Source organism: Nicotiana sylvestris, chromosome 3, assembly GCF_000393655.2.
Source record: "Nicotiana sylvestris chromosome 3, ASM39365v2, whole genome shotgun sequence".
NCBI lineage: Eukaryota > Viridiplantae > Streptophyta > Magnoliopsida > Solanales > Solanaceae > Nicotiana > Nicotiana sylvestris.
The window spans coordinates 61529220-61590359 of record NC_091059.1 but is presented as its reverse complement, the minus strand read 5'-3'; the positions used below and the strand labels follow the sequence as shown (position 1 = coordinate 61590359).

At 38.4% G+C, this 61140-nt stretch overlaps 3 protein-coding genes across 7 annotated transcripts; 1 reads left to right on the top strand and 2 right to left on the bottom strand.

The window, feature by feature from the left end:
• The first annotated feature begins 2273 nt into the window (after positions 1–2273).
• LOC104244717 (protein BTR1-like) lies at positions 2274–18830 on the top strand. Of its 5 annotated transcripts, XM_070170795.1 has the most exons (10): positions 2449–2538; positions 4524–5129; positions 5410–5576; positions 5655–5755; positions 11522–11715; positions 12441–12517; positions 18030–18125; positions 18190–18251; positions 18344–18434; positions 18538–18830. In XM_070170795.1, exons 3-9 carry the CDS (start codon positions 5508–5510, stop codon positions 18429–18431), a joined length of 687 nt encoding a protein of 228 aa, XP_070026896.1. In that variant the 5' UTR covers positions 2449–2538; positions 4524–5129; positions 5410–5507; the 3' UTR covers positions 18432–18434; positions 18538–18830. The 5 variants fall into 5 exon arrangements, with proteins under 5 accessions (XP_070026892.1, XP_070026894.1, XP_070026893.1 ...); XM_070170791.1 differs by lacking the exon at positions 4524–5129 and having other exon boundaries at positions 2274–2538; positions 5389–5576; XM_070170793.1 differs by lacking the exon at positions 4524–5129 and having other exon boundaries at positions 2276–2538.
• A 13099-nt stretch (positions 18831–31929) lies between these two features.
• Positions 31930–32505, bottom strand: LOC138887436 (uncharacterized). Its single transcript, XM_070169191.1, has one exon. The coding sequence runs from the start codon at positions 32503–32505 to the stop codon at positions 31930–31932; it is 576 nt and encodes a 191-aa protein (XP_070025292.1).
• Positions 32506–33644: 1139 nt separating this feature from the next.
• LOC138887435 (zinc finger BED domain-containing protein RICESLEEPER 2-like) lies at positions 33645–34441 on the bottom strand. Its single transcript, XM_070169190.1, has 2 exons — positions 33778–34441; positions 33645–33688 (listed from the first exon to the last, which is right to left on the bottom strand). Exons 1-2 carry the CDS (start codon positions 34439–34441, stop codon positions 33645–33647), a joined length of 708 nt encoding a protein of 235 aa, XP_070025291.1.
• Positions 34442–61140: the final 26699 nt, after the last annotated feature.

Sequence of the window (61140 nt, the reverse complement as noted above, 5' to 3'; positions counted from 1 at the left end):
CATTTGACTTAATTTTCAGCATATTTATGAATGTAACTTGTGATGATCTTTACCAACTTTTATTCCACAACTCGCTTGACTTCAAAACATAACACACAACTATCGTAAGACAAAAATAACTCATAACATAACCTACTTATCATTTTGAGCACCCTAGTCTCACCCCAAAAGTACATGTTATAACATTCCCAACTTGTCGACTTTCGACGAAGCTTATTTTCTTCAATTTGTTTAGCTTCTAAGCCTTTCAACCCTATTGGTACTTGTTATCCACGATCTTAAATATTTATAACCTCCAAGTTAACATGATTAACTTACTTTATGTACTTTCAAAGCTGATCTCATTTCGGAGCTTACATCAATTGACTTACGACGTACTCTCACCTATGAAACTATGGGATGTAACAATTTTGATAATTTATTAAGCGTAACACCTTCAATTAAGTGATATGAGCATTTTATTAAAATTATTTACTTGTGAATGTTCATAAATTAAATGAATTATTAATTGATAAATTATTTAAATGTACATATGTTATGTTAAATATGTATTGGCAATTTGGCACTTCATATTTAACAGTAATATAACTTATGTGAAAGTAACGTACTTTTATGTTTAGTGAGCAAAATACACTTTAATCTAATCAAAGATTAGGCCCCATTTGACCATACATTTTGGCAACGTTTTTTCAAATTTGTTTTGAAAACATTGTTTGTTCATAGATTAATGATCTATTTTTGAAAAATTTCTGAAATTATTTTTCAAGTTCCCAAAATTTAGTTTAGGGTAGACTTTGGGTGAAACGTGTTCTCTCACTCACAAAACTTCAAATTTTTTTCAAATAAAATGCATGTCCAAACATAATTTCAACTTTCAAAAATTATTTTTCAAAACTACTTCAAAAATTATTTTTTCAAGTTTCTCCAAACGCTAGCTAAATATTTCGGTAAAGTATTAAAAGTGTGAAGATTAAAAAATTTCAATAATTGAGGGATCAAAAGTGCAATGATTCCCCAAGAAACAAAGGGGCCGTTTGGCCATACAAAAAATTTCATTCTTTAATCAGTGTTTGACCATAAACTTTTTAATTTTCACTTGAAAATGAATTTCGGAATTTTTCAAAAATTTGAAAAATTTTAAAAGACTGGTTTCAAATTTTTTCATTTTAAATCACGCAAAAATTTAAAAACAACACAAAATTATATTTAATATAACTCGAACTTTCAAATAGTAGCATTTTAACTTCCATTTTTTTTAAACTTTTTTAACGGGATTTTACCATTCTTATGTCCAAACCCACTAACAAGTTGTTTGGATGGTTGTTACCCATTGTATCGTATTGTATTATTATTCTAAAACAATGTTTGTTTTGATTGTTTCATTAAAATTGATTGTATTGTATTGTTAAATCCATTGTTCCGGAACAATGAAAAGTCCTCTTTTTTGAAACAATCGATTTGGTGTGGTGGGATTGTTTCCTATTTTTCTTCCAATTATGCCCTAACTTATTACTCCACAATTCTATTTATCCTTTAGCTTTTTTTGCTATTTTAACTTCAAATCTCCAACCCATGACCTACTTTATTTTTTTAAGAACTTCTGCCGCCAACGTTAAAGGTGTTTTGACGCCTTTTGTTTTATTTTTTCTTCCTAGTTTGCATTTAACTCAATTCTACTTGGTTGTGCTCATTTGGTTTGCCTTCTTCTGTCTCGCTCCTTTGTTCTGCTTTCTTAAGGTATTTTGCCTTCTTCTATTTTATTTTTTAAAACTATTTTTATGCATAGTTTTTTGATAAATTTAATATTTAAACAATTGAAGGTATTTTAGTAAACTTATCAGTTACAGTACATTACGATAAAGTCAAATCAAACAACAAAATATTATTTGATAATAACAAACAATACAATCTATCCAAACATTATATTCATAAAACGATACGATACAATACGATATAATATAATACAATACATTATAAAGCGATAGGGAACAATAATCCAAATAAAGTGTAAGATAGACGAAAGAGTAAAAAAAAGGAAAAGAAGGCACATAAGTTTCCTCTTTTGAAGAAGCCTTCATCCTATTTGTTTCGGTCGCTATCCATTTCCTTCTCTTCTGAATTAGAACCCCATAGTTTAATATTTTGTTATTAAATAATTGAGAATATTTTAATAAATTTATTAGTACTAATGAATACGATACAGTCAAATCAAATAACAAAATATTATTTAATAATAATAAATAATACAATGTATCCAATAGTAAAAAAAGGATAGAGTGTAAGATAGACGAAAGAGTAAAAAAAGGAAAAGAAGGCACAGACGTTTTTCAGTCGCTGTCCATTTCCTCCTCTTCTGAATTAGAACCCCCCCCCCCCCCCACACTTCTTCAGCTTCTGATGCGAATGCTTTAACTCGCTTCTCTATTCACGCAGAAACACTGATAATGGCAACGGAAGGGACAGAATCTAACTACAATTCCTCTACTGAAGGTCTTCAGGACCAATCTTCGCCTCGCCAATCGCTGCCTCCTCATTCAGGTAATCATCTCTGTTTTTATTCTCTCTTTTTTTTTGCGCATATTTTTAACAACTGGATGCTTCAGATCTGCTATCTTTTGTTGTTCCGTATTTGAATTTTATGATAATGCCGTTTTACATTGTTGATCCGACGTTCTATACGACAGTGTGAAAATCAGTATGTGAGCAGGTTTTTTAGCTTATATGTGTGATTTTAAAACCTAAGGATGAATTTTGGTGGTTTTTGGGATAGTTCATGACCTAATGTTTGGTTCCAAATATGCGAATTACGTCTCAAAAAAAGATGTAAATTACGTCTCTAGATATACTTATAAAAAAACTAATATCTAGCCGTTTTGATCCCTTGGAACAACTCAATGAATTTAGTAGATCGTTTTAGGAGGCCCCAGTGACTATCGATCGAACCTATCCAATTTTTACACTGTGATGGTTGGCTGTTCATGGCCTAGCTGTATCTACCAACTACTGTCTTTTTTCGGGATCAATATCAGCAATTCATGATAAACAACAAGACTATAGCATGTCGCGAGAAAAGCACACTGAAAGGTTAGCTGGACCTTTTGGTGTAACGAAAACGCTTAGCAGGTTCAAGAACACTTCTTTTGGCTCAAAGTGGCTCAATATGTTCAACTCATTGTGGAGAGATGCATTGTTTGTCACAAATCCAAGAGCCATCACCAATCGGGCATGTGTGCACATCTATTAATCCTTGGAATGATGTTAGCATGGATTTGTACTGGTGGGCTCCTTGGAACAAAAAGAATTAATAATGCTAGTTAGCTGTCGATTTTCTAAATTAGCACTCTTGAGTCGATGTAATACCATTCACAATGCCTCTTATTTTCTTATCATTCTTCCAAGGAGGCGGACAAACTTCATGAAGTTGTAAAGATAACAACTTTAGGTTGTGACTTAAAATATACAAGTCACTTTTTGAAGACTACGTTCGGTAACCATTGACAAACATGGTTAAGAAGAGTATCAGAAAATGAGACTTAGTTCTACCACATTTTGAATTTGCTCAGAACATGAAGAAGCTTTGTTTTTGAGTTGGAGAATTGCAAGTGTGCGCCTAGGGACTCTTTGTGGCTGTACCTTAGGAACGAGGCATTCTGTCCAAGCACAATTCAGAACTAAAGCCTCGATTTAAAGGGCCTTTTAGAGTGCTCAATTTTTTTGTAGCAACACTACAAGCTGGAGCGCCAAGGAGTATACGGTGTCTCATCACTTTGGATGTCGAACATCTCTTACCCTAACATGTATATAATTAAATCCAAATTTGAGGCAAAATCCTCTCCATTCCATCGAGGGGAGATTGATGCGGGAGCGAGTAGGCAAGTTTATATTTGCTCTAAGTCAAGTCTAAGCTCCAATAACATTAGGTCACTTTAGGGCTTTATTACAATATCTAAAGCTTTTACAGGCATTATAAGACTGCCCAATGTTAGTTGACCTAAAAAAAATCATGATTACTGTCATGGGCAGCTTTCCAGCCATGCTCCATGACCCCTTGGACGCGCCCCATGTCGTCCTAGCAAGCCTCCCAACGCCTAGCGCCATGGACGGCGCCGTGGTCTTGGCTGCCACAAGTGACAAGCGCGCATGTGCCTCTGTTTCCCCACCGATAGCCCTCGCTAGCGCCTAGCCGCAAGCAGATGCCAACAACGCCGTGCGCGCACACCGTGATGCCAAAGACAAGGTTGCTGACAACGAACCTGTTTCTACCTTGTAGAAAACTAAGTCCTTTTCATTGTAAATATAGAGTAGTTTTATTTCATGTACTTCCATTATGTTCCTCTAGCTTAGTTAGGTCAAGTCTTGTAACTTTGGTTTATTTTTTTTAAGCACTATTAGGGGGGATCAACGATCAAACTTTCTAGCAAGCAAATAATTCTCGCTTTTCTGTAATAGCTTTCATTAATACAATCAAGCTTTCTTTCATTCTCAATTCTCATTTATGTTCTCTCAATTGCTCTTGACATTAGTTTTCCCATACGGCTCTGACAATCTCGTCCAGCATACGGAGGGGACCTGGGGACCTGAGTTGGCGGATAGTAACTGCACTGATATCAGTTGCTTAGCCTTACGTCGCCCTTCCAAGGAATCTCAGGAACGTGCCGCGTAACATTACTCATGTTTGGGCTAACAAAGTATGATTATTACCATCTATCAACTGGACTATAAGGGTGATGACGCTCCATATATGTGCAAAAGCATTACTTAGCTGATTACTCATAGTTTGAAAGCAATAAATGCATGATTTTTGCAATATTTGCTTTAGACTAGAAAATTTAAAGTTTCTTTCTCCATTTAAGTTTTTGTTTGTGTTGAGTTACCTTTTTCTGTTATTGCGTTTTCGCTTTCCTTGGTTAAAGTGGGCGCTTTAATTGCACTTTAAGCCCAACAGAACTTTATGCTTTTCCCACTTTGTATAGTTGACAATATTATCCTGTATTGCATCGATTTTGGTACTTTCCCTTGCTTTTTATTTGGCTGATTTAGGAAGATGGGAAATGAGGTGCCAGATTTTGTTTTCATTACTAAGGATTTATATTTGAAAAGCTGCTTGATGTCATGAGACAGACACATAGGTATAGCACTTTGTTTAATACCTTTGCGATTTCACGAGCATCATGTTTGCTTGTTATCTTTTTAATTTGTTTGTTCAAAATCATGATTTTAATTTTGATTAGTAGCCTGTGTTGTCACTATATCTTCTGCTCACTAACTTACAATATCAAATTTAGGGCTACTTTATTTCGTGTTGTCTCTTATTTCCTTCTCACTCTGATGTTCCATACCACGAGGAGGAGAAAACTTATATCAAGTTTCTTCTATCAAATACTGAAGCCGGTTTAATTATTGGAAAAGGTGGCTCAACAATCACCGAGTTTCAGTCCCGTTCTGGGGCAAGAGTTCAGTTGTCACGCAACTTTGAGTTTTTCCCTGGTACGTCAGATAGGGTTATAATGGTATCTGGGCTTGTGGATAATATACTCAAGGCAGTTGAACTTATTCTTGGTAAATTGATAGATGAGGTAATAAGCTATCTTGAATCCCATTCTCCGTTCATTTATCGACATAGTGATTGAAATACTGTCTCTTTCTTGAGTCAGTTTTATGCTGAAGATGGTGATGACGTGCGGTCAAAAGTTAGACTAGTTGTGCCCAACAGCTCTTGTGGTGGAATTATTGGGAAGGGAGGAGCCACTATAAAGTATGAGTTCTTACTAGATTCGTATCTCATAAGCATTTGCATTTTGCGTATTGCTCTTAGAAACACACCTGAGTTTCATGTTCTTATCTTAATTGAAATACTTTTTGCTGTAATTTTCACTCGTGATGCTTATCATCATGATGCTTATCAAAATAAATTATTATTATTATTATTATTATTATTATTATTATTATCATCATCATCATCATCGTGATGTACCTAAATGACATAATGTATTGAAATACTTTTTGCTGTAATTTTCACTCACTTTTATTTTATTTGGAATAATGATGATATGAATTTGTCTTAATGATAGAAGCGAGGATTCATATAGCCGACACCAACTTGTTTGAGGCGTAGTAGTAGTTGTTCTTCTCAGAGTTTATGGCAAAAATTGCATGTTGCCATGTGCTGGAGTGATTCTCTTGAAATGAAAGTGTTCATTTGTCTTTGGTTTCTGATTGGCACAATGATTAATTGCTTGAGTCCATGCATCCATTGAATAATGAATAGCAACTTATTACCCCTTGATATAATATCACACATGCAAATAGAAGCTTTGCTTCAATGCATGTTCAAGCGACTAAGTTCCTTCTTCCAATATGAATCGTTAAACTTCTTTTTTCTATATTTGTTTTCTAGATTAAGTCTCCATAGCTAAATTCTCTGGGTTAATATTACGATATCCTGTCCTAGACCATGATTGCCCTCAATGTGACATTTGGGAGTAGTATGGGAATAGTTTCTAGAAGTTGAGCTTTTGCTATTTTACCCTATTAGGTTCTCTTTCTATCTGTTTCATCAATTTCCTATACAATTCAACAAAGTCCTATGAACACAGATTAACTGATCAACCAAAAAGGGGGAAAGAGTGTGGGGGGATGCTATATGGATGCAAACCGCAGCTTTAACCTTACTTAGGCATTAATGGATATGGTTATTTTTGTCACTTGTGATTGAAGATAAATTGGGGATAAAGGCGGGGACAGGAAGTTGTACAAACTAGCGAAGGTGAGGGAGCGGAAGGCCCGAGATCTGGACCAAGTGAGATGCATAAAAGATTAGGAGGGAAGAGTTTTATTGGAGGGCGCACAGATTAGGCAGAGATGACAGTCTTACTTTCATAGGCTCTTGAATGAAGATGGAGGTAGGGGCATTGTGCTGGGGGAGTTGGAGCACTCGGAGCGGCGACGAGATTTTGGGTACTGTAGACGTATACGAGTGGGGGAGGTTGTAGGGGCTATGCGCAGGATGAGTAGGGGTAGAGCGACGGGGCCGGACGAGATCCCAGTGGAATTCTGGAAGAGCGTGGGTAAGGAGGGCTTGGAATGACTTGCTGGGTTGTTTAACGTCATTTTTAGGACAAAGAAAATGCCCGAAGAATGGAGACAGAGTACGATGATCTCGCTATACAAGAATAAGAGGGATGTCCAAAACTGCAACAACTATAGGGGTATCAAGTTGTTAAGCCATACGATGAAAGTGTGGGAGAGGGTGATTGAAGGGAGGTTGAGGAGGTGTGTGTCCATTTTCGAGAACCAGTTTGGTTTCATGCCGGGACGGTCGACCACTGAGGCCATTCATATTGTGAGGAGATTGGTGGAGCAGTTTGGGGCGGTGAAGAAGGATTTGCACATGGTGTTCATTGACCTGGAGAAGGCCTATGACAGAGTCCCCAGAGAGGTTTTATGGAATGTTTGAAGGCTAGAGGAGTGCTTGTAGCGTATATTAGAGTGATTCAGGACATGTATGATGGAGCTAAGACACGAGTTAGGACAGCAGGTGTGGAGACTCTGATTACTTTCCGGTTGAGATGGGGTTGCATCAGGGATCAACACTTAGCCCGTTTTTGTTTTCCCTGGCGTTGGATTCTTTGACACGTCACATTCAGGGGGAGGTGCCTTGGTGCTTGCTATTTGCGGATGACATAGTCCTGATTGATGAGGCGTGAGGTGGCGTTAACGAGAGGCTGGAGGTCTGGAGACATACCCTGGAGTCTAATGGTTTCAGGTTGAGCAGGAGCAAGACAGAATACTTGGAGTGCAAGTTCAGTGGTGTTACCCAGGAGGCGGACGGGGATGTGAAACTCGATACACAAGTCATTGTCAGGAGAGAGAGTTTCAAGTATCTGGGATCTATAATTCAGGAGGATGGGGAGATAGATGAGGATGTCACACACCGTATCGGAGCAGGGTGGATGAAGTGGAGGCTCGCTTCCGGTGTCTTGTGTGATAAGAATGTGCCGTTGAGACTTAAGGGTAAGCTCTACAAGGTAGTTGTTAGACCGACTATGTTGTATGGGGCAGAGTGTTGGCCAGTCAAAACCTCTCATGTCCAGTAGATGAGGGTAGCGGAAATGAGGATGTTGAGATGGATGTGTGGGCATACTAGGTTGGATAGAATTAGGAATGAAGTTGTTCGAGACAAGGTGAGAGTGGCCCCTGTGGAGGCAAAGATTTGTGAGGCAAGGTTGAGGTGGTTCGGACATGTTAAGAGGAGAAGCGCAGATGCCCCTGTCATGAGATGTGAGGGGTTGGCCTTTGGAGGTGTGAGGAAGGGTAGAGGTAGGCCAAAGAAGTCTTGGGGAGAGGTGATCAGGCGGGACATGGCGCTACTTGAGCTAACCGAGGACATGACTCTAGATAGAAGGGTGTGGAGGTTGAAGATTAGGGTAGAAGGTTAGTAGGTAGTCGTGCATCTCCCTTTATCTTCTCTAGCTCGATAGTATTAGCGCTAGTTCGGTGCCCTTTTTTTCCTTAGTTTTCTATATTCGCATGTCTCGTTTCGTTGTTACTTGCCATTGGTAATCCCGTAGTTTGCTAGCTGTACTTCATTCATATTCTCGTCTGCTGCCTTGGAATTAGTTTTCTGAATATGTTATCTTGCTGCTACTTGTTATCAGTACCCCTTTTATATTACCTGTTGCTATCCCCGATTTAGTTTTTTAATTATTGTTTTGCTATTACTTGCTACCAGGGCTTCTCTCACCTTCTGTAGCCGAGGATCTATCGGAAACAGTCTCTCTGCCCTTCCAGGGTAGGGGTAAGGCTGCGTACTTCCTACCCTCCCCAGACCCCACTTGTGGGATCACACTGGGTTGTTATTGTTTGTTTGTGATTGAAGATAAATGTGATCAGTAAATTCAGTCACCTTCTCTTACCTATCCGGAAAAAAATATATTCAGTCACCTTCTCTTGTATTAAGCTAAAAGGGGGATTGTAGTCCATGTAGACAGACTGTTTAGGGTGCTGTAGGAAAAGATTTCTTGTTGCATAGTTATTAAGGATTAAAGTATACGTTCTATCATTTTCTTAAGTGATTATTTTTTGTTACAAACAAAAATATGTTTTAGACTTGGGACTATTTTGCTGACCCCAACTTGCTTGGGATTGTGGCATAGTTGTTGTTGTATTCAGGACTTTCACTTTGTGTGTGTGTACATATATGTCTTTCAGCAAAAACTGTAGTTTTGCTGCTGGATTCCAATTTGTGATTCTATTAAGAATGCAATTGGTTTTAGCCATTGGAAAAGTCTTTCTTCTACATAGATGGGTTAGGCTTGCATCCAAACAGATGATGTGCATTTTATTTGATCGGTGTTAGTTTCCTGGTTAATACAAATTTTTGTGTGTATTTTCTGGTAAACCATCACAGATACACCCTGCTGATATTTTGATGACGTTATATAGCCTCTATGTTACTTATTAAGAAGAATATAGCCTATATGATTGCTTTCTATTTCTAAGATAACTGTGAAAATTTTCTTTGATAGCAGATAAGATTATCAAAGAACACGTGATACTTAATATTTGGAAATAGAATAATGTAGAAACAACACCTTTTCAGAAGACATAACAAAAACCATTTCTATAGGAAGGTGGGGATTTTTATGGTCTTCCAAAGGTCGAGAGATTTCTGTCAGCATGAGTTTTAGCTGAAGAGTAAAACTATGATATGGTGCCTTTTTCATTCTGGCACAGGTGAGAAGATTGTGCCGTTCTGCTTTACTAGTGGAAGAAAAGTCCATGCCTCTGAGTTAAAAAGAACAAAAAAGAAAAGATTTTTGTTGTTATCTGGGGTGAAAGTGGTAGAGTAGGAGAGGAAGTAAAAAGAGGAGTGAGGAGTTTGTTTTTCTTTAAAACTTTTAGAAAGTAAAACGTGGAGTAGTAATTGAGAGATATTAAGAATGGAGCCGATCCATCAACTCCTTTATTGGCCTAAAAGAAAGATTTGAGCATATTTGTCTTTTTTCTACTTAATACCTGCTAGTTCTGGTGGCAGTTTTAGAGTTATAACTAATTCTCATTGCTCATCGTGTGGTAGGTATGAGGAGCCCAAAGGCAAAGAAGAGTCCACCTGCGATTCCATATAGGGTTAATGGCGAGGAAAATCCAAATCTCGTGTTCTCATTGTATATATGCTTGCTTTGGGGGGGGGGTCATGCTTTTGTGTCATTTATTGGAGACAAAACGCTCATCTTTACTTAAGTCCAAAGTTAGAAATGGCATTGATATGGTAAACAGGTAAAGTAGGGAGATCCAGAGTCACTACAAACGCAACAACATTAACTAACCCAGTATAATACCACACGTGGGGCCTGGGGAAGGTAGTGTGTACACAAACCCGACCCCTACCTTTGTGAAGGTAGAGAGGCTGTTTCTAGTAGACCGTCGGCTCAAGAAAAACATCGTCACAACATTATTGAAAAGAAATACAATGAAACTATGAAAAAGAAGCAGTAACAACAACAACAAGGTAATAAGATAACCAAGACGAAAGAAACAACTGGTAATAGAAATCTAAGTATAAGAAAGTACGAGAAGAATATGTGACACCAAAGGTATGAGAAAGGGATACGTTCGACTACCTACTAGCCTTCTACGCTAGTTATTGACCTCCACGCCCTCCTATCAAGAGGCATGTCCTCGGTAAGTTGCAAATGTGCCATGTCCTACCTAATCTCTTCTTCCCAATACTTCTTAGGCCTACCTCTCCCTCTCCTCAGACCCACCATGACCAGCGTCTCACGCCTTTTCACTGGAGAGTCACTACAAGCGCAAAAAAATAAAATTCGAAAAGTCCTAACAAAAAATTGAAGGAATTCTGGACAACCAGGAACCTGCTAGATTTTTTTAAAAAAAAAAACAGGATCAATTAGAATTAGGCGGGCTTTTGACTTTGAACGAAGCACATAGTCTAATTTGAAAAGCTCATCTGCTTACAGCATTTAACCCTTTTTTGTCTTTTCTTTTCTCAATTGAAATGGAGTTGAATTAAGTGGAGTGGATATAGGTGATCCAATAATCGCCTCAACTATTTTGGAGTTTAGTCATACTTGATTGATATGCCTTATTTCCTCCATGAAAGCTAGTGCTTTTTCTTCAGAGGTTGCTCAGAACATGAAAAGTTAAGATAAGAATAGCTGTCACATATAAATCAGGTGCAAATCTGCAAGTATAAGGCCATGCGTTATTCAAAAGCTAATGTTTCTATTGCGTAGGTCCCTGTCCCCTACACAGATGACGAACCAAAGACATAATGGGGCAACTAGAAAGGTTAGGACAAAGATCATTGCCCATCAGTAGATCACGGGAATATAATTATTGATAAAGTTTTTTATGACAGGATGAAGGTTCATATGAACTGTCTATCTTGCAGTTAAATATACCAGCGGAGTTCTTTAACAAGTTGTTAGTTTCTAGCTTTTGGTAATATTGGCTGTAAAGAAATCATTGGTTTTGATTGTAGATGCTTTTTATATTACAGATCATTTATTGAAGACTCACGGGCTGGCATAAAAATATCTCCTCAGGATAACAATTTTCCAGGACTGCATGATAGGTTAGTAATAGTGACTGGAACTCTTGGGGAGCAGATGCGAGCTATTGAATTGATTCTATATAAGTTGGCAGAAGACCGTCATTATATACAATCTATCATTGCTCCATTTCCATATGCAGGTATGCGTCAATTATAACTAATTAGGAAATCTTCCACTATAGAGATTAAAAAAAACTAATTAGGAATACTTCCACTTAAGTGATTGTCAGCATGGATAAGGATAAGATCTGCTCTTATGTCTTTATCATTTCTTTTTTGAATGACTACCCTGAGATCTTAGACTTAAGCTTAGTTCTCCTAGGGATAAGCAGTTCTTGTTCTTGCTTAATAACCAAATGTGGCAATCTGGTGGTGTCCGAGAGGATTTCAGGTTAAATAGAATGGATGCATGGATAAGGGAACAACGCTTGTTTCTTCTTCGTAGGGCTTTCTAAGATAATGATGATCCAGCCTCTTAAATGATGTTTTCCCTAGCTCTACCAGGTGTATTGTTCAGGAAATTACTGTAGTAGACTAGTGGTTGACTTGGTGCAGCATTATGCAAATGGTTTTTGATTTCATATGGTCATCTAGTGACTAAATCCTTGCTTATTACTTTACATTCTAAAAATATTAAGTGGTTATTGGATTGAAGTATTCAAAATTTGAGAAATTCAATCTGTCTTAATTCTCAGTATCTGATTTCAGAATCTATACTGAGAATCTATTCTCAGGGTAAGGCTGCGTACAATAGACCCTTGTGGTCCGGCCCTTCCCCGGACCCCGCGCATAGCGGGAGCTTAGTGCACCGGACTGCCTTTTTTTTTTTCTTGATTTCAGAATCTAAAATCTTCCTTTTCCTTAGCAGTTTACGTGGGAATGAACTATGGACCACCAAATGGAATTGGAGGGAGATTTACAAATAACAGATATCAGAACAAGGTCTATTCCCCATTCCATTAGGACTTTTTTATGCAATTCTGCTTTCACCAAAAAGTCAGCTACCTTTCTTCTGTCAGCTTTATATCTTATTCTGTTTCTAATTGTGGTTCTACTATTCTTAGGGATGGCAATGGGGCGGGTGCGGGGTGGGGCAGGTTTACTCTTATGCGGGTGCGGGGTGGGGCGGGTTAAAACAATTTTTAAAATTTTTAAAGCGGGGCGGCGCGAGTTGCGGGTTCAATGCGGGTTCAATGCGGGACAACTTTGAATTTTATCTTTTTTTTGAAACAAAGCAATTATTTCAACTACAATTTCACATTCTTCTTCACTAGCACGAATACTATTTTGATTTATAATTAACCAGTGGTTATTTACAAGTTATTAGTAACATGTAAGACTTTTTAGTTTAATTTGTTTGAATTTTAAGATTTGTTATTTAACCTCTATTAATTCTGATTCAGCCAGCTCAACTTACAATCTTATAACATTATAACTTATAAGGATGCTATATATAAGTGAATTCCATTTCTTTATAGTGGAGGTATGTATTTGCTGGTTCTTCGAAAGCATTTGGCTATTTATAATGGAATTTTATCTCAATGTTTCTTAGTTACATGATTGTTGTCACACCTCCTTTTTGCGCGCCCGCCCCGAAGGGTTGAATGCGCGAGGGAGTTTTTCCAATTTAAGTGACAATATTCGAAATGAGATTATTTATTTAATTCAGAGTCGCCACTTGGGAAAGGTTTGGCTTTTGGTGTCCCAAGTCACCGGTTTATCTTGAATCCCAAATCGAGGAAAATATTCGACTTTCCAAATGAAGTCTGCGAACCAGAAATTCTAAGTAAGGAATTCTGTTGACCCGAGGGAAGGTGTTAGGCACCCTCGAATCCCGTGGTTCTAGCACGGTCGCTTAAATTGTTATAATGGCTAGATATCTGATTTATTACATGTTATTACTTATGTGCTTTCATTAAGTTTAAAACCGCTTTTATTATTATTTATTTTTTATGGAATTGCAACATTGTAAAAATGCATTTCGAACCATGTCACAATCAATGCGCCCATGGTTGTTAATACATTCCGACTCCGTTGAGATTTGGATTTGGGTCACATAAATGCGCACCCGAATTTAAGAAGGTAAGATTATTAAAATGCACGCCTGAAGCAATTATCGTATTATTATTTCTGGGTAAGGCCGTGGAATTTTGCTAAACGGCTCATCCCGAAGTCTAAGTAATTTTAATTAAACATTTATCGAGGGCCCCGCAATTTGTGCGTTTTATTTGGCGAGGCTCATCTCATTTATTTTTATCAGGATAATCCTAAAGTGCCTACATTTTCTATTAAAATTGTCTCTACAAAAATGAAAGAGAAAAGGTCTTAATTTATTTACATGCTTGAGTTGTTATAGTTGAGTTTCGAATATGATTCGTAAATTCTGAAAAAATGATACAAGGAAGGCAGTCCGTTGCCAATACGGGCACAGGCTCACGTATTACTACCTAATTATATTATACTAGGCATGTTCTCAGTTTGTCAAATTAAAAAAAAACTTGGCAATCTAATTTTAATCCTAAAACAATTACATGCTGGAATTAACCAATATTATTTAACTAAACAATTTTCTTACAAGTTCCGAAATGGTCTATTCGTTTGATTTTTAACTTAGACGGAGTTACTACACCATTTATTTATTTACTTGGCAATCTAATTTTAATCCTAAAACAATTACATGCTGGAATTAACCAATATTATTTAACTAAACAATTTTCTTACAAGTTCCGAAATGGTCAATTCGTTTGATTTTTAACTTAGACGGAGTTACTACACCATTTATTTATTTTTAAGCAATATATAGATAGTTCATCCGTTAAGCTATCGTTGGATGTTCCACTATATATACATTAAATAGCTACATGATTCCGATTTTTGTAAGCTAAATAATTTATATATACAAATAAAATTAAGAATATAATTCAAAATAAATTTAGAACTTCAATTCTTCATTTTTCGTATTCATGCTTCCTGTTTCAGTTTACAATAATCAGCGTGTCAGTTGTGTACCTGATATTGGAAGCAAAAGAAAAGTGAGAGATCAGCAGAAATTCAGTAGCATACAACAACAGCAATCCCAGCAACTAGTAACAACCAGCGACGAGAAACTTAGTGACAGATTTTAAAATCAAGACAAAATCCGGAAACAACAACAACCAACGGACAGAAGCAAAGGGAAACTTTTCAGATTTTTGAAAGACTAGTTAGTGTTTAACCCTTAATTTCTCAATCCGTATCTCAGAATATTTGGACTATATATCAGGTGTATATTCTTCTTCTTTTGAATTTCCAGAATGTTTTTCTTTTTGTTTTTCTAAAGTCTTAGTATTTTTTTTCCGGAGCTTTCTCTCTTAAATTTTTTTTTCTCCTTTTTTTTTTCTCTCTATCTCTGTCTGTCTCCTTTTTTTTCTCTATTTCTGTCTGTCTCCCCAAAATCTGATTTCAAGACTTCTACTTATATCCCATAACCCATAAATCTTTTAATCAATTAAAATCAACCCATTTTCTCTACCAAACCCATTATCTTCCCACTCATCCCCATTACAATAAATAAACATATCACACCACCCCATTATATTTTGTCCCCCATGCTTAACATAAATAAATACAAGATTCCCCCACTAAATTTTGTCTTGTCCCCCCTTTATATTAAACAACTATATCACAACCCACCCCATTTCATTTTGTCCCCCATGCTTCATATAAACAATTACAAAATGTACAATTCCTAAACTACCCCTCCGACCCTATTGCAAATTACTATTTTACCCCCGAAAGTACTATAAATTACCAAACTACCCATCAGCTATAACACATCAATTAATCATAACTCAACCAAAATATAGTCAAGATGACCAACTTCTCAACAATCTTCAACAACAATTTACATGAACATGATGAACAACACAAACTCCAAATTAATGGAAATAAATCAACCATATCGGGAACCAATCCTGGTTAATTTAGACCATTAATGGATGAACAAAGAGACAATAATACAAACAACAATATGCATGATTCAAATTGAACTTAACAAATCACAAACAATCATAATCTCACATTAAATCACTGAATTTACACATGAACTTCAAACAAAGATGAACATGGATTAAATCTATTTTTAGCAACAAACATGACGGATTCTAACGATTCAAACAACATTAATATTTTCTGGAAAAATTCATAACAACATGAAACAAATTGAAGAAATAATTAATTAAATTTCAATTTGAATCTAACAAACATTAAACCAACAAATATTCACTTAAACAACAATACAAACATGAAATAAACATGAAAAACAATTAATTAATCTTTCATTTGAAATCTGAAAAATTAATTTAACAAACAACACATGAACATGAACTAAAAATTAATTCAAACGCTAAACAAAACAAACATTTGCCGATTTTAGATTCGAAAATATCAAAACAAAATACAGACAAAAAATAAAACTCAAAAACTACTAACCGGATCGAAACGACGAACAACGACCAAACAAACAACGAACTTGACGAGCCTCGACCAAAGCTCGAACCAACGACGACGAACACGAGCAGACGACGACGAACATGAACCTACGAAGCAATATCGGCAGTTGGCGCGACAGAAGTGAAGCAGCAAAAGCATCCATGGACGACGATGTTTCAGTACAGACCCATATGAGAGGTCGACGGACAACGGAGACGCGACAGCTGGGGACGACTGGACGTCGAACAGCTGCTCGTCGAGGAGGAAGGCTATGGCGGACAGCAGTAGCTCGGGGGACTGCCGGACTGGTTTGGGTGGTGTCCGCGTGGGTTCGACGGGCAGTTGCAGCAGCTCGGAACGGAGGAACTGGAGGATGAAGTAACAGCCGAAGAAGATGAAACAGTAGCTCGGAGCGGAGGAGCTGGAGGATGAAGCGAAAGCTCGTCGAACTCAGGCTCGATGAAGACGATGAGGGTGAGGTAGCAGCTGTTCGAGCTGTCCGTCGACATGGTGGAGCTGGGTATTTCAAGGACTGTGGTCGTTTGGAGATGGAGCAGATGCAGAAGTCGACGTGGAAATAGCTGCCATGGAAGCGAGTGGTCGACGAGGGCCATGGATGTCGAGCTCGAGCTCGAGCTTGACGAATGACGAAGAGGATGAAGTGACGACGCAGACGAACTGTTTGTTAGTGGCGTTTGGACGTGAGGGAGTGGGGTCAAGGGCAGCCATTGATGCTAGGGAGGGGAGCTTGAGGAAGAAGAAGGAGAATAAGGGGGGGGGATGGTTTAGGCATTTTTAGGGTTTTCTTCCCTTTTTTTTTGTTTTGTGTTGCTTGTAAGATAATAGGGGTGTTGGGTTATGGACTGGGTCGACCCAGTTCGAAATGGACTGGGTCGTAGGGAAGATTGGGCTGAAATCGAAGAAGAGGCCCAATTCCGACTTTCTTTATATTTTCGCTCTCTTTTCTTCTTTTATTTTTCTAAAAACTAAATTATAAAAATACTTAACTTATTATTAAGAATTAAATTAAGTTATAAAAGCGCAAATTAACTCCCAATAACAATTAACGCGCAATTAAGTAATAATTAAGCGTAAAATTGTATATTTGGACATTAAATGCTAAAAATGCAAAAGATGCCTATTTTTTGTAATTTTTAATTTTTGTAAAACAAATTTAATTACTAACAATTGTAGAATTAAATCCTACACACAAAATGCGACATATTTTTGTATTTTTTTTATTAATTTAGCAAATAAACACGCACAGACAAATACAAATAATTATTCAAAATATCACAAAATATCACAAAATTGCACACCAAAGAAAAATCATTTTATTTTTGAATTTTTTGGGAGTAATTCTCATATAGGGCAAAAATCACGTGCTTACAATTGTCAAGTCTTTTTTGGTGAAAGAAAAAATTTATTCATCATCACCAGGAAAAAAACTTACAAAACCAGAACAAAATCGTTAGCTAACTCCCAGGTAGTAGCTACAAGAATCTCTAAATCTATTTTTCTAATTTATTCTCTAAACCTACATGTACAAGTTCCGTATCCATCCTATTTCTTTTCTACTGTGTCTGCTGTGCATTCTCATTTCAAACCTACAGTGACATATTCACCAAAATGATATTTCATAAGTCAAGATATCCTATTATTAATAGGAAATGATAGTAACCCATTTATTTTGGAATCAGCGTAATACTCTCTAAGTTTTATGTTTATATGATTCTATTAAACTCTCCATTTTATAAAATAATAAAATGTCAAACTAGTTTGTTTTAGAAAAAAAATTAAAGAAAAAAGAAAGTGGGGCGGGGCGGGTCCAAAACTGAAAAAATAACTATGCGGGGCGTGGCATGTTGAAATTTTTGTGGGTTTTGCCAAACCCGCCCCGCCCTATTGCCATCCCTAACTATTCTTTTGTTTTTAGCTCTATCAAGTTTCTTTTCTCGTGTTGATGCTTTTCATGGTGTTGCAGGAAGACAGGGACAATTCTGTGACTATTGGTGTTGCAGATGAGCATGTAGGGTTGGTGCTTGGGCAGAATGGAAGGAATATAATGGAGATCAGTCAGGTGTGTAAAGGAGTTGCAATTGCTCCCTGCTTGTATATATGCTAAGTCTGTGCTTCCCTTGCAGCTTAGTGGGGCCAGAATAAAGATTTCAGATAGGGGTGATTTCGTGTCCGGTACTTCTGACCGGTATGACATCCTCATATTTTTTTGTTTCACTTGACAGGTTGAGCTATACAGAGAGTATAAACATTTTAAACAAAACTTTTCACGTTTTGCAGGAAGGTGACTATTGCTGGATCCCAAAGAGCGATCCGCACGGCTGAGTCCATGATATTTCGGAAAGTAGCATCCGTTTCTGAGAGATGACAGGTTGGACTTATATTTCTAATAGTTTTTGTTGAGTTCTTCGAAATGGATAGCTTCAATATCATATCCATGTGGTGATTTTGTAACTCTGTTGACATTGTTACAGGGGTGAGTTTTGTGAAATGCTGATCCACGGGAGGAGAGCATGTTTTGTTGAAAGAGAGTAGCACATGAATATTTAGTGGACTGATGATTTTTCCGAAGCAAAGCTTGTGGGGATAAATTCTCACAGATTTGATTCAGTTGACTGAAAAGATGACCATTCTATACAGCTGTAACGTTTCATAGCTTCTAACAATCAGTTAGGTACATTTGTTTATTCCTTATATCTCGTGAAGGGTAATGCATCATCAATATGAGCATCTACAGTGGCTTGCATCGTTTAAGTTTGGGGTAAAAGATAGCAAAATTATAGAAATTTCTTTATTCTAAATTCATTTTTTCGTCCTTCAATTCATTTCTCTGGCTAATGTATATTTCACGTTGGCTTTACTCCATGGTTACAATACATTATTCTTACTTTTATTTGGTGTCAAATTTCAGTATAGGGTAATCGTTGTCCATAGATAGTTTATTCAAAGTCATCGAAACACCAACAATAGTTTATTCAGAGTTATCGAAAGCCGAAACCAGAATAGGAGACTATTGGTGCTCCATGTTAACGTTAGAGTAGAAGAAATGCCGTGTTTGTTCACGATGATTCCATTTTCAATATTAGAGTAGAAGAAATGCCATGTTTGTTCACGATGATTCCATTTTTCAATATTTTTTTTCCCGGGGAAATAAGGCATGCATTAATTAAACCCAACAGTCAATGGTACAAAACCACATGAAGCCTCGGTGACAATCCAGACAGGAAAGTTGTCAAACCAAGAGACTTCACTAAGTAGCGCGGAAGAAAATTTGGCTAACTTATGACTACAAGTATTGAACCCTCTTTTTAAATATTTAAAAGATACATTACTCAGATGTTGCTGAAGTGCCCAGATATCTTTGCAAAGTGTAGTAACCTCCCATGAAGGACCTCTGCTTCCATTAAGCATTTGAACCATTGTTAAGGAATCATATAAGATATCTATATTCTTCCAACCATACTTCACCGCCAGTTGAATTGCTTTTCTTATTGCCCACGTTTCAGCTATTACTTTTCCAACAAAAGGAATTGGACTACCATAGGCATAAAGCACGTCACCATTAGCCTTTAAGGCTACCATTCCAATACTCGTTTTGCGAGTCTTTGGATCCAGACCTGCATCCACATAAATCAATACTTTTTCTGGAGAAAGAGTTAGTAATGGTGGATTAGCAGAAGCCTCGCTCATAGTGTTAACATAAATTCGTTAAACTCAAATAATGCTTTAGATAAAATCTCATTTTCATTGCAGATCATCGAATTAAAAATATACTCATTCCTAGCCTTCCAAATCGTCATAAGATAGACACTGTTAGTTGCAATAAGGTATTAGTTTCCAAGAATCTTTTAGTGTCTAACACTAATTTATACCACCATGTAGCAAAATCAGAGATCATTTTTCATTATTAACTCAGCTTTGTTTTTGTACTTTGTGGGTTGGTTTGATAATCTTTAAGATTGGGATGTTAGGAAAAAAAATTCTAGTGTTGCACTTGAAATTATTCAACCGATTTTAACTTTAAAAGTTGCCGCAAAGCAGACTCATGTTATAAGATTTCTAAAAAGAACCTGTTGCATCCTAAAAGATATTCCTCTGAACTTTGTTCCAGGAAGCAAGGAATGTTTTACAGAATAGACTTAAAGATGATATTCATTCTCATTTAATCTTTAATCTATTAAATATATGTTTATTCTATTCAGTATTCTTTTAATTTTGTTAGCAAAGCATCTAATGTGAATGTCAATCTGGAATTTCACAACAAATGATGTCCCCACTTCTCCTCGAGATAAACCATAGCTGTGGGGCAGAAAGGTAGAAATAAAAGTGGAGAGGCGGCCATATCCAGAGAAGGAGAACATAGGGACAAGTACAAAAAAACCTATTCATTAATGTGTTATACTATTGTGTTTTAGGGGCATTCAAGGAAAAGATAAAGTGGGTACATTGCTAACATAATACCTTAATGTAGTATATTAGCAAGACCCATGTACACATATATGTAGTGTGTCCTAAATTATTTAGCTCCCGTTTGGCTGTAAATTTTGGCTTTATTTTCTCAATATCTTTTTGAAAACATTGTTTATGAAATATGATCATGTTTTGGGAAAAAAATTAAAAAAATTTCAAGTTCCCAGAAACTGGTTTAGAGCAATTTTTGGGTGAAATTTTTTTTTTCCACTCACAAAACTTTAACTTTTCTTCAAATAAAATGCATGTCCAAATATAACTTCAACTTTCAAAAATTATTTTTCAATACAACTTCAAAAATTCTTTTTTAAAGTTTCAAAAAAATCTATAACCAAAACGCTAGCTTAAATTTATGAAACTACGGAGCAGGGAAGAAATGACCCTTCTCCCATTACACAAAAGGAATTTGTAGGTGCAAACTCACATATGGGAAAGGTGACTGAAAATTTTATGTACCTATTACTTAGTAGAGAACAAAAGAGGAATATTATTTTATCGTTGACCTATGATATTACTAATACAGTAACTTAATAGGTTCACTAGACACCTAGTTAAACCTTGTAAAAAGGAAATTGATAAAGATTTTCTTAGCGAATGCATTTATATGATTATATCACCAGGCTGCCTAGTCCCATCTTAATTTCTAGTAACTAATAAGACCAGCTTGTTTTCAACTTATTACTAAATAAAGACTTAAGTGTCCTAAACGTATAAATAACGTTTGTACTTTTCACCAGAATAACCATTATACATAGGTTTGCCGTAATTCTCATTATCTCCACCTATAAATGCATTATTATTACTAGTATTAGTACCCGTGCGATGCGCGGACACAGCCTATGTCGGATTGTGATTTCGATTATTTGAATTATGTATAAATAACTTTAAAATATAAACCGTTCCAGATAAAATTTATAGATATCATTAGATATTAATTAAGAAATAAAACATGAAACCATTTTGCAAATCTCTTAGTTGATAACCTGTTTTCTTTTCCTATATTTATATAATCCAATTGGTTAATTTTAGTACTTAAATTTCGTTTGGTTATCAATATTTAAAAAAAAAATACTAAATATGTCATGTGGTGATTTATCTCGTTTGAACATATTAGATCCTATTATTTTAATAAAATTCTTAGTATCATTTTATTTTTTATCTCAAGCTCCAATAGGTCTTATTCTTTTAAAATTTACACATTTTTTTGTTCTTTGCTTATAATTATTATTTTATTTATTATTTAATATTATTATACTTTCATATGATTTTTTTCGGGTTACTAATTGACTTACTATCTTACTTATTATCCTTTTAATAATTATAGATAAATATTATTTTTTTATTCTTAAAATTTAATATATTCTACGCTTTTATCTTCTTACTCGAAAATATTTTACTATTTAAATCTATCAATATTATTTTTGAATATTATTCAATTATTTACTTTGTTTCATTTAAAATAATTTAAAGTATAAATATCCTCGCACTATCTCTATTATTTTCTTTATACAGTCTATTCCCTACTAAGAAATTTTTAATTAATTTTTATATTAATATTGTACCTGTAATCAAAATAATATCATATTTTACTTTAAATTATAACTTTGATTAGTCTAAAATATTAATATACAAGTTCTTTGATTATTATATTCCAAATCTATTGAGTTTTTCTTATATTTATTTTTTGTATTACGTGCAATAAATTTTCTTTCCTTTTAGTTTCAAGATACAAAATTTGATTTTTTGTTTTCATTAAAAAATTACTTATATTAGATATTTATTTTATATTTTTTGAAATTTAATTCTATATCTAGCAAGACTTTAATTTTTAGCGGTCCTATCCATAGTTTGAGCATTCTCATCATAATGTTAAGAACTTTCTAATATTAAGTAAAATAGTCTTTTCCTTTCATTTCTAATATTAAATTTTTAATTTTTTTTTTTTACTTTTGCTATTATGTTGTCAGATATATGGTATTGTCACAGTTTCATATGGCTTTTAATTAAGTTTCCACTTTATTTAATATAATTATCCATTACTATCCTTTGATATAATATAGATAAATCTAGAATTTTTTTAATCTTAAAATAAGTATCTATTTTATTTTAAAAACATTGCTTGAATTCTTGAGTTATTTAAATTTATCAATAGTATTTTTAAGTATTTTATTTTATAAACTAATTCTTAACATAAATATACTCACACTATTTCTAATTTATTCTAATATTTTTATTTATATATTTTAAGAAGAATTTTTTAATCTTCAAAAAAGTTATATCCTTCTAATTTTTAATTGGACTGCATTTTTAAAAATTATCTTATGCTTTCAATAACTGCACTCAATTTAGATATTAATCTAAAAATTAATTTCTTATTTGTTGGAACACATTGTCACACCTCCTTTTTACCCGCGCCCGCAAGGGGCGCAGAGGGAGTTTTTCCAATTAAAGGACAATCAAAACGGGATTTGTTTATTTATTTCAGAGTCGCCACTTGGGAGATTTAGGGTGTCCCAAGTCACCAGTTTAATCCCGAATCGAGGAAAAGAATGACTCTGTATTATAGTCTGCGATCCAGAAGTCCGGATAAGGAATTCTGTTAACCCGGGAGAAGGTGTTAGGCATTCCCGAGTTCCGTGGTTCTGGCACGATCGCTCAACTGTCACATTCAGCTTATTTATCTGATTTTAACAATTATGAGCTTATATGCAAGTTTTAACTCTTTATCGATTTTATTATTATTATTATTATTATTATTATTATTATTATTATTATTATTATTATTTTAACAGAGAATTGCAATGTTGTGAGAACGTATCTCGAACCACGTCACATCAATGTACCCGTGGTTATCGACACATTTCGACTCCGTTGAGATTTGGATTTGGGTCACATAAATGTGCACCCGAGCTTAAGAAAGTAAATTAGTAAAGGCGTGCCTAAAGCGACTAGCGTATCATTATTTTGGGTAAGGCCGTGAAATTTTGCTAAACGGCCCATCCCGAAGTCTAAGTAATTTTACCAACACGTATAGAGGGCCCCGCAGCTTGTGTATTTTTGTTTGTCGAGGCTCGTCTCATTCATTATATTTAAAAAAGGAATTTGCAACGTCGTGGAAATGCATCTCGAACCACGCTACAATCAATGTACCCGTGATTAGCGACACATTTCGACTTCGTTGAGATTTGGATTTGGGTCACATAAATGTGCACCTGGGTTTAAGAAGGTAATGTTACTTAAAGTACGCGCCTAAAGAGACTAACGCGTGGTTGTTTTGGGAAAAAATCCGTGAAGTTCGCTAAGCGGCCGATCCCAAGTTCTAAGTAATTAATACATACATTTGTGAGAGCCCCGCAATCTGTGCGTTTTATTTGGCGAGGCTCATCTCGTTTATTTTAAAAGGACGATCCTAAAGTGACTACATTTTTTCTATTAAGTTCGTCTCTAAACACAAAATGAAGGTCCCAACCAATTGTTACTTAACTCTATTGTATGATTTTTAAGGATGATCTTGTGATCGAGCCCGTTTCCTACGCCCAGATTTCATGCGTTATTCGGGCCAAGTTCAGCGTTCGACCCACAGAAGCGGATTCGAGTCTGATTTAACATACACAGACTATTGTCAATTGCTTTACATGATGAAGCCAAACCCAATATATTTCAACTTTTGAGCAAATGGGCTGCCAACAATCATTATCTACCTACTGCCAGCAAATGTTCAGTGGTATCTATTATCCACTAAACAGACCCTTAGGTTAGTCCACTTGCAGACCTGCTAAATCCCAAAATTACCCCCTTAACCCCTGTGTATTACTGCCCTGCCCTAAGCTTCATTGATCTGTTATTAAAACTCTATGAGTTGTAACCCTAACAACTAATTTCTAATTGATCACTAAATTACTACAGCTATAAACCAATTCCCACTATCAAATTCACACAGTGATTCAGAGCAGAAGACCAGATCATTTCAAACATGGCATCAATCAAAGGGAATGAGTTGATCATATTGGGAACCAATCCTGATCAACTCAGACCCAGTGATTGAGCAGGGATTCAATAATACAAGCCAAAATTGAAGCAGTATGAATCAAGGAAGGAGGTTCATGCGAACAACTATAAAGAACATGAGGTCAAACCAAATACAGGGAATGAGCAAACACAACTCTAATTCAAGTACATACAAGATGCAGGATGGTAAACATACTGGTATGAACCAAAGGTTGAACTATTATCATGTTAACATAACATTCAAGCCTAAAAGACTAATCGACGACGCTTATTGATTACACAGGCTATAACATTTAGCAGTTAACAACAAACAATCAGAATAAACAGACTAACAAGTGATTCGAGTGGTATTGACAAAGACATGGAACTTATAAACTAACAAATTACATGGCTAATAACATATATTCGACCATGAACAGAAGCAGACTCGACCAAATAAAAAGGTCTGATTGGAGAAGAAGAAAAAGCAATGAACAAAAACTGGATTATAACTAAACTAAACACAATTAACCGTAACAAAAATAGAACAAGAAAGGAGAAAAAAGTACCTTAATAAAACAGAAACTAGACGAACCCATGTAGAACTCTTAACTCGAACTTTTTGAGGTCGAACGGACCTTAATCGAGTGTTCGCAACAGAGAACACTTCGACTAAGGTCGATTAGACGCCCAAATTCCTTTAATTTCGGACAAAACCCAAGTTTGGTCTTCATAGGGGTCTTGGTTCCATTTGGGGTTCGAATGGTTCTAGCAAGATTCGAACCAGGCCAAAGGTATTTTGGGCACGAGGGAGGTCAGGAGGTGCCGTGGTGTGAGTTTGGGACTGGTTGGGGTAGGTTTAGGTTTCACTCAAATCTTCGATTGAAGATTCGATAAGCTAGAGGTTGATTCGAGGCAAACGGTTAACGGATTTGTAACGAGGGTGGTCAGATGACTTAGGGGTGTTAATTTGGTGACCGACGACGTTGTTGCCGCCGGGTTTCAGGCGAAGGGAACGAGGGCGGCTAGGGTTTGGGGGGGCGTCTCTGAAGGGTCTGAGAGAGACGATGGGGCGAGGGGGGGTTTGGTTTGGGGGCATGGGGTAAGGGATTAGGGTTATATATGGGAGAGGGCGTTTGATCTTGGCCGTTAGATCAATCACGATCAACGGCCTGGATCATTTTACTAATAGGAAACGACATCGTTTGGCCATGCTGTGAGATTGGGTCGACCCGGGGTGAAATGGACCGGGTTATGGGGGAAGCCTGGGACCGTTTGATCAAAATTAACGGATGGTTCAGATTTAATCACCTGAAACGGTGTCGTTTGAACCAATGCTGGGGCTGAACTGGACCGTTTGATCTGTTTGATCAACGGTTCAGATTTGAGATGCCTAAACGGCGTCGTTTGAGTCCTTTGAGAGATCAGGCATATTGGTCCGGGTAAATGGGGTGTTTTGGGCCTGATTTTGGGTCCAAAAAATGGCCCAGTTCTGAATGTGTTTCTTATTTCACTTGTTTTTCTTTTTCCTTTTTAATTCCTAATTACCAAAAATTCTAAAATAAGTTGTAAAAACAAAATTAAATTAAAAATATTAATTAAACCTAAATAATAATTGACACACAAGATTAAATATTAATAAAAAAAACAAAATCACACAATTGGACAATAAAACGACAAAAATGCAACAAATACATATTTTGTGATTTTCTTTCTTTTAGAAACAAAACATGGTTCAGTTAATTCCTAAGTGCACAATTAAATCCTAAATGTGCATGCAACATATATTTTTGTATTTTTAATTAATTAAAACAAGATAAACATTTACAGACAACAATACAAACATTAATCCAGATGCCACGCAAATTCTTAAAACTGTACCTAAAGGACATTTGTTTTATTTTTTTTATTTATTTTGGAGTAGTTTCCGTGAAGCAAAAATCACGTGCTCACAGCTGCCCCTCTTTGTCCGAAAATACGAAGGGTTTTCGTGCAAAGATAAAGTGAGCGGATATGAGCGATTTTTGCCCGTTGGACTACTCCGTGTGATGCATTTTTTGAAAGATTTAACTGACCCTTTGTTTCGAAGGTTTCCTACATATTCCTGGCTAAAAGGGAATCATGTTAATGTAGTTTGGGAAGTTTTGGTAGCTGAGGCTACCATGGGACTGCAATTTTGCTGTTACTACTGCTGCATGCTGTTACTACTGCTTTCCGACCTCCTTATTACACCGTGCTGAAAGAAAACAAGAAGCTAGACTAAACTAGGGATTACAACATCTTATCTATCTTCAAACTTGCTCTTGTAGTCTTCTTTCTGATCTCTGCAGCGGAATTTATGCTGGGGATATTTTGTTGTAACCCTCCGCTTTACTGACTTCTGACTTGAAATTGAGTGTAGTCCTCTGTTCTACAGGCGGGCTCCTGACTCCAACTTGACTTAAAAAGATAATACAGCCTACATTCTCCAGGCGGGCTCCTGACTCCAACAACAATTTAAAGATAATGCAGCCTCCATTCTCCAGGCGGGCTCCTGACTTCAACAACAACTTAAAATTTAACACTTCCATTCTCCAGGCGGGCTCCTGACTCCAACTTGACTTAAAAAGATAATACAACCTCCATTCTCCAGGCGGGCTCTTGACTCCAACAACAATTCAAAGATAATGCAGCCTCCATTCTCCAGGCGGGCTCCTGACTTCAATAATAACTTAAAATTTAACACCTCCATTCTCCAGGCGGGCTCCTGACTTCAACGACGACTTAAAAATATAACACCTCTATTCTCCAGGCGGGCTCCTGACTTCTACTACAACTTAAAGATATAACACCTCCATTCTCCAGGCAGGCTCCTGACTTTAACTAATATAACACCTCCATTCTCCAGGCGGGCTCCTGATTTCTACTACAACTTAAAGATATAACACCTCCATTCTCCAGGCGGGCTCCTAACTTTAACTAATATAACACCTCCATTCTCCAGGCGGGCTCCTGACTTCAACAGCAACTTAACATTTAACACCTCCATTCTTCAGGTGGGCTCCTGACTCCAACTTGACTTAAAAAGATAATACAGCCTCCATTCTCCAGGCGGGCTCCTGATTCCAACAACAATTTAAAGATAATGCAGCCTCCATTCTCCAGGCGGGCTCCTGACTTCAACAACAACTTAAAATTTAACACCTCCATTCTCCAGGCGGGCTCCTGAATCCAACTTGACTTGAAAAGATAATACAGCCTCCATTCTCCAGGCGGGCTCCTGACTCCAACAACAATTTAAAGATAATGCAGCCTCCATTCTCCAGGCGGGCTCCTGACTTCAACAACAACTTAAAATTTAACACCTCTATTCTCCAGGTGGGCTCCTGACTTCTACTACAACTTAAAGATATAACACCTCCATTCTCCAGGTGGGCTCCTAACTTTAACTAATATAACACCTCCATTCTCCAGGCGGGATCCTGACTTTAACTAATATAACACCTCCATTCTCCAGGCGGGCTCCTGACTTCAACTACTACTTAAAAATACGTTCTATTGCCGTTGTTCCTTCCTGCCTCCTGAACCATTTTCCTTCTAACTTGAATAATCTTCTTTCAGAACTGCTTCCCTCAAAACTGGTATTTCATTCCTTTGAAAACTGTTGGGGATAGCTTCGGTGTTTCATTCAAAAATATGTTATTCTCCTCCTTCAAAGACTACTTCCCTTAAAGCTGGTGTTTTCCTTCCTCTGAAACTACTTCCCTTAAGACTTGTGTTATCTTCCCTCCCTGATATTGCTTTCTTTAAAACTTGTTTTGCCTTCTCCCGAAAACTGCTGGGGATACCGCTTTTCAACAAACTTGTGTTAGACTTCCAGAAAATTTTCGAAATGAAAGAAAATTTTCTGCCCCAGTTTGACAATCTTTCTTGTGGCATGTCTTTCCATCATCAACAACATTTCCTGTCCCTGCTTCAAATCAAAGAAAATTTGTTAGTTTTAAAATGTGGGGGACGTTCCTACTAGGGATAGTTTTCCCTTTTTCTTTTTCCCACGCTCTGCGTTGTTCGACCATCTTGAAACTTGGCCGATAACTTTCGACCTTCTTGATGCTTTTGTTATTTGCCAACTTCTCAACCATTGTTTTCCACTTTTACTCCATACTTTCCTCGACATCTTAGAGCAATCCGTCATTTGGTCTTATAATGACATCTTTCTTGTCCCATCACATTATCTTCGGCCTGTCTTATTCCCATTTACCTTGCCCCATGTTGGCGACTGGTAGTTGGCTTTGAAAATCCTTCTTAAAGACAAACTACTATATAAAAAAAATCTTTAACCAAAAGAAATGAAAGATGATGACTTCCAAAGACGAAAAGAAAATTCTTTCTGAACAATTGTTTGAAGAGAAAAAGGAAAAGGACACATCTGAATGGTATAACTGATCTCAATGATCATGTCGTGCATTTTTGGATTAATCAACTCAGTCTATTTACATCAATCAATCTTTCTGATGGCCTTACTTTGCATTTCAAAAGGTCCCGCAACCCAACTCTTTTGCCGAATCAACATCTGTGTTCTGCTTGATGCTTCGACGGATCATTTCTGTCAAACTTACCTCGTTTGTCCACTTTCAATTCCTTGTCGCCTTATAGTGCCCTTCGAGGTGTTTTCACTAATAAGACTCTCTCATTTCTCTCAACTCCCGTCACCCTATGGTGCCTGTGAAGGTTTCCCCGATAAGACTCTCTCATTCTATTTCTCTCAACTTCCGTCGCCTTATGGTGCCTGTGAAGTTTTTCACCAATAAGACTCTCTCATTTTATTTCTTTTTCAGCTGGGGATTGGGGTTTTACTGATAAGATTCTCTCATTTCATTTCCTTTCTGCTGGGGATTCTCTCATTTTGTTTCTTTTTGCTGGGGGCCAGAGTGTTACTCCAGACTTCCATTTGCCCGACTTGGCACTTCTCGGATACTGATCGAGAGGTCTTTTGGACATCAATATGGGTTTCTAGTGTATGGATAAAAAATTTAAAATAATTTTGATGGGTAAAACATTACAACTCTTGGAATCAACTTTCCTTCCCCAAAATTATAAACACAACTTCTGCCCCAGTTTTTCTTGCTTGGGGGATTTTTGATAGACAGGCAGGTGCAGCTCCCCCAACACAGTAGGTTGTCTAGTTTAGTAGTGATTGGCGAGATCCCTCCTCCGGACTTGTCGTGGTCTTGGTATGCATTTTTGTTATAGACATTATGGGTATGTCGGGGGACTGTTCCGGCTATGTTGCAGTACTTATGTTCCTATAGAGGCTCATAGACAAGTGTCGACTCATGTATAGTTTGGTATGCCTTGTCGGCTAGTTTTTGTTGTATAGTCTTTCATGGTAGCGTGGTAGCTCGTACCTTATATGTAGTTTCTTGATTGTCTGGTCATCCCCTGCTATGTATGTTCATGCCATCATATTTTATTGCTGGTTGTCCATGATCTAGGTCTACCATTTATATTGATCTCGTCAACCCTAAAAGATAATAAAAAAGGTTAGATAAAATGTACGTTGGTGCTCGGCAAGTATGGTCGGGTGCTAGTCACGGCCCTCCAGTTTGGGTCGTGACATCTTTTTGTCTCATCATGGATATTTTGCCACTTTGGCTTGGCTTAATGCCATGTGGAAACCCCAAAAAATTGTCCTTATCCACATAATCCTTTTTAATTCCACAGTTATCCCTACCATTAATCAATTATACCCATAATTAGGAATTATCTCAAATTACTTAAAATACTACTACTTTTGAAATACCTTATACACCTCACTATCATGGCCATATGTTACCTTGCATGGTACTAGTCCATAAATATCGGGTATTATAGCTCGGACCGTATTTTATCCCAAATTGGCAAACTTCGATGAAACTCATTTTCTTCGACTCACTTACCCTCTCACCTTCATGAATTTACTTATCACTTGTTTGAAATAGCATGACGCTTATAATCCCAAAATAAATCTCATTCCCAAACATACATCGATTAACTTGAGACGAAACTTTAACGTACAAAAATATAGAATGTAATATCACATTACCGAACTTTCATCAATTTACTTATGCCGTACTTTCACGTATGAAAATGTGGGGTGTAACACAAGCATAGTCAAGGGTCAGAGGTACTTAACAATACATATACTCTAAAATTTGAGTATCTTTTTTTTTTTGGCAATCCACTAGGCAAGCGCCTAGGGCTAGTTTTTTATATATAACAAAATTAAAAAAACAAAATAAAATGTCATGATCTCCTACAAAATGAAAGGAATAAAATTTGAACTTAACAAGTAGACTATTATCAAAATTGAGCACTGCACTCAAAATTGATATCACATTAATTTAAACTACAAATCTAGGCCGAAGATGTCCTTTGCTTCCTTGTATTTCTAGTCCAGTGAAGCCCAATTCAAATGTGTACCATGCTGACTGTAAATGTAGCCATAATCTGCATCAATTTTATTGCATCAACCCATCCCACGCGTATAATATTTTCCTTCGATCCCCTTCCTATTGCTGCGCCGAAAATGTAAGCACTGGCCATTGTTTAAGCTAGCCATTATTTAATTACAGCTATTGTCAAACACTGAGCTGGAAATTTCTCGAGATCCTGCTTCTCGAAATCATGCGTCCATTTAAAACAATTGCAGTCAGGCGTGCAACCTACCTTAAATTGCATCCCTGTGCTCGCACATGCTGTAATCCACATTTTCTCGAATTGTGCAAATCAAGTGCATGCTTAAATGTCCAAAGCATTCCCAATAAAATATGTCCCAGCTGTTTGTTGTCAAACCCCATGCGCATGCCTTCTTGATGGACGCCTTTCTTCAAAGTCACGCTCACCTCATGCGTATGCCATGCGTGCATCTCCAGCATTGAGAGAAACAATTCATTGTCCAGCATGCGATACATTTCCAGCGTGCAATTCCATGATACTTTGTTCCTTCAATCTTAAAATCTCCTCTACATGTTCAGTAATATACCAAGGAGGCTTCCATGATTCCTCTATAATGTTCTTTAATAGCATAGAATCTATGTGCAGCCATATCTGGAAATAATTAAGATTTTGCACATCTTCAATGCCTCCACAATAGCTACCGCTTCTGATTCATTGTTGGTTCCTTCAGAAATCTCCCTTCCTTCTGCATATATCAAATCACCTACCTCTTCCCTTATGTATAAACCAATTGAACTCCTCCCTGGGTTCCCTCTACATGCTCCATCCGTATTCACTTTGATCCATCCTCTTGAAGGAAATTCCCATAACACTTTATCATATTTCAGTTGAGGTGTGTATTGCTCCATCATTGTCAGTAAGTCCAGCCACTTGTGAGGCACATGTAGTCTAGGCTTTTTCAGTTGGACCAGAGCTTGCATAGTAGATGACACCTAGTAAATAACTCTACTCACTGACACTGCTTCTCCATATTTCAAACTGTGTCTTCTCTTCCAAAGTTCCCATACAATGCATGTAGGTAGAGCTTGTAACACTGGCTTCAATCTAGGTACAACTGGTGCTGTCCAACACTTTATAATTGCTTGATGTAATGACAACCCATCTAATGCAATTCCTGCTCTCCTCAGGAAGTAAGTCCAGACACTTTTAGCTGCATTGGATGTGAAGAACAAATGTAGTAATGACTCTTCCTTAGGATCAGCACAACACCAACATTTAGAGGGCATGGAGTATCCTAGTTTATGCAAGAAATCATCAAGTGGCAGTTTGGCTTTCCACACCTTCCACAGGAAGAAGGATATCTTGAAAGGTAAACCTTTTACCCATATCATCTTGTAAGCTAATCTTGGGTTGGCTCTTCTTCGCAGGTAATCCCATGTAGACTTTACTGTAAAATGTCCCCTTGTTTCAAGCATCCATAAAGGAGTATCTAACTGTGAACTTTCAGTTGGTGGTCTAATATTCTGCACAATGTGGTGTGCCAAATCTTCTGGTAGGCTCTCATACATTTTATCCACATTCCACATACCATTTTCAACTAGATCATTGACATTATGAATATCCTCATCGATACCAAACTCTGCAGGTTAGGGGTGGGCGTTCGGTCGGTTCGGTTCAGTTTGTGTAAATTCGGTTCGGTTATTTGGTTTTCGATTTTGTAAATATGATAACCGAAATCAAACTGAAATAAGTTTAGTTCAGTTCGGTTTATTTTGGGTCGGTTTGAACATTATCATATTGGGCTGGGCTTATTCTGCTTATTAATTGGACTAATTTGTTGGTTGTTTCCAAAATTTTTGACTTTTTGAATGTGTTAAGTCATAAATCTGTTCTTTTATTTACATAATCATAAACTATATGTAGGATAAGCCCATATATAACAAACACTACTACACTAGGCCCAATTTTATAAAGTTCAGTCTAAGCCTGAATTTTTTGAACTGGGAATGAGATGACCGAAAAAGGAGCAATTTATTACATCAATTTAAACATTGATTTCTCAATCTGGTATGAGTTCCCTGTTACTCAAATCTGGTAACAAAAATCTGGTATGAGTTCCATGTTACTCAAATCATCCTAATAAAAAGAGACCTTATAATTGATGCTGCTAACAAACATAAGTACATAACCATAAGTACATAACCAAAGGATGCTGCTAATTACACCTCTACTTGGTCCATACAAGATCCCACAATCATACAAAACAAATATAAACTAGGGAGTAGGGAGTAGTTAGTAGTTACAACCAAAAGAGCACTACATTACATAACCAAAAAACCAAAAGAGCTATGCTGCTTTGCTGCCACTGCTTACAGCCATGAGAGAACAAAAAACTTAGAATCTATGCTACTTTGCTGCCATTGTTTAGTACAAGCATATTACATAACCAAAAGAGTAATCTAAAAGTTAGAAAGTTTTCATGCTGCTGAAGTCTCAAAACCAGAGAAATAATTACATTAAGTAGCATGAAACAAGTGAAGTCTATTTACTGCAGCATCACTTCCATTTAGGCGCCATGATCAAACCTTTGCAACAAAAGACATAATTATAGGTCTAAAAAATAATTGATTTATAATAAAGTATATCAATGTTATATCTTCAAATATACAAAAGGCTATCAACTTACCACACATGGTATATGTTGCAACTATATGTCAATAATAGTTGAATCTTTTGCACTATTAGCCATATCTAAAGAAAATATTGAAGAAAACTTTGTCATGCATCAGTGTTAAGTAAACTATTTGTAATATAATAAAGGCAAAACACAAAATAATTACCAAGTTCTAGTTGTTCCAGATACTCCAAGTCTTCCTCAACTTTAATAGGAATAGGTTCACTTCTAAGCCAATCTTGAGGACAAATAAGAGATTGAACCAGTTTAGGCGTCAACGAACTCCTGAACGAGTCAAAAATGCGACCTCCCGTGCTGAATGCACATTCAGATGCAACACTTGAAATAGGAATGGCTAATACATCACGAGCCATCTCCGCAAGAATGGGAAATCTAGGCTCATTGATTTTCCACCACTTTAAGATTTTAAAGTCATCTATTTCAGGCTCAAGATCTTCAGCAAGATATCTTTCTAACTCTGATTTAGTACCTAAACCTCCGGTCACTTCCTTATGTTTCTCAAATTCCAATTTTGTTCTCATTGTTCCTCTTTTCAAAAAGCTACCATAACCACTGACAGTAGTTGTTGTGTTTCCAGATGAAGCAGATGATGTTCCTATTGAATTTTTTTTAACATAACAATCAAACAAAGAATCCATATAATTTTTCACCTCTAAAATCAATTTTTTCCCTACTTTTTCTCCAAACATCCTCACAATTGCAAAAGGAACATATTCAAGCTTGTTACGGGGATCCAAAATTGATGCAATAAAGATCATCTTGTTCATTTTTTCAGGTTCACCCCAATACTTGGCAAATTTTTCTTTCATTTTTTTGCCATTTCTTTCAAACTAGTATCTTCATGTTCCATCCACTCTTTCAAAATAAGATCAAGCTCACAAATTTCAACAAAATGCACATTGGAAGTGACATAAATAGAAGTAGAGACCCTCAAAGTAAGCAAATAAAAAGCTTCAAAATTTTTACCATTGTTCTCACATTATTCCAGTCAGCACTTGTGAGATCACCTGCACTAGTTCCATCTTCACATATATAGGTACGAAGATGATACAACAATCCAATATCAAAGAAACTATATTTGTCAAAGGCAAGCTCAAATTGTTGTGCTGTATCTAACATCATGTATGTAGAGTTCCATCGAGTTGAAACATCTAAGCATAATGATCTCTTGGAAGTTAACTTTTGAGATTCACAACATTCTTTAAACTTTCTAATCCTAGCGGGAGATTGTCTAATGTATCTCACAACTTGTCTAACTCTCTTTATAGAAGCACCAATTTCTTTCAACCAATCTTGTACAATGAGATTAGTATGTGAGCCATACATCTAACATGCAGATTTTTACCATTCATTATATTAGTTCCCCAAGTACTCAATTGTTTAGACACTTCTCTTACTGTGACATCATTGGAACTAACATTATCTACAGTTATAGTAAATACATTTTCCAACCCCCAATCAAGCAAGCAATTAGTAATTATTGGTGCCATATCATCACCCTTATGACTAGAGATAGGGCAAAAGTTTATTATCCTTTTATGCAATTTCCAATCTCTATCAATAAAGTGAGCAGTAAGACACATATAGTTTATTCTTTGTATAGAAGTCCAAGTATCTGTTGTAAGACTGATTTTAGGACGTGCTTCATTGAAGGACTTCTTCAAACTATGTCTATGTTTACAATAAAGTTCATAACAATCTCTTGTCAATGTTCTACGAGAAGGAATTTGAAATTGAGGCATTGTGACTCCCATAAACTTCTTAAATCCTTCCTTTTCAACAAAACTAAATGGCAGTTCATCCAAAATTATCATTTGAGCTAAAGCTCTCCTACTAAGTGCTTGATCAAATTTCCAAGTGGTAAGCACCCCTTCATTTGCCCATTTGAAGCTAGTAGAAAACTGATTTGTGTTTGACTATTTTCCACGCTATGGGGCATTTTGGGACACTTAGTGAGATGATTGTTCATTGATGTAGTACCATTACCTTTCGTAGCAGCAGCATAAGTTTTTTGACAGTAGTTACATTTTGCTCTTTTAGCTCCACTAGGATCATCATAATTCTCAAAATGTTTCCAAGCATCAGATCTAGGTTGCATCACTTTCCTTTTCTTTGGAGCTTCATCAGGACTGTCTGGACTGAGACCTTCAGTATTAGGTATGCTATCATTTGAACCCCCACCTTTGCAGGTTTCTCTTACCCTACTTCCATTTTCTTCCATCTACAAAAAAGAATACAAGCATAACAATAAAATACTGAGCAGTGAGCTTTTCTTGTTTTAATAACAAGTTAGAACCTCTCAACAACACTGAAACCAACAAATATTACAAGAAAATGGACATCACATTCAAGAGTCAAGACTTATTTCAACAATATATACGTTGCATGCATCTTTAAGTCTTTAAATACTAACTTTTAGCAGAAAAAAATAAAAAATAAACTGAAACGAGAGAAAGAAGAGAAGATCGGCGAGGGCCAAGGAGTACAGAACACAAAAAAATAAGAAATGAGTGAAATATAACAAAAATTAAGCTTACCGCCACAAGAAATTTGACGACAATGACAGATCCCTAGCATATTTGGGAAAACCACCAGTGTATCAATGGAAGCCGTAGCTTATTTGGGGAATTGGGGGGAGGAACTGCCGAAGTGCCGATAGAGAGAACTGAGAAGAGAAGGGAGAAAGAAAAGCCCTAGCCTAAGAATGGGAAAAGAAAAGGAGTTGATGAGTGAACTGAGACAGTAAGAAGGACCCTAGCGTATTTGAATTTTGGGCAATTGGGTTTGGGATGGACTGATTTTTATGGAACTTAAAATTGGGCCTTAGCCTATATAAGTATGGAATATATATTTTAAAGAATCCATGTACTAATAATTCGGTTTTTCGGTTAACCGAAAAAAATAAATCAATAACCGACGACTGAACTGAAAAACTGAATTTTAAAAATTTTAATTTGAAACCGACCGAAAAAACCGAATAACCGAAACCGAATTAAAAAAAAATTGGTTCGGTTGGTTTTTTCGGTTCGAACTGATATATGCCCACCCCTACTGCAGGTACTTGAAAATATAAGGCTCCCATCTCAGTCCAATTGTCGTACCAAAATACAGCTGATCCCATTCTCAGTTTCCAGTAGATTTGATGCTCAATCAAGTCCCTACATTCTAGCATTTTTTTCCACACGTGGGATCCATGCTTCCAAGGTACAATTACTGCATTCAGTTTCTTGCAGTACTTTTGACTTATAAAAGAACTCCACAAACTGGGCTTAGTCCTGAAATTCCACCATAATTTGCAGAATAGTGCCTTGGATACATCATGTAGGGACCTGAAACCTATGCCGCCCTCCTCATAAGGCATACAAAGGTTAGTCCAAGACGCCCAATGTCTAGTGCTGCCTCCCACATTGCTGCTCCAGAAAAACTTGGCAAAAATGCTATGTAATTTGTTGATCACATAACTTGGTGGATTAACTGCTGACAACATATGAATTGGGATACTCTGCAGGACATTTGCGATCAAAACAACTCTGCCTCCTACAGAAAGGAGTTTGCCTTTCCATGACTGCATTTTGTCCATAACCTTGGTGATTAATCCCTGGTAATAGTCTCCCCTTCTTCTTGCATAAAAAATAGGACAACCAAGATAGGTCATAGGGAAACATTGTCTTCATATACCTGTAATCCTTTCCACCTTGTTAATCACCTCATTATTCGTTAAATGATGCAGGTATATGGCTGATTTGGCTTTGTTCACCAGTTGACCAGATGATGATTCATAAGCTTGCAAAACCTCCATCACAAGTCTCAATGATGTTTCATTAGAAGAGCAGAAAATGATCCTATCATCGGCGTATGATATATGATTTATTTTTGTGCTCCATTTTGGCATTCCAAATCCACATAAATACAGGTTTGTGTGTAGTGAATTCAATCCCCGAGAAAGTGCTACTGCTACTAGAATGAATAGAGTTGGTGACAAAGGGTCACCCTATTTAACTCCCCTCGATGATTTGAAGAAACCATTAGGCTGACCATTTATAAGAATAGAGTACCAATTGTTCCCAATCAAATCAAAGATCAAGCCAATAAGAGCTTCAGGAAATCCCATTTTTCTTAGTATTTTGGTCCGGAATAGCCATGATAGCCTATCGTAAGCTTTTGTCATATCAAGCTTAATCACAACGTTTGGACCTGCTTTTGTTCTCAACCTGATATCCTTAATGATTTCTTGAGTTAGCAGTACGTTCTCAACTATGCTTCTGCCCTTCACAAAACCTTCCTGTTCCTCTGAGATTATGTTTGTTAATAATTCAACCAACCTCTCATGAATAACCCTAGAGAAAATCTTGTTAGCAAAGTTGCTAAAAATGATTGGTCTCATGTCTGCAAAGGTCATAACTTCTTTTTTCTTTGGTAATAAAACCAGGTTTGTATGTGTCACACTCTTTGGCAACTGCTGACCGCAAAAGAAAGCCTTGACTGTGCTTACTACATCTTCTTCAATAATTTCCCAGCATGTTTGGTAAAAGGCTCCAGTGAATCCATCCGGTCCACCATTTGAGTCCCCATTCAACCCCATAACTGTGCTCTTCATCTTCATTGGAAGGTAAAGCCATCAATCTTTCATGTTGATTACTATCTACCATTAAAGGTACATGATTTAGAATATAAAAATCATTTGGAACTGCACTCTCTGTAAATTGATCCTTGTAGAACTTTATTGCTTCTTATGCTATTATGTGATCTTCTTCAATCCAGTTACCAAGGCTATTCTGGATCCTTGATAATTTCAGTCTCTTCCTTCTCCCATTAACTTGGGCATGGAAGAATTTAGTGTTTCTATCGCCATCTTTGAACCATAACATGCCGGTTTTTGTCTCCAGAATTCTTCTTCTAATGCAAGATATTTAATCATTTCAGCTTGGACATAATGTAATCTTTGTCTATTCATCTGTGTAGGATTGACTTCAAATTGTCTTTCATGAACAATGACCACCTCCTCATGGCTTGCAATCTACTGAAATATATCCCCATATGTAGCTCTGCTCCAGGTAGATAGTTCTTGTTTAAGCTTCTTTAACTTGTAGTTAAAAATGCAGAAATGGTTAGCACTAAAATCAGCATTCTAATTCTCCTTTACTACATCTTTGAAGGTTTCATGCTTCATCCAGAAGTTAAGAAATCTTAATGACTTCTTAATTGGCATAGTTTCTATATCACATTTCAGCAGCATTGGGCAATGATCAGACCCAATTTTGGATAGGGGAGTTATCTCCAATCCAGGAAATGTCTGTTGCAATTCATTATTGCCAAAACATCTGTCCAATCTTTTAAAAATGCATTCCTCCTATGATCTTCCATTCCACCATGTAAATATGCTTCTTTTAAAACACAAGTCTGTCAAGTTGCAGGTATTGATGCAGTGTCTGAAGTCATCTACTTCAATGAGAGAAACTAGAAAGCCCCCATATTTCTCTTCCTCATCCCATATCACATTAAAGTCGCCTCCAACTAGCCAAGGTACTGTCATATCTGATGCCATTGTATACAACGTATCTCATAGTTCTATTCTTTCAATGCGATCACATTTGGCATAGACTAGTGTAAGGATGAGCTCAACATGTGTTTCAGAGTGCATCAATCTCAAAGTCAGCTATTGAGTCATGTTATATAAAATAGTAACCTCAAAAATTTCATCAATAAAAGCCCAAATCTTGTTTGACACATTCACCAGAGCTTGTGCCAAACCAATTCTTGCTCTATACCTCTCCATTTTGTGAAACTGTTGCATAGGCTCAAGGATTCCTATGAACTCAAAATGATGTTTTCTGTGCATTGTAATCAGCCTTTCAAATGCTTGCATTGTGTTTACTGACCTGACATTCCATATAATGGCATCCATTAAATGTTTTGGGATTTGGACAGTGTTCTCCTTGTTTGTACTCCACTAACTGGGACAGTAGAAGTCTCTTTTGACTGTTTCTTTTTTCCCTTTATTGCAGATTTTACTAGTTCAATAAGCCTTAGCGACAAGTCTCCCTGCTTGGCAACATTAAGGAAATTTTGTGCAGTGGATTCCTCATCCATGTCTCTACCTTTAAGTTCTGCGTGGTTAACTTGATCATGTGCTTCTACTACTTCTTTTGATGTAACAATATCCTATGCCTGGTTGATAAGTTCTGCATCTTTTTCAGCATGTTCATTGGTCAACAACATTGTATTGTTCAATGGAACATTACTTCCTGCTATATCCTGCATAGTGCTCAATGGAACAGTACTTCTTGCATAAACCTGCACTGTCATAGCTCCATTCTTGTCTGCATTCTCATCTTGTTTCTTGTCTACATTTTCAGCTTCTTTCAAGGCATTACTAACAACATTATGTGAAGTCCCTCCTGGATCTATAATATTAATGTTCCCCTCTTTTGTCTTTTCTGTTGCTGCATTTGTGTATTCGCTGATGCTTTGAATATTGATTACATTAGCATTACAATTAACAATTTGATCCTCATCTTCCACTTCATTTCCTCCAAATTCTTCATCACTATGCATTGTATCTGGAATTTGATCATTTGCTAAGTCTTCCTCTGTTTGGTTGAGCCATAATCTTCCTCCTGCCCATTTTTCTTTTTCATTTGTCCTGAATTTCTCAAAATTTGTATCTTCAACAAATTCATTTTCTTTGTTGTTTGCTAATTGTTGTTCAATATTGGTGTCCTATGAAGGAATGTCTTGACATGAAGTATTGACTTGAACTACATTATTTTTGAATGCTTTTTGGACCCAATGGGCAATTGACTCATTGTGATAATGCTGCTCATTCCCCAAATCGTTTTGTACACAATGAGTTGTTGATTCCCTATTTGTTGCATGATTTTTTATTGCCGTAGGATTGAAAGTAGGTGCTGCAGGGTTTAGTTTCTTGGGTTGTGTCTTGGATGATATTCTCCTAGATGAGCTAGGAGAAGTTACCTTTTGTACTATTTCTCTCGTTGAAAAATCAAATTCCTACTCCTCTGACTCATTCTCTACACCTGTTGTGGAGTTATTTTGCTGAATATCATTGTTGCCTGTGGTTTTTTGAACTGGAGTTTCCTCCACAAATGCCAATTGGTTACCTTCATTAATCTCAGCATTTTCAATTTCTAGCACTGCAAATTGGTTGGTTGTTTGTATTTGTTTTGTCACAGCTATATTGTTAACAAGAACTATTTCTTTCCCTTCTGCAGTAGTACCTTCAGATTGTTTGCCTTTGTTTAGTCCCCTATTGTCGCGAACTTCCTTCCATTGAGGGCCTGCATTACCAACTACCTTACCACTCGTAAGGATCATTAAGGGAGCATCATGTTTTGTATGTTTATTATTGCCTTGTTTCACATTTTCGACATTTTCCTTCTGCTGGACATTTTTGCTTTCCCTTAAATCAGGATTAATTCTCCAACATTCAAGCATGTCATGGCCTTGTAACTTGCACTCTTTACAGTACTTTGGCAAATAATCATAGTTAATGGTTACCCATTCAGTTCTTACATCCCCATTTACGTCACTGACAATGTCCATTCGAACTTTCTTTGGGAGGTCAGTTAGAAGATCCACTAACACTTTAACACGAGCACAACTAGGTCTAGTTTTCTAGATAGTATCCAAATCCAAGTGAAGGGGTTTACCTACAGTAGAAGCTAGAGAGAACAAGCATTCTCTGACAAAATAGGTAGGCAGCAAATTAGGGAATGAAATCCAAGCCATTACTTTAGGTGTCTCCTCTCCAACTTTAAATTTTGCATCATAGATCAATGTTCTCAGTTGATATTCATCCCCATGCTTATCCTTAACATAGTACACACCTTTTGACGAGAAATCTACGTAATCTTGCCATAATGAAAATCGAATCAAAATGTGCCTGTCACGAAGATATCCAATGTTGCATTCAACTTTGATACCACACTGCATAGGTACAATTCGACGTATTTCATTGATATCTGGCCATCCGTATGAAAATTTGCACACAACTGCCTATTGCAGTCCTTCAATATAGTTCATACATTCAACTTCTGATACCGTTGGTTGTCCTTGAAAGAATTGGGCTTGTCTAGGGGGATAGGATCAACTGATGCTCTATCTTGCACAGTGGAAGTGCCGGGTATAGGTTTTACTGCCTTTGCATAATCCATTGCATTTGGATTTGTTGTCGTGCCTAGCTGTGTGATGTTAGGGGGTGGTTGAGGAGGTGGCCCAGCATGTGAGGGTAGCTGGCCACTAGCCATAGTGGCCATGGCAGCACTGCGTGAAGGAGCAGTGATCTTCCCAACTCAAACGTGTATCTTCAAAAAATCTTGAAATAACATAGATCAACCCAGATTATCGCTACAACAATGTCTTGCACCAATGATAATTCTTTAGCACCTAAATATCTTTGACAATATATGCAGCAGATTTTGCTAATTCGATGCTACAGTAGTTCCGAAATTTTTTTTAAGATTTGTTGTTAAATTTGGCTTCAAACCTGTGAATCCCGATTAAAATAAAGCATCCAAATTGTTCTTCAACACTCCAACTTCACGTTATAATAACAGAAACATTTAAGCTTGCAAATAGTCGATGCTACAGTAACACGAAAATCTAGGAAAATTGGTTATAGATTTGAAAGTAAAATCAAAAGGAGATTGTTCACAAGGAGAAAAGGGGGTTCTATTGAGACCAATCTTGTGATTTTATCTTGCCGGATACCGGGGTTATGGCCGATGAATAGTGACAGAATCACTATTCATGGTCTTCCTAGAAGTGTTTTTTTTAAAATCTTGATTAGGCAAGATTTTGATATAAATTTGAGTATTTAAATGGGAAAGTTCTAAGTTTATTTACCGGGATGACAATTGGGTGCATGTTTAAGTGGCCAGGAGGCCTTTTTATGCCTTTGTTTATGAAATACCTTTCTATAGAGTTTCACTGCTTTCTTCTTGTTACTACATTGTATATGAATTGATGAAAGTGTTTGTGTTTCTATACATTATTGTTTGTGTTTCTTATTTTGGGACTTGTGGTATTGGTTAGTTTTGCTTCATAAAGGTTAGAGAGTGATTAGAGGCACTTAGTCTCATTTAGGAAGCTTTAGTTATTAAGAGTTTACCAAGATTTGACTTTAGTTCTGATTGGTATTTCTGGACATTGAATAGGTTCACTTGATTGATTCAAACTTATTTGTGAAGTTTAGGTGAAGTCCGAAATATTTAGGTAGGATTCGGACTTTGTATACAGTAAAATTGGAAGGTTCAATTTCTTGCCATTAAGGTGTATTTGGGGAGTCATACCCATATCTCGAGGCTGCGAGATTGCGGCCAAATTCTCCCTCTCGAAGTTCATTCATGTTAGAGCTAGCAATGACCATGAGGGCAGGGAATCCTCGATGCGAGCAAATGGTGTCAGTAGGATTTTATATCACGTCTAGCCGTCCTATGTCCACATCTGTACATTTAATACATTCTGTACTATGTTGCATTTCCCCTCCTATATAAAGGGGATCCTCACCACTTTGTAAAAGACGGCCGTTTCTCCAACCATTCTACTCAAGATCAATAATCTCTCTCTCTCTCTCTCTCTCTCTCTCTCTCTCTCTCTCTCTTTTCTCTCTAACTTACTCGCTCGGGGCTACCTTTTACATTTATTGCTTTCATATTTGTTCTTCATTTATTGCTTGATATTGGCCATAAAGAGCTTTCTTTACTTACATCTCAACTGTTAACCCCTTCCCGGTTACCCCCGATAGCTCGAGCTGGATATCGACCTCGAGGCCTTTCATCGATCAGACCAAAGCCCGGATAACAAGCCCCTCGGATTGATTACTGCCCCGTTATAACTTGTATTTTGCCATTAAACATCATACGCCTAGCATCAACTACTCTAACAACTAGCATAAAAATAGATCACGTATTTTTAGAGTCCCATTTACAAATTTAATTGTTATTACCATTTTCACGGTAAACAGTTTGGCGCCCACCTTGGGGCTAAAAATAATAGTGATTATTTTCCTGCTGGTTTCATTACAAAAACGCAAGTTATCTTTCACGCTTCTTCTTGTCAAAGATCTTTTGATTTCAGGTCAAAATGTCTGGCTCGATAAATAGAGTTGAGAATGACTACCTTGAAAATCACGGAGAAAACGATGTGGTTGTTCCAGTCGTTGATGCGCCACCACAGAACCTCGATAATGCACCTGAACCAATTCCAGTGGATGCGGGTTTGCAAGACGCGTAGCAGGTCAACGAAACCTCACACACTGACAGAAGCATTCAACATGGCGACCAATAGGAAGCCCAAAAAACCCCAGCCCAGGAAGAACACGAAGTAAGTCTTCACATTATTTTTGAAATGTTGCAGGCACAATAGTTGGCTATCGCTCAGTTACAAAGCCATCCGAAGACTCCCAGCACAGCAGCGCCGGAAACAGCTCCCCCAGAATAGGTACCCGAGATATTGAGTAATAACGGGTTGATAGCCGACCCAGCCATAGTAAAAATGCTTGAGGATCTCACCAAAAGGATCGAATCGGGCGAGGAAATGATAGCGGCCAACGATAGGAAGGTCGAGACCTACACTTCTAGGTTCGACCAGATCCCATGTGCGCCCCCTGTCTTCAAGGGCATGGATTCGAAAAAATTCATACAAAGGCCGTTCCCCGAGGAGGTGGCCCCAAAACCCATTCCAAAGAAGTTCAGAATGTTGAAACTCCTTAAGTACAATGGGACCACTGATCCTAATGAGCACATTACAGCCTACACCTAAACGATATAAAGAATGATGAGATCGAGTCCGTATTGTTGAAAAAATTCGGGGAAACACGCTCGAAGGGGGCCATGATGTGGTACCACAACCTAGCCCCCAACTCCATAGATTCGTTTGCCATGCTAGCAGATTCCTTCGTAAGGGCGCACGCCGGTGCCATCAAGGTAACAACAAGGAAGTCCGACATGTTCAAGATTAAGCAGAGGGAGAACGAAATGCTGTGAGAATTCGTGTCTCATTTCCAGACTGAACAAATGGAACTACCCCCGGTCTCCGATGACTAGGCAGTGCAAGCCTTCACTCAAGGCCTAAATGAACGAAGCTCGGTGGCCTCAAGGCAGCTGAAAGAGAATCTGATTGAGTATCCCGCCGTAACCTGGTCGGACGTCCCCAATCGATACCAGTCAAAGATCATGTTTGAGGATGAACAGCTTGGAGCCCCCTCAAGCTTAGTATATCTGAACAGACTCTTAGCGATGAAGTCAAGATCGAATAAAGAGAGGTACCAGCCGTACCCCGATAATAGGAGGAATGCCCCGAGACACAATCCGCCTCGCAACTATCGATTGGTGACAAGAGGATAAAACCCTTGGGGACCCCTCAATAGAGGTGGCTTCGACGGAGACACGGTGCCAACGGGGGCACCTCGCCTATCAGAATACAACTTCAACGTCGATGTATCGGACATCGTGTTTGCCATCAGCTAAATCAGGGACGCCAGATGGCCCAGGCCTATACATTCGGATCCTTCCCAAAGGAACTACAACTTGATTTGCGAGTTTCACAACTCACACGGGCACCGAACCGAGGATTGCATGCAACTTTAAGAGGAAGTGGCCCGACTACTCAATAATGGTCACATTCGGGAATTTCTCAGAAATCGGGCTAAAAACCAGTCCCGAGAAAGAGAAACGACCAAAAAGAACAAAGTAGACGAGCCCCAACATGCCATCCACATGATTTTTTGATGTTCGCTCCCAGATGTATTCAAATAAAGGACCACATAGCATCCGCCAAATGGACGACGGAACCCAAAAGCGCCATTGCCATTAAGGTATAATCACCTCTCCATTTTCTATCTTTTACTTCACGGTAACTCTCGCGCAGGCTAGCGACCAAGGTAGTCGGGACGCTGCTCCGGCTTGAGGACCCTGGGGTTTCAAAGCGTCTGTTGCACTCTTTGCCTTTGACAGATTTTTATCCCGAAATGGGTTTTGCCGGCAAGGTTTTTTTAACGAGGCAACGTCCACGCACTTCATAAGAAGGACTCAACGGGCCTACCAGATTTTCTTCGCAATCAACCCTGTACCGGGAAATGACAAATGAGGTTCCAATAGGAAATGGTGTACTGGGCCAAACGGTCGAACACACTGTGTCCGCACAAGCCGGGCTTACGGCAACATAATGGCATGTATTTACGCTAAGCAATCCAAGAATATCTTTCGCCAAAAGCATCTCGTACTCCAAAAAGAAAATTCAGCATGCTCACGGCAAGGATCCCTGCACCGAGTACGTCCCGAAATACTCGGAGATTTAGAGTCAACCATTTGGCACCCACATGACCTCAGGGTCGGAACTCCATGCCTATAATACCCCAACGAGGCAATTTTGAGCTCACAATTAATGGCCTTCGAGCCTAAGCAAACTCGATGACTCGGAGACTGTACTCAATCGTCATTCGCTGGCATGAAAAAACTGTAAGAACTCAACAGGCATGAAAATTTTGTAAGACCTTACTACTGGCATAAAGCTCAATCCCGAAGTTTAGGCTGTGTGTCACATTTGTAATACTCTCAAAAGGGCATACCCTCGATGCGGATGCCTAAACTATCACACTCGGGATCAAAAATGGCTCCGGCCAAACATATATGACTACGGTCAAAATGGCTGCACCAGCTAAATTAACGCGACTCGGGGATGACTGACCGTTGCTAACAAAATCATAGGCCATTACATCGAATCTACTTCGAAAAGAACCGGTTAAAACAGGCTACCCTTAACAGGCAAACGAGCTTCGACCAAGTCAGCTCCAAATCACAAGGCTTTGAACTACTCAACCTACGAGCTAAACCTTCTGAGGTGCTCGAACATCGCCGCTAATGACTTGAAATCAAGTTTCTTCCCGAACCGATGACGGGTCAGGCAAAACTATTTCAAAAAAGACCTTAACGAGGGAAAAACAAAGCCTATATATGCCTAAGGGCAAAAGCGTAAGAGCCATAGTCACCAGTCAAACGAGCCTCGGGGCCACACACTAAAAGGTCGCAACGACCAAAAGCATAAGAGCCACCGTCGCCAGCTTGAAATTTGAAAACTTGAGGATTAAAGTGAGCTCGAGTCATAACCCGATTCGGAGATCGGATCCAAAATAGTTAACTATACATGCCTAAGGGCATAGCGTAAGAGCCATCATCGCCAGCTCCACAAGCCTTAGGGCCACAAACATAAAAGGTTTCTTCGACCCAAGGCATAAAAGCCAATGTCGCCAGCCCATGCAGATGTAAAACTTGAGGGTTGATCAAGCTCGAGTCGGAGCCCGACTCGGAGTCTGAACGCAAAAATGATTAAAATATGTATGCCCAAGGGAAAAGAATAAAAGCCGTCGTCGCCGGCCTAACGAACACCATGGCCATATTACAGGTTTAGAGATTTCTACTAATCCAAAGGTCGAATCGACCCGATTGAGATCTTGTCGAACAGAAATACAGAAGATACAAATTACGGGGTTCCCCCTCTTATTTTTACATACAGGCGGTGAAATGCAAGCTCAGTATACAACATATTATGAATGCTATGTACACAAGAAGGATGAAGGGAATAAATGTTCCCCCCTTCGGCAACTATGGCCGGCGGCTCCCTCCTCATCGTCTTCAACATCGGACAGAAGGATCTTGGCATCATACTCCTCCCCTTTTTCTTGCTCGATCTCCCTCGAGAGATCAAAGCCCTTGGCATAATTCTCCTCGAGGTCTTCCCTCCGGGATCTACACCTCGCATACTCCTTGCTATTTCTTGCACGATCAAGGGCTCTCTTCAGCTCAGCATTAGTAGTGGCATCACCCTTCGAATAGGCCGCCATTTTCTGTCCCTCCCTAGTATTACTTATCACAACCTCGTCCTGGACATTCACAAACTCGGTCTTCACCTTCAAAAGGTCGGGCGAAAGCCTTGCGATCATGTTCACCCGAGCAGAATCATTCGCACGAACGGTCTAGATTTGCACATCAAGAGCAGAAACTTTGTCTCGAGCCTTCTCTTTGGACACAAAATGGGCACTTACATGCACCTGCAGTTCATTGAATTTGCGTTTGGCTCGGCCAACCTCGCCCCAAAGCTGTCCCATCTCATGCGCCTTGTCCTCCAACTGAAACATCAAAACATCAGGACGCCAAGATAGAAAGGGAGTTCAAGCTAGCATAAAATACAGGATACATGTTTCTCCAGGCAGATCTCATGGCTCTGGCTTCGATCCACCTCGCTCCATAAGGAAACTAGCTCGCTTTCCTTTTCCGCACCAAGAAGCTTGAGGGATTTCTATCTATCCAAAGCCTCCCTAAATGGGGCCTCACTACGAAGCAGCTCGGATTTAAGCCTGTCAAAGACATATGAAATAAAGCTAAATAAAGAAAAAGAAAAGGGGAAAAAGAAAAGCGCGGGGCTAGAACAATCTTACAGGAGTCAAAACTCACCATAAGGCTAGAACACTGAGCCTCGACGAAGGCCGAAGCAACATCCGATGACGTACCACTTCCAGAAGGTGTCCGATCGACCGAATCGCATCTCCTTGACTGCTGAGAGGGATTCGCCTCACTATAAGACTTTTCGCACCCCAAAGCATCTTTTCTTTTGACAACACTCCTTGATCCCGAGGCTAGCGATCTCTCCTCCTCCCCCGGAGGACACGGCCTCATTTCAAAAGAACCCCAGAACCTGCGATAGTTGAATCAAATAAGACGGCAAGAAAAACGTCATTTTTTAGGAGGCAGAGCGCTGGTCACCTACCACGATGCTTTGCCTCCAATCTCCCTTTGGATAGATCTCGCCATTGGCGCTTATCATAAATTGAGAAAGCGGCTAGCTTACGAGACCACTAGGATAAATCAGGAACCTCGCTCAGTGACTAATGAGTTTCTACAAATATGGAGCAGAAAGATATCGTTACGGAGCCTACCTCCGGTCAAAACGATGATAGCTCATATGAGGCCCTTACGTGTGAAGTTCCATTTCTTAGGAAATAGCAAAAATTCTCTAGGAATGACATCGGTCATTTGAATCCGAACGAACCGATTCATCCATTCCCGATCCTCGTCCTCCTTGTTACCAACCACAAGAGCTCGGATGGATTGATGCTGAAGAGAATTAGGCCCCGGTAACGTAGTGGATGATACAACCTCACGAGATGGCTGAGGGTAAACTCTATCCTGGCCTTATCGGAAAAATATATCATCGCCTACACTATTTTACAAAAGAAGGGATGAGCCTGCACCAGTGTAAAATAGGAAGAAAAAGATGAGGGTCTAAGCAAAAAATTATTTCTAGAAGGGGGACTAGCACAAAGTTCCAGGCTCTGTAGAAGAGATAGTCTTTTCAGAACAACAAATTTACCTTTGGAAGATGGGTGAACAAATATATAGAGGCAAAGCAACAACTACCCGCCTACCCAAAAGAACCAATTGATTCTGGCCGCGTTAACATCACCCTATCCTAGGAAAACGTACTGGCGAAATCACCCCATCTCTTTTCTATCGGATCATACAAATATTGTTACCCCGCGTAACTCGAAAAATTACGAGGCCTCGGAGAGCTCCTTGACGTCTCGAGCATCAGTCCGAAAGAAGCTGTGAATTTAATCCCAAGGCATGGCCAGTTTCAGGACCCCGGTTGCTCCGAGAACAGGTTCCAAAAGGCCAATGTCGAGAGTCAAAAGCTGAATCGCGAGAGAAGAAGTGCAAAGAAAGAAGAGACTGAAAAAAGCTGACAAGAGGAAAACCCCTTTTTTTTAACATTGCCAAAAATGTATTCACAAAAAACATCTTTACACAACCCATCCCCTGGGGGATGCATACAAAGAGAAAAAGAAGGGATACCAAATGACTCGGAGACTACACCCCATCACTATTATTTTCGACCTCATCAGGGGCAACTCAAAGCTCCAGTTCTTCCTCCAATTTGCGGGCTTCTTTGAGATTAGTTGATAGGTCGATACCTCCGGCTCCGATTTCCTCTAAGGTCTCTCTCTTCACCTCCTCCTTGGCATGCTTAATGGCTCGGGTTAATTTCTGCTCAGCTGCTATTGATATGTCATGAGCTATTCTATGCGTCGTGACTGCATCCTCCACATAAGTGGCAGCGTTTCGTTCGGCCTCGAACTTAACCACGGCCAAAGCAACAACCTCTTTGCAAGCATCCTTGAGAAGATCCCGAGATATCGCCAACTCACCGACCCCTACTTCATTTTGCTCTCTCAGCCCAAAGATCTCCGTATTCAGTTGGTCAATCTATGAACGATTCTTCTCAACCTACAAAAGAAAGGTGAATCAATTTATGTCGGAGCACAAGAACGGAAGTCAGGTACAAGCAAGGCAAAATACCTGCATGGCAAGGCCGGCCTTTTCCCAAAGCGCCGTTTTCAAACAGCTTGGAGCTCTCCTAGTTCTTTCCCTCCCTGGGCAGATCAAGCCTCTGAATCTCGCATCATCGAGGTAGCTTCCTTGCACTCCTTTTCATGATAAGAAATCTCCTCGTAGAGTCAAAGGATGGCATGATCATACGTCTCCTTACACTGCTGCATAGTGTATAAGTTAGAAAGATAAGGGATGATGTCCGAGGATAAAAGGAACGCATGAGAAATGGCTGTCAACTGCTACATGAACTTCTCCGCCGATTTGACGGCACCGGGAACATCAAGATCGGCATGATCACTAACACCATCAAAGATGTTGGCAATAGATCATCCCCCTTGGAGAGGAATCCCCGCTTTGGTGACGACCACAACGTCCCGCAATTCCCTTGATGTGACCTGGAAGTATGAGAAGAAGTCGTTCAGGTCGCCGACTTCTCCAGAAGGCAACCCATGCTCCTGAAAGGCTCCGAGCCCCGACCCTTCAGGATCGATGGTAGCAGTCCCCCCGACGGAAACTGCATTGAGTCCAGTTGCACGATTTGAAGCCATATTAGCACCCTCTTCAAGGGTCTCCGGTTTGCAAGATCGATCGGAGTCAGCCGTTCCGGAATCAGCAGCCTCCGATCGAGGCACCTGCGAGGCTTTCACATCCAACCTATCCCTCCGCTCTAGCTGATATTCGTCGTCATCCTCTTCCTCGTTGATAGGATTCACCTCCAAAGTTGAAGCAGAAGTTCCAGCAGCGGCTCGATGCTCGAGTGACCTGGATCTCTTTACCACAGGAAGGACAACAGCTGCCTTGATTTTCCTCTTCTTGCTCGTGTCAGGCTCCAAAGCCCCTACTTCGCGACCAGGAGGCAGCCTCATTAGCATATTGTCGCTAAGACCTGCACAAGTGCGGTAATCGCATGACGTCACCACCAATGGTGCGGGGGGAAACACAAACATAAGACATAGGCGGTAAGGAAACTCTACCATGATTAGTGGCCACCCATAGCCCCTTGGCCAGGTCGGTCCAAGACCGAACAAAATTTGGGAACTTCTCGTCCAATCGCCCGATCCATCCCGACAAATTTGGAACCGCCTCGGGGCACCAAGCAGCGGCTACATGAAGCACAACGTGATCGTTATTTCAAAAAGAAGAACAGTTGAAAAGCGGTTAAGGGACAAATTGCTTACGTTGGGTATTCCACCTCTCCGGAAAGGGCATCCTCTGGGCCGGGATGATATCCGAGGTCTTTACCCGGATAAACCTGCTCATCCATCCTCGATCCTTTCCCTCGTCGAAGCTCGAGAAAAATGATTTTTTGGATCGATGATGGAGCCTGATTAAACCTCGATAAAATCGAGGGCTGTACATCCTGATCAAATGATTGAGGGTAAAGATCTCACCCTCAACCCCTTTGGTGAAATGGCGAAGCATCAACACTATCCTCCAAAAAGAAGGGTAGATCTGACCAAGCGTCACTTGGTATCGGTCGCAGAAGTCAAGGATAATCGGGTCTATCTCAGGGGGAAAGGATTCGGAAGAATTATCGGACCCAGGATGAATGGGTAGGTGTACACGTAAAGAATGTCGACCTTATAGTCCATTATATTATCATTGGGACCAAGAATCTCCACCCCCACTACCTTGCTCCATCGGTAGTCCGTCCTCACTGTGCTAATATCGGTCATGACACTTACATATCGGGACATATGCTCTCACCGGCATAGTGTAGATGAAGTGGCATCGACGTTAAAATCCTTCGACATATCAAGATTAGGTGGGGTACATTGTTCGAAAGAAGAAATCACTCTGGTTTCCTCCTTAGATGATTGAGATGATGATACAACGTCGTTCCGCCGGGGAACTGTTCTAGAAGTCTTAGCCATGTTAATGGTAAAAATTTCTTTAAAAACAAGATGGAAAAATGGAAAAGGCAAAGGGTTATGACTTGTGATTTTAAAGATGGGGTGAAAGTGAGAAGTATCAAACAGTCGATGCATTTATAGGAACCGCCTGGGCAGCGGGAAGGCGAGCCAATGGCAGTTCGTAGGTTCCTCAATTATCGAATTTGACGGCAATCTTTGCATGGTTTTCTGGGATATGGCATTTAATGCTCTTATCGGTTTACGTCACGGCAATCATGACCTCGAGACGACGGTTCAAAATCGTTTCCTATTACTTCATTCTAGGAAACACGGAGACTATCTATATACGATGAAATCGGAAAGTCTGATTTCTTGCCATTAAGGTGTATTTGGGGAGTGATATATCTCGAGGCTGCAAGATTGTGGTCAAGTTCTCCCCCTCGAAGTTCATTCACGTTTGACCCAGCAATGACCCCAAGGGTGGGGAATCCCCAAGGTGAGCAAATGACGTCAGTAGGATCTGATATCACGTCTAGCCATCCCATCTCCATATCTTTACATTTAATGCATTCTGTACTATGTTGTATTTCCCCTCCTATATAAAGGGGATCCTCACCACTTTGTAAAAGGTGGCCGTTGCTCCAACCATTCTACTCAAGATTAATAATATCTCTCTCTCCCTTTTCTCTCTAACTTACTCACTCAGGGCTACCTTTTACATTTATTGCTTTCATATTTGTTCTTCATTTATTGCTTGATATTAGCCATAAAGAGCCTTCTTTACTTACATCTCAACTGTTATCCCCTTCCCGGTTACGTCCGATAGCTCGAGCTCGAGCCGAATATCGACCTCGAGGCCTTTCATCGATCAGTCCGAAGCCCGGGTAGCAAGCCCCTCGGTTTGATTACTGCCCCGTTTTAACTTGTAATGCTCCATTAAACTTCACACGCCTAGCATCAACTGCTCTAACAACTAGCATAAAAATATATCATGCATATTTAGAGTCCCATTTACAAATTTAATTGTTATTACCATTTTCGCGGTAAACAGACTTGTTTGTTGAAGTTAGGATGTTTTTAAGGTAAGAGATATTTTTTGTCTATTCTTAGTTTTGATGTTAATCGTGGTGTTTTGAGTTTTTGGATAGGTTTGAGTAAGTAAGTAAGACTTGTTGTTATGATTGGTAGGGTCCCGGGAGGCTCAGGTATGTTTCGAACCATTTGGGAATGGTTTGGCGGTTCTGGTTGTGGTGCATCGTACCTGTGAAAGTTTAGGCGCAGGTGCGACTGTCCATCGCATCTGTAGAGTTGAGGTGACTTGGGGAGTTTTCACTACTACAAAGGGGGGTCGTAGGGGTGAAGGTGCACCTACGGAGATTATGAGTGCGCCTGTAAGGATCGGCAGGCCTGGACATTTGCGTAGCTGTGAAGGAAAGGGGATGCATATGCAAAGCGCAGATGCGATGCATGGACCGCAAATGTGAAAGGTCTGCAGCATTAGCGAGGTATGCAGATGCAAGCCCCTAATTGCACAAGCGATGTAGTAAGTGTGGATTTTAACCATTTATTTGTACCTTCTTGCTATAGTTTTTAGTCCTAAACTACTGATTTTTGTCTCCGAATCTAATGTAAATGGTTAAATTGCAGGTCTGATGGAGAATGTAAGATCAATGAAGAAAATAACTCAAAAAGGAGATGTTCTACCCAAGTGCAGCAACAAGGAGAATTGCTGGAAAAGCGTGGTCCTCAAAATTCCAACTGCGGTTGCAAAAGGAACTGTGGCCCGCAAAAGAAGTAATGCGGTAGGAAAAGAAGAACTGAAGCTTCAGGAATCTTTTGCAAAAGTGCAGTCCAAAGAATAGGTTTGCATTGAAAAGTTTGAGAGATCAGAGAATGAGTAGTTGAAGAAGTCTAAAGCCTCCTCAAATGCGGTCTACAGAAGCTAAAGTGAGGCCGCCGAAGCTAAAGTGTGATCATAGAACTCCTTCAATTGAAAGCACATGCAACATCAATCTAGCAAAGTCGGACTGCAGATGCTGTAGTGCAGCCGCAAAACCCTGCAAAGGGAATTTTTGTCAGAGATTTCATGAGCCCTTTAAATAGGACTTTATGATTGTTACAACATCTTTTCATTGTAGCAGCTAGCAGTTAGGTATTTTTAGCTATTCACAACAAGTTTAAGCTACAATTATAGAGAATCATCTACTCTTTCATTTTATTTTAGTTGTATGACTTTAATTTCTTCTTATTTTTCATCGTTTTCATGTCTATTAACATGAGTAGCTAGATTTTTATCTAGGGTTGTGATCTAACCCTTGAGTGTAAATTGTATGGGCTACTGATGTTATGATTACTATTGATTGGGTTAGAGCTATTTAGCCTTCTTTATGCTTTAAAGACATAATTTATGGTTGCAAACATTGGTTCATACCTATTTGACTTTGTTCTTACTTGAGAAAGAGGAATTTAGTCTAGAAAACTTGGCTAACAAGAAATTGAACTAGTTGAGTTATTAATTAGTTTAATTAATGGATTTGAACTAGAGATAGTGATAATCCAACATGGACTCATATTCAATTGCACTTATAGATACCCATTTGGACTTGAGAGAACTAAATTGGGCATAATCACACCTTAACCAGAGGTATTAAGTGAGTACTTGAGTATTGAGAGTCATAAAAACCTCAATCTACCAAGCAAACATAAATTTACTTTTCCCATTATAGTTGCACCTAGTTTAAGATTACAATCCTAGGCTTTTCCCTATTTGATAAAACTAAAAAATATTTCAATTATTACTTGTTTGCTAGTTTAGTCAAAATCCTTAGTAGTTTAATTGGTAAATTGGCACATACCCTTATTTGAAAGATGATAAGTTGGGGTTATTGTCTAGAACTTAAAAGGAATTTTGGGGACTTGCGGATCGATTTGGACTTGGTTTTAGAGTCTAAACATATATTTGGACTCATGGGATTATGGTAGGCTGAATCTGCCTCTTGACGTGGGTTTTGACCATGTGGGCCAGAGTTGACTTTTGTTGACTTCTTGGAAATTGATTAACAATTGAAGCTTTATTGTTTGAAATTGAGTCATGTGGCTTTGTATGACATTATTGAGTTGATTTTTGCTAGATTCAGGCCATTTGGTGGTGATTTCTAAGGGAAAGACGTTCTTGGAGTAGTGATGTTGCTCGTTTGAGGTAAGTATCTTGCCTAGTCTTATGTGAAGGAATACCTCTTAGGATGTGACCTTATTTGGCTAATTGTAATGTCTACAATGTGACGTATATGTGAGGTGATGAGCGTGTATGCAGGTGCTATATATGATTTTGACCTAATTGGACTTTAAGCTTCTAGTTGTCATGATCGAAAATCTAGCTAGTCGTGATGGCACCTAACCCAACCCAATAGATAAGCCAATTAACAGTCAACACATCTCAAATAAGGAATATTGGAGTCAATTAATAAAATAACTGAACTTCTATACTAAATTCTAAGGATTGGTACTACAAATCATGGGCATCTAAGACTTAGAATTTACAGATATGGTATTAAATAAATACATCATATTTTCGAAACATACATAAACATATTTGAAAATTTAGAGCTACCAAGAACAAATGGCATTTATAACAGGAATGCATGTAGTCTTCAATGCCATCTCCCACCATACACAACGACATCGACTCCATGATCTGCACGCAAGGTGAATAAGTGTAGTATGAGTACAACTGACCCCATGTACTCAGTAAGTCACAAAGCTAACCTTAGGTTGAAAGTAGTGACGAGCTCAGAAGATCGTCAATGTCCAACATCAATAGCCAATAATAGTTCATAACAGTATAGTGAAGACACTAAAGGTAAATAACTCAGGTGATGTAATGCCTAGCTCGTTCACAGATACGAAAAAATAGACATAACTTTCAAGTATAACAGCCCCGGTCTAAATCTTACCACTGAAATCAATTAAACATGATTTTTTCAAAAGAATTGTGTTTTTCCCAATTTACAACATCAGATAAGACTTTTCATTTACCAGTTAGCAGGAGGGAAATGTACCTCTCTGGCTACATGTCAAATATACAAGTCAAGTAATCAGATGTCTTATCACTGTCTACCATGAGGAAGATACTTCTCTATGCCTACATGTCAAATAATCAGATGTCATGCTACCGTATAGCATGAGTAAAGTACAACTCTATGCCTACATGTTAGATATACATGTCAAGAATTCAGTTTCACAATGAACTCATTATGTAGACACAATCTTAGCACACTTCAGCTGCCTGGCTAAAATGCCCCTCTTCATCACCATGGATCCATCAAAATAATCACACTTAGCACTGTACGGGTGCCTGGAATAACTGCCCCTCATCGAGAACGTGTATATAACATTGTGGTTGTGCTCACTGCTGGCATGTCAGACTCGGAGGGCGGATCCTAACCAAGCGCTAATCATAATCACTTAGCACAATAGTGGAGCCTATGCACGCGTAGCCTCAAATCAGTATAGCTCAGTCTAATGTGGGAATTACGTACACATCACCTCAATATCAGTATAACCGTTACAATGTGCAACCAGATCGAAATATCAATATCAATACGATTCTATTTCCCACATAATTCAATAATCCGCTAAAGTCTCAATATGCAGACCTCTCACAGAAACACAATCAAATTTATAACATAGAATAACATAATATGTCTCAAATACAGTTCAAACTCGTGTCACGTACAAGGACACCAATAGCACATAATACAACATACCTAAAGTGAACAGAGACAAAGATATAACATGCGGATGTAACTATCATGACTGTACGGTATGACTACGAATAAGGCAAATAGCTCAACATGGCAAAAATAGCCCTATCTTGTCTCAAATAATTGAACATGTATAATAAAAATGATTTCTAGCATGAATAATATCCCACGTAGTAACATAAATGGATAAAACATGATATCAAAGATGCATGATAGCAAAACAAAGCATATAATAGCCTAAGAACTACATGTATCATAAACCCTTGGTGCATGCACCAACTTTCGTCACCTAGCATGTGCGTAACTCCAAACCATCTCAATTATAATAGTTCTCAGGGATACTTATCCTCAAATTCAAGTTGGCAAGCAAAATAAAATACCAAGCAAGCTAACTGATCCTCTAGAAATGCCATACCGCATAAATCAACCTCTGCACGGCTCGAACCTAGCCAAAAGCAACTAAGAATATCAAATGATGCCATAGGAAACAAATCCATACTATAAAGATTGAATATTTAATCAATTACCCAAAGTCAACCAAAAAGTTAAACCCAGGCCCGCACATCGGAACCAGACAGAACTCATAAATTCTAACAAAACATTCGAATATGAGTTCAACCATACTAATTTCACTCAAATACGACTTCAAATCGATGTTCAAATCTTAAATAATTCACTTTAGGAAAGTTTAGACAAAACCCCCAACTTTCTGTTTTGGAATAATTAATAAAATGCCAAGATCGAAGGTGAAATCATGGAATATAATTTAAAACCGAGTTGAAAATAATTACACCAATCTATGTGGTGAAAATCGCCTCCAAAATCTCACAAATTCGAGCTCCATAGCTCAAAATATGATAAAATGACCAAGACCTTTGAAATATAGTACTTTATACACTGGTACAACCCCTTCACAAATGCGGAAGTTGCCTCGTGTTCTTCAAGCACAAACTCAACCGACCACAAAATTAAACTTTGCGTTCGCGGAATAGTTCACGCGAACACGCCCACAACATGACCAAACCTTCCCGAATGCGGCGTCGACCATGCGAACACGAAGACAAGACCACCAGCTCCTAGCTCTTATACGCAAATGCGGACCCACTATGCAAAGGGATGCCCAAGTCCATCCAATCTACACGAACGCGATCAAGAAATCTTGAACGCCAATAGTAAAATCATACCCTACACGATCACGGTTACATCTTCGCGATCATGAAGAACATGAGGCACACCAGAAATAACAGAAACTAGTAGTACCAACATGGCAAAAAATGATCTGAAACCCGTTTGAAACTCACTCGAGCCCCTCGGGACACCGTCCGAACCTACCAACAAGTCCAAAAGCATAAAACGGACCTACTCGAGGCCTCAAATCGCACACACGAGTTCTAAATGATATAACTAAACTATTCCAATTCCTGAAATCAAAACCCAAACCCTGTATTATCAAAGTCAACTTTTGGTCAAACTTATGAACCTTCCAAACCTTCAAATTACCATGTTTCGTTAAATAGCGTTGAAACCTTCTAGAAACATGACAATGAAATTCCGGGCACATGCCCAAGTCCAAAATGACTGTCCGGACCTATCAAAACCATCAAAAACCCTGATCCGAGGTCAAATACACAAAAGTAAAACTTGGTCAACTTTTCTAACTTAAAGCTTCCTACTTAAGAATCATTCTTCCAAATTTATCCCGAATCACCCGAAAACCAAAATTGATGATTCACAGTATTAATAATACATCATATAAAGCAACTCATGCCCTCGAACCACCAAATGGAATGCAAATGCTCAAAAGGACCGATCGGGTCATTACATTCTACCCCACTTAAACATACATTTGTCCTCAAACGTTCCAAGAGTCCTAACAAGGTCATAAAATCACTGTATAAACTTATCACGCACATACCCATGGATACCACGTCAACCCAATCCATGCAAGCTTGACAACATAACATGGCTGAAGATTCGCACTTCAACATTAGCACATAACCTTAGAATCAATCTGAAACATCCGAGTCCATTAGAAGATCCGACTCTCACACCTACACATTGCATAAGTCTGAACAAAATGTATCGAGCCATAATCATAACCGAAGATATAGTCATATAATATACCTTACAACTCAGATACTCATAGCAATAGCTTCCAGCCACAATAGTTGTTCAATAACAATTCTAGTACAGGTAACAAACCTTATATCAAATAAAATCTCATTCGGAACCCATCGTACACTACAAATGATGAGAGAAACATACAGAAAGTCATAAACACTCATAAGATCAACAAGTCATGGAGCTCTCATGTCCAATAGGAATCATAGCCAAATTCTAAAATGATTAGTGACATTATTCTTCCAAACATACTGTAATAAAATCTGATAGCACCCATTCAATGTCCAATGACCGCATCTCACCAAATACAAGTTGCTCTACTAACATGTTACAGCAATACAACCCAAATCCATGAATCGTGCAATCCGTTCACCAGTAAGGAATAACTCAAATGTACCAAAAAATGGTGTTATCATATATCCTCCACAAGGATGCTTCAGTGTTATTTGACCCTGGTTCCACTTATTCATATGTGTCTTCATCATTTGCTAGTTATTTGGACATGTTTTGTGATTCTTTAGTTATGCTTGTTCTTGTATATACATTAGTGGGTAACTCTATTATGGTAGATAATGTATATTTGCTGTGTTTGGTCAACATTGGAGTCTGTAAGACGATACTTTATCTCTTATTGCTCATCATGGTAGATTTTGATATGATTTTGGGCAAAGATTGGTTATTTCCATATCACGCCATTCTTGACTGTCAAGCTAAGTCTATGATGTTTCCGATGGAAGGGTTGCTAAGGTTGGAGAGGAGAGGCTCCTTGGATCATGTCCCTGGTAGAGTGATTTCATATTTGAAGGCTTAATTAATGGTTAAGAAAGGGAGTTTGGCATATTTGGACTTTGTGAGGGACGTTAGTGCTGATACTCTTACCGTTGAGTCAATTCTGATAGTGAGAGAGTTCCCAGATGTATTTATAGTAGACCTACCGGCCATGCCACCCTATATGAATATTGATTTTGGTATTGACTTGGTGTCAAACACTCAGCCATCTCTATTCTGCCATACCACATGATACTAGTAGAGCTGAAGGAGCAGTTACGAGAGTTTCTTGATAAAGGTTTCATCAGGCCTAGTATATTGCCTTAGGATGCACCAGTTCTATTTGTGAGGAAGGAATATGGTTTTATGAGGTTGCGCAATAACTACAGGCAGCTGAACAAAGTTACAGTCAAGAACAAGTACGCACTACCGTGTATTAATAATTTGTTTGGTCAGCTTTAGTGTGCTAGGGTATTCTCAAATATTTATTTGAGATCGGGGTACCATGAGTCGAGGATTCATAATTCAGATATTCCCAAGACATCTTTCAGGACCCTCTATGCTCACTGTGCATTTCTGGTGGGCCTCATAATCATAATCAGTGTTTCCTCACAACGTAAGCCCTCGGCCTTACTCAGTCATAATCTTACAGCCACTCGGGCAGCAGTAAAACATAGTTCTCAGCCCAAAATATAATTTAAATGTCATTTAAGTGTTAAACCAGAATAAACATGGCTGAGTTATGAAAAAAATAGTAGAATATAGCATGACTGCGTTCAAGTATAAAGTCAAAACAATGACGAAATATCAATAAAAATCCCCTTAGGGTTCAATTAGTTGGTATTCAGCCCAAAGCATGATAATAGCAAATAGTTTTCAGTCAAATATGCGGTAAAACAGTCATTCGAGATGGACTAAGTCACAATCCCCAATAGTGCATGACCCCACGCTCGTCATCTAGCGTGTGTGTCACCTCAATATAGCACAACGATGTGCATTCAGGGGTTTCTTACCCTCAGGACATTATTTACAATCATTACTCACCTCAATCCAGTCAAATCTCTACCCCACGATGCCTTTTCCCCTCGAATCGGCCACCACTCGCATCGAATCTATGCAAAATCAGAATCACGACGTCGAAATATGCTAAGGAAACGAAGCCCAAGCAAAATAATCAATTTACAACTTAAATCCCGAAATTACCAAAACCCGACCCCCGGGCCCACATTTCGGAATTCGATAATTTTTCACATAAATAGGTTCCTTATCTCCCCACGAGTTCGTACATATCAAAAGTACCAAAATCCGACCACAAATGGTCCCTCAAATCCTCAAGCCTAGGTCTCCAATACCAAGCCCTAGTTTCCCCAATTTTAACCAGTAAATTCCATTAATTATAACTCTAATCCATGAAATAATACTATAGGAACGAGTTTTAGGTCCAAAGTCCTTACCTCAACGAAGTTCCCTTGAAATCTTTTTTCAAAATCGTCCAAAAAGCTCCAAAGCCGACTTAAAAATGGTGGAATATCTCAAAAATCGTGAAGGAAACAATTTATACATTCTGACCCAGGCATACCACATCTGCGGTACTGCT

Coding starts and splice junctions, on each gene's coding strand:
- LOC104244717 (XM_070170791.1), top strand. CDS start 2,445: ATGGCAACGGAAGGGACAGAATCTAACTACAATTCCTCTACTGAAGGT. Junction 2,539..5,388: donor ATCGCTGCCTCCTCATTCAG/GTAATCATCTCT, acceptor CAAATACTGAAG/CCGGTTTAATTATTGGAAAA. Junction 18,252..18,343: donor GTGTCCGGTACTTCTGACCG/GTATGACATCCT, acceptor CACGTTTTGCAG/GAAGGTGACTATTGCTGGAT.
- LOC138887436 (XM_070169191.1), bottom strand. CDS start 32,505: ATGTATGAGAGCCTACCAGAAGATTTGGCACACCACATTGTGCAGAAT.
- LOC138887435 (XM_070169190.1), bottom strand. CDS start 34,441: ATGAAAGAAAAATTTGCCAAGTATTGGGGTGAACCTGAAAAAATGAAC. Junction 33,689..33,777: donor TCTGGAACAACTAGAACTTG/GTAATTATTTTG, acceptor TATTTTCTTTAG/ATATGGCTAATAGTGCAAAA.